The 72,089-nt window shown below is 40.4% G+C and overlaps 1 protein-coding gene across 4 annotated transcripts; it reads left to right on the forward strand.

Annotated features, from left to right (window-relative positions):
- The first annotated feature begins 12,393 nt into the window (after positions 1-12,393).
- Positions 12,394-44,227, forward strand: DOK5 (docking protein 5). 4 transcript variants are annotated; one of them, XM_026042223.1, is made up of 8 exons: positions 12,394-12,499; positions 27,196-27,303; positions 34,629-34,743; positions 34,823-34,963; positions 35,670-35,859; positions 36,998-37,133; positions 41,711-41,831; positions 43,751-44,227. In XM_026042223.1, exons 1-8 carry the CDS (start codon positions 12,434-12,436, stop codon positions 43,819-43,821), a joined length of 948 nt encoding a protein of 315 aa, XP_025898008.1. In that variant the 5' UTR covers positions 12,394-12,433; the 3' UTR covers positions 43,822-44,227. The 4 variants fall into 4 exon arrangements, with proteins under 4 accessions (XP_025898008.1, XP_025898009.1, XP_025898011.1 ...); XM_026042224.1 differs by having other exon boundaries at positions 43,754-44,227; XM_026042226.1 differs by having other exon boundaries at positions 34,844-34,963.
- Positions 44,228-72,089: the final 27,862 nt, after the last annotated feature.

A 72,089-nucleotide genomic window follows, 5' to 3' on the forward strand; every position in this document is an offset into this window, starting at 1 on the left:
GACTGAATAGAACYGCATGAAATAAGAGTCTGGCCAGAGCACCAGCAGTAGCTACAGGTGCCATCATCATCCCTGCAAGAGGCGATGCTGGGGCTGCAGGCTGGGTGCTTGCTGGAGGATTTGCTTCACCAGCCAACCCTAAATTTTGGAGAGGGAAAAACATCAAAAGAGGAATTCGAGTGTCTAAGTGGGCCTGTGCACAAGCTGTGAATGTCAAAAGTACTCTGAATTAATGACATTAAATCTGTGCAAATGGGCTATTTTCCCTCCAGAAGGGGAAAAAAAAAAAAAAAAAAACTAATGAAATTAATTAGAATGGGTTTGTATTGCATTGGATTAAAGAATGTCAGACTATATCAGTGAGGGAAAGTGTTTTACATCTCTGCTTTGTACAAAATTCTATGAGGACAATTTCTAGTAGGTATTTTTTTCCAAAAAAAAAGGATGTTTTAGGGAAATCTGTGTGTTAAATATCCCCAAAAGTTTCATCTCTCTGAGAAAGATCTTGGCCACCATTGAGGATGCCTATGTCTAACCAAAGGCACTTATCCCTTCAGTTCTTGCTTGCTCATAGTGTCCCTGGAAAAGTTTTATTGGCCACATTTGATTAAGAGTTTTCTGTTCAAAATGTCACGTGATTTTTGCAATCAAGACAATTTATYGCAGATAGACTAGACCTGACTTTCATCTAACCTCACCTGCATTTGTTCCAGCAGCATATAACGAGAGACAAATTTAAATATGAAATAGTCTTCATTCCATTACATCTTTGCTAAATTGTCTGTATTTTAAATTCAGAAAGTGCAATGGGCCAATAATACTTCTAGAATAACTCTGCCAGTGTTGTAGAGCAACCGAGAGCAGAGTTTGATCTAGTTTCCCTGCTGTTAATCACCATAATGGTAAACAAAGCCTAATGTCATGAATGCATTAACAGTAAATTAAAAATGGCCCTGCAAAGTAAAGTGGTGGGTGACTGCATTTGCTCATTATACACTGAATAACCCCAGCGGTTAACGTCTTTGGCTAATTGCTTTGCCTCCTGTTTTTTTAGACTATAAAAAGTCATATTTGAATGTAAATTGAGGTCTCATGTTTATTATGTACCATTTTTATGACCAATTACTTTCTTTTGCATTTAAGCCACCAAGACCATTTGAGCTGCAGACTCGTGAATACCATTCTGTCCATTTGGGAGCACATTTAAACTTCCAGCAAGGAAGAGCAGACCATCTGAAATTTGCTATTGGCTTTTACATCAATACTTCAGATCACAGGAAGAACAAAGGACGGGGTGGAACAAATTTCTTTTGTTCTGTCTAGTGTGGTGCAAACTAAATTCCAAGATAATTTGTGCCTGGTAGTCCCAGAAAACATGTGCTGCCATGGGGTGCAGGTTGGGGTGGCTGTGTGCCTATGCACTGAGACAGTTTCATTCCTGCACAAGGTTACTAAGACAACAGTTTCACTTCATTCTTTAAAACAAGTTCCTATCTGAATGACGATAACCATTCCTCCTGCCACTCCTTACATTCCTCYTGTCGTTTTTAGCTCCCAGGCTGCCTCAGGGTACTTGCAGGGTGCTGACTTGTTAATTATTCAGTCTCTTTTCCYTGAAACTCCCAGGAATATGATGGCAGATGCGGCTAGACTGGCTCTCAGTTTGAACAGGATGCTGGTGTGGGAGGGTTTATGCTGACCAGCTTGGGTCCAAAAGGCACCAACTTTCTGGTGTCTGTTTCTTGTATGCAGCCATCAAAGAGTTTTGGCATCTCAAAATTGTTGCAAATCGCTGTGATCCAAATGGCTGCAGACTTGCCCTTCCTCCTAGCATGCACTGGAGTGAAAACCAAACAGTGGGGTGGAAAGARATAGCTTTTATGCAATAAGGCTTTCTGTAACACAGTGTATCAGACATATACCTTAACGCCTCTTAACTGATCTAGGGATGTAGCTCAGRTGCAGTGTTTCTGAACTGAAACTGAGTGTTGCTAGAATGGCTTCAGTGCTATGTGAGCTGTAGTAAAGGGCTGGTATGGGTAGATTTCAGATAAGCATTTTCAAGACTGAACAGTGATGTGATTTAGATGCCTTTCTTCCTTAATTTGAAGCACTCTGATTTCTTTTTCCTTTTTTTTTTTAAGAAAAAGTGCTGAACATTAAGTTCCTGCAGATTTGACTGTTGCTATAAATATGATAAAGATGGTTGGCAGTAGAAAACTTCAAGACAGGGAGAGAGGTTAGATGAAAAAAACATCCTAATCACATAAATCATTAGCCCAGGGCAAAATGTAACAACTATTTTTTTAAAYATGTGCTGTCTGCACTGTGACACCCATTTAACATCATTCCATTATGCCACACCAATGATTCGTTAGCTTTAATGAAATTCTCCTCCCCCGTGCATTACTCAAGCTTTTGATTAGTCTGATGGTATTTGCAGTACTCGATATTGATTTCCCTATAAAGCATCTACTCGGTCTTTGGATACATGTGAAGCAAGTGACACGTCTTATGACCATTCAGGTTTCAGATTAATGGGCTACTCTACTATGACTAAAAGAAATGATAGGCACCTTGGAGTATTAATCATTTTGTGCCAGTCCACCCTAATTGCACCATTTTTAAACCTCTGTAGGAAATTTAGCTTTCAGCGTTAAATGATCCTATTACATATCATCCATCCTCATAGTGGTGACAAGTGCCTTGAGTGCAAAACATTGAATAAAAACAATGCAGAGGAGCAGATGCTACATTGAGGCAATTTCCAAGTTTCCTATCACCTTTGATTTCTGATCAGACATAAATAATCTGCCATACAGATCACCATGATAGAAATATCTTTGAAGTCACAGATGAAAACCTGCAACAAAACTAAAGATAAATTTTTTACTATTATTTAGTAATGGCCTTACTCTAAAGAGAGATTGCAAGAGGCGATCTGTCTGAGAGGCTATATTAATCCACTTGATGTATATGCATGTTTGTCTTTACGTAAGAAGTCTGATATGTTCAGCTTTCCCTTCCCTGTAAGGGAAATGTGTTGATTTCAGTGATTAAAATAGGGTCATCTTTGCAACTGCTTCCATCTCCTCCTCCTGAAGTCTAATTTATAATCCAAAGGGATAGGTTAAGCACCAAGAATCACAGGAACCTTATTAAGTCCCGCATGGGAAACCGAGTTTTTATTGTCTCCCAGCCCCACTGGCAAGAAGACCAAAAAAGCTCTTCATCTTATTATTTTGTCTTTTACTCAAAGAATTACAGGTTTGATCCCATTAAGCTCTTAGCGAGCTATGGATCATTTTCCTGTTGCAAAGCTGCTCTTCCTCTTCCGTCTGTTCGCCATCAGGAGGATGCAATAGCCTCTGCCAGCTGCTATCTGGCCTTGCTGTCATTCCCCTAATGTTCCTTAGCTGCTAGCCAGCATCATTTGCAGAACTGTGCTAACCCCAATGTAGTGAAATCGTGCTAGGAAAACAACTTTTTATTTGTCTGTATTTTTGCACCTTTAAATTGAAGAAAATAAAACCAAAATAATTAACAGTATACCTATAGAGGCATCATGTGGATTCATAAAATGTTTGGGGCAAAGGTTTAAATATGATATTTACTGTGTGAGCCTATGGATACCTGTATATAGAGGCGTGCACTTCTCAGTAAAAATGGTGTTTTTTATTGACTTGCCCTCTGTATCTGGCAGGTTGTGATTCAACCAAGGTGTTTCTTATAGTCACACAGAGTCTGAAGCATAAAAAAAGGCATGTTTTCAACACGAACTACAATGCTGGGACCTTGTTCTGTGCTGGAGAGAGAAAATGCACTTTCCTTTTCCTCTGTGCAAACTCCCATTCCCCGAGAAACCTGTTTGTGCTGTGGCTTTGCAGCAGCAGACCCCAGGGCCCTCACTTTCAACCATGGTATCAGACACAAGTCAGAAAAGGTAACGTTTTTCAGAGAACCAAAACCAAAATGCTTTTGCCAGTATTTGTACATAGCAAAGTCCTGGACAAATCCTGCCTTTCCTTGGCCTAATAGTAATAGAAATAGTGGTATTAAGGAGACCCTTTTTAAAGGAAACAGCAAAGTCGATGGGAACTGCTTACACTTGCTGTTCGTGGGCTGTCGATGAGAAACCAAGAGAGAGATGTGTCCTTATACGRTACTTGCTGATTTTCTGTTGCCACAGACTGAGTCAGTCTCATTAGTGCACTAGTTCATTAAGTTTTGTCTTAATTGCTTCATTGGGTTAAGCTTCAGTAGGCATCTGAAAATAATTTTCTATTCAGCAACAGAGAAAGCAGGAGGTGTACAGGACGTGGTGCTGTTTATGTGGAATAGAGCTGGGAATGTTTCTATTTTAATGTAGCAGGTTTGGGATTTTCTTYCTATTTGTGATTAAAAGAAAGAAACATTAATTACACGAGTTGCAATGAATGATGAGAATTACAGGGAATTAATGCGAGGCAAAAGTATGATTTTTGATTGTATTTTGTATATATTAAAGCCTATGAAACTTGATCAGTTCCACAGGGGATATCAGGCAGAATAGTTCCATCAAAACTTCAGTGACTACATCTTCCAAAATTATTGCTTTTGTCTAATTTGAAAAATTAAAAGTTTTAACTGATTRTAAAATTCTTGTCCCTGAAAGTTTTAGGAGTATTAAGCTTTAGCATAATATACGTGCTTTTGTATATTCTTACTTTCTTTGAGTTAATTTGTCACATATTTTGTAATTACCATTAACCATAAGAAAACTTCCATAAATGGAATACACTACCAACACGATCCTTTGTGTGTATTCAATTTCAGTTAAGCAGATCTCCTAAGAGCTGAAACCCTCTTTTGATCTTGTGCATAGGTTCAGGAGCTTTCTTTAAGCTTCATTATACTGGATTTTGAGTTCTAGTTCATCAGTTTTGAGCAGCCTTTTTGGTCAAATATCTCCAGAAATATTACAARGTTCACAGAGGTTGATTTTATTTTGCATGTGTTAATTGACTCTCTTGAACCTATACTTTATTTATTCCCCCTCTTCTGTATTTCAAAGTGAAAATATTTTTCATCTAAATTCATTCTTTATACTAAGTTACAAGGATTTATTTAGTTTCTATGTATGTACTCTTACACAAGTTATAGGATAAAATTCTTGCATGGATTTTTTTAAAGATAAACTAAATTATCCCCACAGTTGCAATCTGATCTTGAGAGTAGGAAACAGTAACTGAACATATCTAAAAGGGATTTGCACAGAATCCACYTGATCTGTTTTATTCTATCAGTGCTTTCAAAGAACTGTTAACAACTCAACACAGGCAAGTGACTTAATTTGAGAAGAATGAATACCGAAAAGAAATTTCAGAGAGAAAAAAACACCAGAACATTCTATTCAAGAAAAACACCAGTTGCTTGCAGTTTCAAGGCTAGAAACCTCATTAAAACAAGTTATTTTACATATATGTTTTGCTCATGAAAATAATGAATTGGCAAGCACATTTATAAGAACAATATGTGTAATTATATTTGCAATTATACATGCTATTTACTGACAAGCTGCCTTCTGCAATTTGAAACGAGGTAGAGAATGTCATGAGTAGCTTTAGGATGACACTAAATATTACACATAAATGCTTTTTAGCAAAGCTGCACACCAAGCAAATCTGATGGAAATCAGTGATTTTCATAAAAGGAAATAACATTTAGTTAAACTTTAACGTTAAAGAAATGAACTGTCACAAAACATAAGGCTTGAACACCCTGAGAAGGAATGACAGCAATGCCTGTTTCCGACCCAAATGCTGCTAAAATGCCATGGTAACTCTTATGCGTTATTTATTTCTGTGACTGGATAKAAGAACGTTAGCTATCCTGAACTGAACTGCACCTGGAAATCAGAGTTCTCCTTCAATTAGGCTGTGCAGTCTGTATTTGGTCCTAGGTGCACTGCTGGCCCTACAAAATCTTCCAGAACWTTTGGCAAAGAGAGAGCCTGTGGGTAGAAAGGTCTATGTGGCTGGTGCCCCATCCAGGTCTGCCCAAGGGATTGCTCACAAATAGTCCTGGCAGCCTGTGAGCCATCAGCTGCCCACCTCCTCATTACAGCTTCAGGCCTTACCTGAGCTCCTACAGTAAAGATCAATGGACCARATCCTTGACAGCTTGAGTCTGTGGCATGGATTGGGTCAGGAGACCAGGCCATGAGGAAAGCGTCCAAGAGAAATGGTGGAGATCAGCACGTCTGCTCATTCAAACTGGCATCATTCAAGCTAAGAGAGTAAATTCTGTCTGCTCAGATCAACTGAGAATCTAATTCAAAGCTTGTAAATAAGTTACAATAAGCCAATGCAGCGTTCTTCGTAAAATACCCAAAGTATCGGTCTTGATGGTGTAATGCTGGCCTCAGAATTACCCACCTGCTCTTCGGGGAATGAGGCCCTGAAAGAGCCGTTATTACGTGAGTAAAAGTTTCAAAGCGTTAAGGCAGATTACAGGTTTGGTTTGTTAATAAACTGTATGTGGAATCCTTCTGTCCAGGGTYCTTTTGCTTAATAAAGTGTATGAAAAGGATTGATGGGAAGCTGAGTATCCGAGGTGAGAAGTGTGAAAATCTGAGTTGATGGATGTGAAGCTGAGAAGGTATCTGAGGATGGTGGCCGCTGGCTTTTGTTGAGCTTTCGAAGTTTAAGTAAACCATGAGAGTTCCCCCTTAGATGAATACCATGAAGTTACATATGGAAAGATATTATAAAGTTTTAATACAATGATTGAAGTTTCAGTAAATGGTTTGTTCCAGGTTGTGTGGTACACAGATTAGGCAACATGTCAGTAATGCTTCAGYGCTATGGTTTATAATAATTTATAACCTTTTAACTTAGTGGTTTCTACCAGCGAGCTTCACATATTATTAATATCCATTTAACATTTGCTAGAGTATTGTGAATTACTTATTGAAGGACCATTAAGATGACGGGGGATAGATGAGTCTGCCCACAAACAAAGCCCAAGTTAAACTTGTATTAATCTAACAATTAAATGCCAGGAAGGAAATAAAGACATTGCTGACAAAGCATTTGAATGTTATGCGGTTCAAGTTTTTGAAGCTTTGTTTTTTGTTTATGAATGAGTGCTCTTTCTATGTTTATGCTTGCACTTTTCTTCTTGTCTCTGTTCCTGCTAATCAGTGTGGAAAATCCCCCATTTAGGACAACTGGCAAGTCCCCAGAGCCAGCTGAGCCTTGGCAAGCAGTCACCTGTGTTAATGAATGCTCATTTGMAATAATTTCCAGGAGGGATACAGTTAACAACATGTTTAATGTAAGTTCTGTGAAAATCAAGCATGATTGGGAAGGAAGTCATTTTTTTCCATTCCTTGGGAAAATAACTGTATGAGGGAGGTCTATGTATTCCACTTAGTGCAGGCAGACGTTCGTTTTTTGACAGCTTTATTAGAAAACTCAATAAACTTTAGGCAATATTAAACAAATGCTTTTATTGACTCATTCTACAGTCAAAGAAATCTGACTTTTGCTCGTTGCGTTTGAGTGACCTGAGCTGTAATTAAAGTCAATGCTGCCTGACAAACTCTTGCTGTCGCAGCCAGTCTGTGCCTGTGTTGGGCCCAATGCTCCAAGCRCCCGAATGGCAGCAACGTTGGCAGCACCGAGCAGGGGGAACAAATTCCCACATTGCTCCTGCTCAAGGCTTCGGGAGCACCGAGAAATCACGTAGCCTTTAAAAGTCCTTCCCTAGTGCGATGGTTTAATAATAGAGATGAGCAAACCTCAGGGCTGACATCTCCACGGGGTTAAGATGTGAACCAGGACAAGACCCTTTAAGCTTGCAATGCCCAATGTAACGTTGAAACACAGCCCCTTGATCTGCGGATTATGAAAGGCAGCAGATCAAGCCAAACTCTGCTTTGTAAACTGGCACTGTTTGATATCTTTTCAAAAAGCCATCTGCAAATACTATAATTAGAATATATACTTTTTTTTTATACTTTTCTTTTTTTCCTAACTTGGTTAATGGCAAGAAAAAGATCAAAAAACTTTCAGGCGTAATTTTCAGGAGATATGCAGCAATAAATGCTCAAATATGCACTGAGTCAAGATAAGAATTTGCCTGTAGACACATTGTTAACACAGACATCAAATTAGCTTGACATTGGCTCAGTAATGAATATTTAGGGCAAAACACTGAAAAATAAATGTAACTGGAGTCAGTCAGTATTGGGATATCTATAAATACACACACAGAAGTCTAATGAAGAAACAAGCAACTTCTACTCATGTTTAAAAGTGATATCCTGTAAAGAAGCTTCTATCTAAATTTTTAAGGGAAACTAACTTTTGGGTTTAAAGTGAAGCTTAGCTTTKGCTCTTTTTGAAGCACTATAGCAGAAAATAATTTATTTAAATATGCTGTAATAGGAAGCAGCATACATAGGTGTATTGCAGCCTCAGCATTGACAGTAAGTCCAAACTTTTCCTGGATAACATTACCAGCAACAAGGTCTAGATCCCTTCAGAATGTCCTAAAAAATTTCAGACACTAACTTTGAACCCAAAACTCTAGAGTTTAGCTGGGGCAGCCCCAATGATAACCATGTGACTAGTGCAGTTAGAACCACCTGCATAAGTAATGCAGTTAAACACACATCGCTATTTCCCATGTGCATGATATAATCTGGATTCGGCTGCTGCTGAAGTCTCATGGATGGATGGATGGAGAATGGATGGATGGATGAGGACCTTGTGTCCTTCATGCAGCCCTGCTTAATCCTTTTACCTATGTTCTGTAGGTGGAGAAAGGTCCCTTGATGTATGGATGTCTTTGGGATAGGGAGGGGTGGGGAAGCTGCMTGGATGCTGTAGGTGTCCCAGAAACACAGAGTGAGCAAAATTAAGTGCATATTTATTGCTCTCTTRACATTCACTGTGTTGACAGTAATTTCGTTACGGACAAAATATTACAATCAGAACCAGAGTTTCCAGTAAAAAGATGCATTTGATTTGGTTTCCTTCTTGCTGTCTTTGCTTCTCACCACCTTGGCCTAAATAAAGAAAAATTATTGGAGTGAATCATGCAGAGGTAAGGTMATTTCAGTGCCTGATTCTGCAATACTACTGTACAGAATGGCATGTTAGCCTGGATAATGGTTTATTTATTTTCATTAAATATTGATTATCAGCTGTTTATRCTGGGAGGTACTTTCCTATTTACTGTGGGAGTAGTTATATACCTATATTCTTTTTATGACTTTTTTTTTTCCAAGTTAACTGTTTAGTCTCACAAATTTGCATGTTTTAGCCCTAACTGATATCTGCCAGTAACTTGTGTGTGCCGTTCACTATTATAACTTTATACCTAATGTCTTCAAAATCTCTTAGAATTTCTAAGCTAGTCTGAAAAATCAAAACAATAGTGGAAAGAAAAATGATGGCATTTTCACTTTATTGAAGCAAAACATTATGGGAGCTTTTCACACACACACACACAAAAAAATCTACTGGCACATCTTACACATTTGCACAAAATCATTTCAGGGTGATCAAATCAGAAATTTTTCGTCAGGCAATGTTTAATCAGGATGAGCTCCATCTGTTCAAGGAAATATCTTCCACAGAAAATGCTGCTTCCTTAAGATGGCTCTGCTGTTTCCATCGTCTTTAGCTTGATAAGTCCCGAAAATGCTTGTCAAGGATGGCCCTTAGACAGAGAGGAAATAACATCGTGGGGACTGGAGGTGATGTGCTGCAAATATGATATGGTGAACACAACTTTTTTTTTTTATATGCCACAGTGGCCTTTTGAAAAACTAACCTATACCATCATTTTAAATTAAAAATGTGTAACAGCGATTTCTGTTCCTGGGGCCCGAAAAGCAAACAAGCTCATGGTAGAGTAATATAATAGTATGTTATTATGAGATTAGAATGTTACAGTAATCCTCTCAAATCATTAGCAACAGACTAGTACTTCAGCATGACCCTTGACTTGATCTTCCTTGGAAAAAACAGCAATAACATTGCCATTAAAACAAGAGGAATTTGCATTTCAATGAAAACCTTATTAAAAAGTTTTTCTTTTTTTTTTTTTAATATAAACATGTGCAGTATTTGCTTATAGGGAGTACAGATGGTCAGTAGACCCTTACAGAAGTGAGAGAGGGACTCCTGTCAAAATGGTGAACACSTATTTGCATCAGTATTGAAAAGCCAGTAAGCAGGGCTTTTTTTGCAGTGAAGTACTGGGCTGCAATTCTGAACGAAGAGATTTCCTGGAACGCTTTTGAAACATATCACACATGGGGGAATTCAAATCAATTTTTCCTTTAAACTTTAGCACGTGCAAAGGATTTACGCTGTTCAAAGTAAAAACATTAAATGGACACCAGCTTCCCAATTCATCAAAGGAAAAGCATGTGCTTAATTCCACCTTTCCTTAGCAAAGCTCTTGGGAATGTGTTTGTAAGAGTATGCTGGTGCCTAATGAAACCAGCAGCGTGTGCTCCCAGGTACTGCAGGGGATTAGAGGAAAGGTCTTGATCTGTTGAAAAGGCAACTACTCGGCTCTGTAGTTTGTTCCCTGCTACAAATATTAATGAAACCAAATAAATGCTCATGTTATTTTTCTTTCCTGCATTTTGGATATATTTGACTCCTCTAGCATTAGTGTTTTCTGGTGCTAGAGACTGTGAACGATGGTTGCACACACGTATGCAAGAGGAAGCTGGCTGGGTGCTGTAACCCTTCTCAGTGCTCAACTAGCAATGAAGTCTCTTGAACAGTATTATGGAGTTGGTATTAGCAGCGTTCTTGGTTCTGCACATCGTATTCAGCAAAAAAAGATGATACTTGGCAGAATATGCAGTTAGCCATCGACCCTTTGTAATGTGACCTCTGTGCTCTTTTGGGGGCTCTCTTTGGTTTTTCTAGTGGGAGGACTTCTGCATCTCAGGATTATCTTCTCATTTCTGGGGTATTCTGGTGCTGTGGTATGGACATTTTCGTGGTTTCTAGCTGCAGCTGCTCTATTTTATGCATTGGATAAATAACACAGTGCAAAGGAGAGGGAAGTGTAAAATAATAAAGTCTGCTGTGAGGCAAGGACTGTAACCTTCCCTCTTTCATCTTAAGTGAAATATCTCTTCTCCCAGAGAGTCCGACACTGTCTGTAATCCACTCCATCAATTAATACTTAGCGAAGTCCTGCAAAGCGTCACCTCTTGCAATAAGAACCGAAAGYGTCTCACCTCATCTTCCACAGCACAATAATCAGGATCAGCTGAGGGAGCTACTTGTAAACCAGAGAGAGGTCGGTTTTATCACAGGTGCGTTTTGTAGCCATTGAACAACTAAATGTGCCTGGACGTGACTTGCCCCTTGCCCTGTGTGGCTGTGAGGTGTTCACTGTCCTGAGCTGCCTGGGGGCTGCGGAGGCTCTGCGGGATGGGTGACCTCAAGGCTTAGAAATTTCAGGACCTTCACACAAATGGATCTTGAAACACAGAGGGAATTTTAATAGAGAAAGTCCAGGTGCTGATAAGACTTAAGGTCCTTCAGGCAGAGGCTTTAGTGTTCAATATTGAAACCCAAGGGCACTTTTATGTTGTTTGGAGATTCCCTGGGAGTTCCTGCTTGTCCTGCCACCTTGCTGCCCTGCTTGCCTTCCCAGGGCATGATAACCCTCCAAGTCATCCGGCTGCCCTCCTCCTCACAATGTCTATATTGGGCATGCTATTAAAAGATGCTATGAAATGATGAACAGCKTGTTTCTCCAGGACGCAGTATTTATAGCGTGTCCCTGACAGGCAACCCCTGTGGGGCTGGCCCCTGGTGTTCCCTCTTGCACGGACTCCTTGGCACACTCAGCAGCCTYTGCACCTTCTTGGAGGACTCAGTGGGTGCAGCAGCACTCTGGGGACAGGYTCTGGTATTGACACAACCTCATGCTGCCCAGAAACGGCCGCAGATGCTTGCGTGGCATTTCCACGTCATGAAGGGCACCCTGGACAGCAGCTCACGTTAYGGGTCTCCAGCCGGAGACCCTGGCGCTGGGCCACTTGGCCGTCTTGGAGGCATCTGCGGGACTTTCTGGGAAAGCAGGAGGCCCTGGATGCTGTGGCTCGAGGGGGAGCCCTGCTTCCTGCCACCTGCAGCTCCTKCACGGGGGCTTCGCAGGTTGAGCAGCCGCCCGCGCACCGGGGGTTGCAGGACCCTCTGCCCCTGGAAAACACTTTTTTGTTTGGAGCGGGGAACCACAAGCATTCAAGGGAGGGGAGCGCGGGCACCGGAGCCGGGCGGGGGCCGGGGGGGCGGCGCAGCGCGGGGGCGGCGCCGCCGGCAGCTCCTTCCCGGCGCGGAGCAGCGCGGGGCGGCCGCGCACCATGCGCGATCCCTGAGCGGTGCCCCGGACCCTGCGCGCAGGGATGGCCTCCAATTTCAACGACATCGTCAAGCAGGGCTACGTGCGCATCCGCAGCAGGCGCCTGGGGGTGAGCGCTGGCCCCGCTCGCCCGGCGCCGGGCACCGCGGGGGCACCCGCCTCGGGCCGGGCGAGATTGCCTAATTTTTCTTTGTCTTCTGCAAGCTGCGCCCTGCGGCTCCTCCGGAGGGGAGATGCGCCGGGAAACCTGGGGCGGGGGAGAGGAATGGAGCGAAATAAGGCACCTAATTGCGTGTCTGTGTGTATGCGCTGTGCACATTCATGTATGTAGGCGCTCGTGTGTTTTGGGAGACGCGGGTCCCTCCCGCGGGGCCGGCTGCGCTGCCCCCCGGCCGGCTCTGGAGCGGGGCAGCCCTGCGGCCGGCAGCGCTGGGATGGGGCTGCTGGGGACGGCTGCGAGGAGGAGGAGGAGGAGGAGGAGGAGGAGGTGGTCGGGAGGAAGGCGGCGGCGTGCGGGGCTCAGCTCCCCGGGCTGGGCAGCGAGGGGGCCGCGAGCCCGGCGGAGAAAGTGCCTTGTGGGAGAAGCTGCTTCGATCTCGGGTTTATAGTATTTTTACACAGGCTGGGTGAGGACTCTGTAGTATCTTTATGGCTTTATGTTAGTTGTCTTTAAGTTACTGCAATGAGAATCTCCCCAAATCCTCCTTCCCTGCTTCCTTTAGCTTGCTATTTTATCTTAAACTTCTCTATTTTTGTTTTATTTATTTTTTATTAAACTCTCATATGTCCTTCGTTCTAGTTGTAGGTTCTGGACCTACAATAGTGGCAGGCTGGTTCTTCTTTCTCTTTCAAGGTGCGGTGTGTGCCTGCCCTTCCTGGGATGCTGCTGCTCGGTCCCTTCTGAGCCCCACGTGTGGCTGGGGATGAGCCCTGTGTGCTCCGTGTCTCCGTGGACTGAGGAAGGCTTTGTGCGCGGGAAATGTTCTAGCTGGTGTATTTGCCCCAGGACGGGAGAGTAACTCATTTCTAGTGGTTATCGGGAACTGATCCATTACTAAATTGGCAGTTTTGAATTATTATTTAGGGCATGAATTTTACATTGAGATTTGTTATGAGGGGAGGTTGGTGGGATTACCTGGAAGGTGTGTTTTTTTTTTTTTTTTTTTTTTTTTTTTTTTTTTTTTTTTNGTTTTGTTTTCTGAGTTGCTGCTTCTCAGTAAAACTACAGCCCTTCCCTTGGGCCTTTCCCGGCTGGATGTAAGAACCAGAGGAAAAAGCTGGATGTTGAGTGATAGGACACAGCTATACCCTTAATGAGGTTAAGTTATAGAGGCACAAGAGTCCTTTTAGGAAAACAGCACTTTTACAAAATAGCACATAACTGGAAGGTGTTTTTTTTTTTTTTTTTTTTTTTTTTTTTTTTTTTTATGATTAATGTTGCATCCTTGTGCTAGATGATTCAGTGGTTTCTGTACAATTTTAGTAACATCTTGCTTGGAAACTAGAAAGCATTTAATAGTATTCCAGCAGGCATCTTCATAAGTGGAAGATGATATATGTGGATTTGCTGGGTGTAATTCATTCTTTATGAGCTGTGTGATTCAGTGATAGATGGAGATAACTTTATTATGAGAGAAGTTGCAGTAAATCTGGCAGGATTAGCATATTCTAACTGTCCTCTTCCATCTGAAGCATTCAGATTGTTCCATCATAAATGACAGGTGAGATTAAACTGTGACACATCCTTCCATAGGGTAAAAGTGAAACCTCATGGGTCTGTGAACAGGGCACATCTGCATAAGCTTAAATGCTGCTAAAGCTTCTAACCTTCATTGGTTCCTGCTTTCTAATACCCTTCTCCTGTGGGAGGGTGAGGAATAGTGTGCCTTGTCCTCTTCTTATGTGCACTTTGGCTGCCAAAYAACAAACACGGAGAAATGGAGACCCACACTGAGCTCATGGAAATGGAACGAATGTTAAATGTTCTTTTGGAAGAGGAAGTTTAAATTCAAGACTAGCTTAGATTTCTGCAGAACTGTAGCTGTCAGTTCTCGCTTCCCAGGACACAGCTGAGATGTCTCCTTGTTGCTCTGGGAATTGCCTTCCCTCCTTGATGCAGGTGTGTGTGTCCTGGGCTGATCCTGACCACCTGGAGCTGCCATGAGGCTTTAGGAAGAGCTTTAATTCCTACATTTAATGGGTGGCAAATGAAAACTTGGCTCTTCGGAGGAGATGGAGCTGTGCAAAGTTTGTTTTCTAGTAGCACGCATTACACCCCTGCGAGTTTGAGGTGGCATGAGAAGGGAAAATATTTGTACAGACTTTAACATGTTCAACAGGAAACTTTCAAAGAAGAATGTTATCCCCATACCATGAAAATTATAGGAAGGAGAACCTGGCTTCARCCTTATGCAGGAACTCCCGTTTAATTGAGAAGGATTTCAGTACTATGTGCGTGGTGAGGTGTWAGTGGGAGTTATTAAAATACCTTCCAATATTATGGTGGCACAGCTATAATCAGTGAATTGTCTTTGCAGACAGAATTCAGCTCCTGGGTTTTCCTCTATAATGTTATGGTAATTCCATCACCAAGGGAACTAGGAGCAGAGCTTGCCTCCACAAATTATCTCAAGAAGTGACTTTTCAGAATAGCTGGGGTGCRGGTGCTTGGTTTGGAAAGAAAGAGATGCAGAAAAGCACCTCGCTCAAAAACCAARCTGCACTTCTGTTAAAGAAAAATGGCAATTCTGATAGGCTCTACTTAATTTCAAAATGTAATTTGGGCCAGTTATAGTTTTGTACTTGGTCTATTTATGTAGATTTTAAATATTAACTTTGCATATTTAATAGAATAGTTTCCATAGCAACATTGGGAGCACATGTCTTCTGTAGAGCCAATATATTTCTCCCTAATACATTTGGAAGAAAGGATGCTCTTCTTAAACTGTGGTGCTCCTACCCAAGTGCTGGATTAGCACTCTGACATCACCTAAAATCCACTGCTTTTATGAACAGGAGGATGTGACGATGTAAGATCAACTTGGAGCATTTTTCAGGTTAAGAACTTGCCAAAAGAGTCTTAAAAGGAAAGGGCTCCTTGTACTCCCATCTCCTTTCCTCCYGGGCTAAGCTGTTGCAAGCTCACGGCCCCGTCGAGCTGCCAATGATTCAAGGCTCAGTTTGCTGTTCTTGCAGCCACCCCTAAGCTCTGCTCTGCTGGAAGGTATGTTTCAGTTTAAGGACTATAGGGCACAGGATCTGCTCTAAGACTGTCCTCTCCTGCCGTGGTTACAACTGTATTAGAAGCAGGAGCTACAGACCCAGGACAGGAGGGACAGCGAGTGATCTCTGCAGCCTTTACCTGGGCAAAGCCTGGGTGCAGTGTTGAGTTGCCATCAGTCCCCATGCAGAGCCTCAGAGATGGTGCTGTTCCCCTCAGAAGACCCTRTGGAGCCCATAGGCATCTGGGCTGTCCCTGCCTCTCGATATATAGGACATGGATGCTGTGGGGTTAGCTATCAGTCCCTGCCTCTTGGTGTACTAGTAACACACTTGGAGTGTCTTATTGCATTAAGTGACACGGTGCTATTAGTGTCAGAGGGAAACCTCTTCGATGACCTGCAGCTGCCTAAAGCAGTACCCAGCTGAAGGCAAGAGAGTGCAGGTCAAACCGAAGTGCCTCGGAGAAGCTGCTGAGATGTGTTGGTGTGGAGCAGGGAGCGCTCGGGTCAAGACGTGTATATATCGAAAGCTGGTTTGCAGTCTTTCAGAAGTTTCCATAATTTCAGAATATTTAAGGTTGGAAGGGACCTCTAGAGTCTTGTTCGTCTCTGCACAGTATTTTAATAGAAGCATTGGACTAGACTAGGAGCACTGGCATCCAAAGAGATTTTCTCGTCTTCAGTGTTTTCCAGGAGATATGAAATACCTTAAGATAACACAGACTTGACTGCACCCTTTCTTCCAAGCTATGTCTATTATGAACGCATCTGGTTTGTGTGCCAGTATATCCACTGCATCCCCATTTCTCTTTCCAAAAGCACTGATATATTTTTTTTTTAAAGGTACATCAGGGTTGAACTGCATTCTGCATATGGTGATGTTCTATCTCTTGTGGTGCAAGGTGGATCAAAGCTCTGGATAGGCAATATGAGGAGACTGAGTTACTRGACAATCTTCCAAGAAAAATTCAAAGGCAGGGATAGACTATGTCCCTTACATTTTTAAGGCTTAAAATAGAGGTGACACCATCTACAGTAGTGTTTGCTCTCATGTGCTCCTCCTGCTATCCTCAAACTTCCCTGTGTTGAAGCAGTCCTATCTGCCTTACTAGTGAAGCTCTTAGTTTTCCAAAGTAAAGATGCTTTATGTGAAAGATCCAACTCCTAACCCAGTCTAGGGTAAAAAAAGGAGTGAATTGTGGCTAGGAACTTACTGAATGTGAAGTTGTTTGCACGGTGTGTTTGTTTCACTTATCCTAAAGCAAAGGACATATAGTGGGTGTGATGCTTTCTGCTTCAGCAAGCATCTCTTTAACATGGAAACTACTTATGTTAGCTGGGTGATATGTCAAAATGATATTTTAGCTTGTCTGTCTTTTCCATTGTGAAGATGTAATAACTATAGTTTTACAATTTTAATTCATACAGTCACCAGAAGTATCCTATCTGAGCTTATATGCACACATTTAAAAAGGATTTAAGAAAACCCTAAAGTTCATGTACATTTTAAAGCAAAACAGGAAATGCTAAAGTAATTTGCATATGAGAATTAAGTTCTGTATCTTAGAAGATGAACTTTTTTTTTTTTCCTTTTGAAAAAGAATGATTCCTAGAAGTGGAACCCTTTAAGATAACACATGCAGTTGAATTAATATACATAGATTACTGCCTCAGCATGGTAGAAGTATTTAATACAAATAATCCTGGCAATTTGATGGATGTTAGAAAAGCCTCACAAAGCATTTGTCTTGCTGGAAAATGTGTTACCTGTTACAGGGCCTGTTTACAACCCAGAAAACAATCTTAAACTAAAAATAACATGTAGAACTTTCAAAATTGGGCCCTGCTATCAGGGAGCCTGGTTTATTTTACGATCTCTATGGTTTTATGAAAGTACTTCTGCAAATAATCATTGGAGGTCTGGGAGCTTACTTCACAGTTTATATTACTATTAAATTGCTACAGGCTATTAAAAATATTCTTTTGGGAGGAACCATTGACTTTAATGGAGATCTGCCAATGGCTAACTATCTGTTTCTAAAAAACAAGATCTCTGCAAAGTCTTCATAGATCTCTTTAACAGAGAATATAGCACATGGGGTAGGAACAATGCAAATTTATTTTTTTGTTTGATAAAGGAGATGCTGCAAACAGATTTTTGCAGAATTCTCCAATTCTCCTGAGCTACCTTCCACTTGAGGATGGGCCTCAGTGCTGTTCTTGCAGCCGTATCTGTTTAACAGCACTTCTAATTAAATCCCTGCTCTGGGCAGCCCGTTCTACACGCTGTGTAACCCCATCTGCCGGAGGCACCTCCTTGTTATGCGAGGAATGATCAGCCTCATCTGTCTGTTGGAAAGTGGGYCTTCCTTGGAAACTTGGGACAGATYCAYGAGAGGCTCTGGGTACCTAAAGCAAGGGCTAGCTGGATTTTAGCAGGTGAAGTCAACCAGTGTATTTGATGCTACAGTTTGTGCATATGAGTTTCCCAGATGGAAGGAAATGTGTAGAATGGAGAGTTTTAAACAGCTCTTCAAACAGAGAGTTTAAGTAGCAGGGGGGACAGCCCTCAAATAGGCACCTGAACTTTCCAGGGGCTGGAAATGAATATCTGAACATGAAGAACTGTTTTCTTGTAGTCGGTCATCTATGCTTCAAACGAGGGAAGCCATTTATTTAAGTCCCAGTCATATAAAAATTGGTAATGGTCAGAAGATTTCTTATGAAAGATGAGATGACTGGAGCTACAAAGGTAGAGTTGTTCCCTCTTTAATACTAACCTTGTTAAGAGCAGAAACTGGGTCTATGCATTTTGGACCTGTTTGCTTGATGTGGCTGACTAGATCTAAAACTCATGATCGTGTTGGTGTGAAGGGATGTGGTATAGATGGTGTCCTCTGCTCAGAACTAGGGCTGTCTTAAAATAGCCTATAATAGCCACTTATAATAACTTGGCCTTCAGAAAGGAGCTGACTTCATAACTTTGTTGCTACTTGCTTATTTCTAGGAAACGCTTGTTGGAGTGATGTGAGCTGTGTTCGCTGCCAGGCATTTCTGGATTGATTTTTAAGARCTCAAAGTAAAAAGGTCATTAGCCTTCTGGATTGTTTCCTGTCTTGACTAATACTTTATCTAAAATGTTGAAGAATTCTACTATTTGAAAAAACAATAAAATCTCCCAAAATCAAGAGGATTTTTTTCTATGCTACAGTATTACATGAAAATTTTTGTTAGCAACAGTATGCTAGGTTTAAGAGGAAAAATCAAAATTCTTGATGTAGATACTTCTTGGGAAGTTTACRTGAATGTTCTGTATAATTGCTGTATAACTAGATGTGAAAACATCTGATTATTGCTTAAAAGTTTGGAGAAGCTAACATAGGTTTCATTTAAGAAATCAAAAATGGAAATCTAGTTGTCTGAAATTAAGGTTGTCAAAATCTGAGAAGAGTTAAAGCTTTCAGGGTTTTCTGCTCTTGATTTTAGTTCTATTGACTTCTGAAGAACACCATTCAGAAGATTGCTGTTGGAWGCTTAAAATGTCGTGTGATTTTTACAAGTTCTGCAAAGCCCTGTAGGAGGAGTGATAATATGGGGGGATAGTCTGCAGGACTGGAACTATATGGTTAGAGATGGGTGCTTGAATAAGCATGCCAGAAAATGAATAGGGGTATTTTAAAGGGAATGGTGAAACCTGGAAACAAGAAGAGTAAAGAAAGACTGGGGTGTAGGGAGTTGTCTGCCTATACCTACCCTTGAATCAACCTTCTTATCATACTGTTGTTCACCGTACAGATGCTTTTGATCTGTAATACTGAGATAGTAGAGAAAAACTGAACGTTTTCTCCATACCAATTCCAACCTGTGAGATATTAAGCCTGTTGGACACTCATATTTTTAGAAAACTGTTTATAAGGTGTTGGAACAAATTCACAGATATTAAGATTTCTCTGCTTATTTCAGAGGCAGCAGGGATAGGCTCTAGGACTTCATGAGCCTCTGTCTCCAAGCTGGGAAGAGAAAAAGGACTGGTGATGTTCTGTAAAACCTGCTGCAGCTCATTGTGGCTGCTGGMGTTGAGTCTGTCAGCCCATGGACAAGACGGTTCCAGATTCCTTCTGACACAAAGTTGATGTGATGCTGAGTCTAATAAATCAGTAGCTGCCTTGACAGGGTTACCCTAAATATTGAAGCAAATGGATCCTGCATGCCAAGACTAAGTTTCCAGAGTGAGCAGACAAGCTCCTGTGGCCGACAAAGGAGCAAGACTGTGTAGATTGTGATTTGGAGTCTGAAATAGCAGTTTAGATGGTGGCATCTTAGGAGTARGAAGAGTAGCTCTGTTTGTAGCAGCTCTGTAATTAGCTCTCAAAATTAGCTCTGGACCAGCTAATTTTGAAGTAACTATCACTATATAGAAGTGATGTGAGAAATTAAGGGAAGTTGGATTAGTCCCTTTGAAGTAATGTGAAGTCTGAGCAAATGCACTAGGGCTGCAAGAGTGGGTGGGAAGCTGCATACTGGGGAAATACTGCCTCTGGAAATCCTTATTTTAAGCTCTCTCCCTCTCTTAGGAAGTAAGGGTAAATAAAAAACGTTGGCCTCAGTTGTGCCTTTCCTGGAAACCATTGTGTCTAGTTATTCTGCTTTTCAAATCATTGTTGAGAATAAATTTGTGTGCAGGTTCCAACTGACACTGTGGAAAAGCCAGGCATTATTCTCTGAACGTGCCCTGACGAGAGGGAGCAAGATGCTTTTACGAGGAGACCCCTTTTCATGTGCTCGGCTTTAAGCTTTAAGCTCTCCGGCAGGGCTGTTCCCTGTGGGCTCATCAGTCCCTACGCAGGATCAAGTCCGTGCACTGACAACAGGTCCCGGGCTCGCTGCTGTGGCTCGGATCCGTTTGTGCCTTGGCCTTCAGTCACTCGGAGCGCGCCTGAGATCTTTGCTCTGAAGTCAGTGCACCGTAGTGCTTGAAAGGGGCCGTGCACTTCAACTGCTGTGGGCTTTGTGCTGCTGCAGCTTTGAGCAGAGCCCCGGCCTGCCCAGCGGTCCAGGCCAAGCGATTCCAATTACTTGCTGCAGTCCTGTAAGGTGAGGCTGAGTGCTTGTTACTGTGATTTAATGGGCTGTAATTCTGTCACTTTTAACAAAGCACTGTGTTTTGGTCAAGTCCAACTTGCAGTGAGTCACTTTGTAGCAATACTTGCTTTTTCATGCAAATCTATTTTAATTTTAAAAATGATGCAGCTTACAAAGGGTCCAGGGGAGTGACCCTTGGTTTGCTGCACAGCTGTAGCATCAGGAAGGAGAAGGTGGAAGGAATAAGATAGGCTGACTTTGTGTTGGGACTGGATGGATTAACAGATACCTTGAGATTTTTATTTGAGGTATGTGGAGAATGTGTGCGTGGGGAAAGGTGTGTGGTGTGAAGGGACACCTGTGATGCTTTCTGTTGAAGTTTTAACTAGTTGGTGAATGCCAACAGACCCAAAAATGGACTGTTGTCTCAGTCTGCTAGTTATTGACTTCTAGTGCTCRTCATCTTTGGCTCTCCAAGCAGCACAAGGCACAGTAAGTGTCACTAGCTCTCCTTACCAGGTGGGTGACAGCTGAATAGCCCGAGAAGGTATTCACTGAAGCCTGAGGAAAGCCCTTCTCCTGTTTCTGGCTCTGGACTGCTGGCAGCTTGGGGTGCTCTGTAAAGCTAAAGGCCAGATCTGCATGCGCGTCCAGCCTGTTTCTCCGAGTCTGAGTGAGCGCGGCTCATCTCTGCGTGTGCAGCGAAGCCGCCCGTGCCTTCTGGACACGGACTCGGGAGACATCTCTGCTCCAACTGCTCTAATCAGGCAGCTTGCCATAGTCGGGAGTTCTTGTTTTTAAAGGTTAGTGCATATGTGGTCTGCAGCCTTTTTGCATTTCATGTGCTAATTAGCCTGCTCTGTGAGCTGTAAATGAGCTGCATCTCTGCTACTTTCCCCTAGTTCCCATGTAATTAGAGCAACCAAGTYAGATCTTGAGCGACCAAAAACAACAACAAAAGAAAAAACACTCCTCAAACCATAATTTGTAATGGGTGCTTCAGGTTGTGCAGCAGTTACCTAACCCAGAACAGCACAAAACTGGATTCATTCACCAGCCTGGTCTAACAGTGTGACCCAGCAAAGCAGTGTGTCCAATGGAGCTCTGCAGAGCTCATAGTCAGCCTAGCCACCTGCAGAGTCAACTTCTGGTCTGCATGGAAACATTTATTTATTATTTATTTATTTCCTTCCTTCCTTTAGTAGCTAAAGTTTTAGACTGATTTCTCACCTATCCAGTTTTATGCCTAGAATTAACTCTGCTCACATATAAAGCTTAGGAGATGTTCAAGGCACCAAACTGGATGCTTAGCTCCACTTTGCCTTTTTTTTTTTTTTTTTTTTTTTTTAAACTGTCACTAGCAAGTAAATGCTTTTTGGCACTGAGATGCACTTTGCTCTAATGGCCTAACACAGCCCAGAATGATAGCCTCTTCTGTGCCTGTGACAAACTATTACTTTGAAAGCTGCAAGCCCATAAAGAAGGGTCTGAAAGTAGGAGGATATTTTAGATAAGTATCTGGATGCTGCATCCAGCTAATGATTTCTGAAGGAGAATGGATTGGAAGTTGAAAGTATTGCTTTTAACTTTTTTTTTTTTCCCAGGTCCTGAAATGCTAGACAGGCACTAGAGAAAGTGAAAAATGGAGCCAGGTTCTGTATTTCCTTCCATTGTGTCAAACAGCATTGCTGCTTCTACCTTGCATCTGTGGTGTAGCTTGTCATATATGGTGCACATGATTCTATTAACAGGTCTCCTGTAACTCGCTGTGTGTAAGGAACGCTTGCCAAAAGCCACCATGCCCTGAGCAGTGAAGGGAAAGAAAAAGTGCTCMTTTGTTGCATGCTTAGGGTATTCATGTGGGATGGACAAATGTTAAATCCCAGTTCTCTCTTCTTAACTTACATTTTGCATTAAGCTGGTGTCATTGGCCTATCTGAGGTACCAACCATCTGCATGTCATGTCCATAGTGTCCTCCCCATGTCCTGCAAAAATTTGTGATGAAGAAAGGAGACTTCTCTGGTAAATGTGCTTCAGCGCCGGTGAGGGTTCCTAATTAAGATGCTGCTAAGCTCTGGACCTTCTAAGTTGTTATGTGCATCCCTCGTTTGAAGGGGGCACTTTGCTTCTAAATTACCTTATTGGTGTTTGCAGGGATTTGCTGTAAAAGAGTCTCGCAGGCTGTTGGGTGCCCTTTCTAGAAATTCTGTTACTAAGGAGGAAGGCATCTAGAAAGCGTATCTTGGCTTTGCACGAGTTCAGCCCACCTTGAAATCTGCCAAACTTACCCTGTGCCAGTCGTGACAGCAGCGTAGCGTGAACTACAACAAAGCCCCCATTGCTAAATTGTTCAGTAGTCGTGGGCAAGCGTTTTTCAGCGTGTAGAGGAATGAGTGAGGCTTATTTATCTATCTAAATTGTTCTCGAGGGAAGGAGGAGGAATCTAGATTATTTTCTTTAGTTCCCTGGGGAGGAGGATAGTTTGATGTAAAACTGCTTTGATTTATGTAGTCATTATAACCTGATCACAATGAATAATGCAATATCACTTGCTCATAACACTAATGTTAAATGGATATTCTGGGAAACTAAAATTGTTCTGTTGCCAAGTACAGCTATATCTTTACAGACAACATGTGGACAACTTTGCTGTTTATTTTGTGAAGCCAGTGAACTAATCTACTTATGTACTTTTTAAATCACTTTAAACAAATTTCTAGTACAGCTTGAACTAAAGCAACTAAAGTTATTGTGCTTTTTTTTTTTATTACATAAAAAAAGGTAGAGAACATCCTGTGAGAAATTGCTTATGTTACTGACTTGTCCACTGGGTTCTCATAACTGCAGAAGTCAAGGTTTTGGCAGCAGCCCAGACTTTGTGAATGTCATCCCAAGCTCTGTGATAGTATTTTCATTTACTGCTTTTAGAAAGACAAATTTGCAGTTTATTTGACAACACTCCCAATAAATGAATGTCACTGTATATTTTTGTTTGTTTAGTTTTAGGGCAGAGAGCAGAAAAACAACACAATAAAATGGTTCAAGTTTCCCTAAAATCTTGCTTGTTGTTGGCAAGACAAATTTGCTAAATTATACTTTGTGCTATTATCCTTGACTTCTCTTTATCTGTGTTAAATGACAAACAAGTACAAGATGAGGTCCTTTAGTCCTTAAATGGAATAAGCTGGCTTGTCTATTTTTAAAAAATTACATGAGGAAATATGGCTTAGTTTTAATGCTGCCCTGCCTCCTGCCTAGCCCTTCCACTGACCTAMCATACAAAAACCAGCCTTACCTCCCAAATTTCTAAACTATGTTTGATATTTTTCTGGACATTCTTTTTAGATTAGTTTTTTAACCCAAATATAGAGGAGTGGAGAAAAATCAGCTTGAGCTGAACTGTAAATTCTGATTTTTATCACTTGGACTTGTGTGTTCTGTGCAGAATTTTCACGTAGTAAAGAATAAGATTTTCGGGCCTTTGAAATCTAGCTCTTTTTGATCACTTTGGAGGTGATAAGGCCTGATGTGGTGTTCTTCTTTGCCCGTGTCTGATTTTACAGTAGGTCCAGGATTCGGGCAGTCATGGAAAACAGCAAGGCTCTGGTTTGGCTGTCCTGCAAGAGTATTTCAAACCATCTGAACCACGAAACCCAAAAAAGTCAGAGGGAAATGTTTTCACTATACAAAGATAGGTGATGGCTTTGATGGCTTATTACAGATGAGAATAATAGCTCCTTGCCTTGCAGTGCATTTCCAGCCTCAGGAGAAGCGGTTGGAATAGCTGAGGAATCCTGACCGGTTTGGAAGATGTAGAATGGAGAGGCAGTGATCCAAATACTCACAKTGCATAACTCCTTTGAAGTTGCTTCTTCAACTTCAGTTGTGGTAATGACTTGCATCAGCTGATCTTAACAGCCRAAGATAGAATGGACTGATATGACATGACCTTGGACATGCATGTTGGATCACCTTGCTGGCTTTCAGATGATCCGTTTTGTACGGTCACGTTGTTGTTTCCCTCGACTTTTATGGTGTTGCTTGCTTGATGGGCTATTAGAAGCTGAAATTTTTCAGAGGAGATTCCAGGAAGTAGATGCTATTTTGTATGATAATTAAATTTGGGGTTAGGCTTCTCGGAAGGTCTTGCATTGAGTGCTTTGAAAGTTTTAGGAGGTGTTATGCAAACAACAGCTATTGCTCTTCTCTCTGCAGCACATCAGATCCTGATTTGCTCTTTGGCTTATCTAATCATTGTCAGTGCTTGGGGTGGAAGTAATTACAGCAGCGCTTTCAACTAATTCCTATTCATGGAGCAGCGTAGAAAATGTTGATTTGAGGAATAAGTGAGCTAAATATTCCTGACTGAATAGACACCTAGGAGCATTAGGGGCTGGTTCTTGTTAGAACTGTTTTGACAGCAGCATCAGTGTAAACAATTAATGTGTTATCTTCTGCTTGCGAAATATTGACATCTCAGACACACACTACATCACGATGACATCAAAGACCTAATTACTTGCTCTATGTGTAGCTCATACAGGCTCAGTGATTAGCTCTCTGTTCTTGGGTCTCACATTCTCTTCTGTGCATTGACTGGGCTTGCAGTGCTGCGAAACAGGAGCTACTAAATCTGACATTGCTACAGGTTTTTGTAGGTCCTTGTTAATCAGCTGTGGAGGAATACATCTTCTGATGAGAATGCCATTACTTAGATGCAGAAAAGAAGCTTGTTTTCCATGAACTCTGCTATGAGCAGCAGGGTATGTTTTTGTGGGGAGATAAGCTTCGGCCTCACTTATGTAGAAGTGCGATTTGTGTGTTCATTGTTCAGTCTAGGACAAAATAAGTAGTGGAGCTCCTTAAACAGACCATGCAGAAAACTAATGTGCTGATCATTAGCCTGGGGATTCCATAGGACAAGCTGATTAACTGAAATGGAGAAGGAAGTTCAGAGAAGGAACCTTTATGACCTGACTATCCTTCCTCCATTTTTTTTCAGGTTGTGATGAATAATGCACCTTCCTTTCTTCTCAGAAGCTTCAGTCTGAATGATCTTCAGCTAGTGGTGCCAGTATAATGAAGTATTCCAAATTTGAGAGGCCTTTTTGTTCTTTCCTCTTTTCTCCCCCGAACCAGAACTTCAAGTGCAGTATTTATTTTGGAGGCAATAAAATCCCAATGGCACCATTGTGCTCAAATGGAGCCTGATGTCAGTAGTGCCTGATGGTTTTTGGAAGGGTAATCACCCTTCCAAATGTACAAATAACTTGGATTTGTACTCAATCAGAGGCGGAGCAAAACTCTGTATTTTCTTATTAGTTTAGGATATCATTCTCCTGCTCTGCCCCTACCTGTCTGYGTGCTGCTGAGGTCAAGAGTGTGGCTACAGCTTTGAGTTACCTYCTGGCCTGAGGTGCTTCTGTGCCCAAATGTCTCATATATGTTCCCATTTTGTGGTTGTGCTTGTCCTAGGGCATACTGTGTAATACCTAATGCATTGCAAAAGGATTCTGTTCCCCTCTATGGACCTTTAATGCTTCAAGTTAAAAATGCAACTTTTTTGAAAAGCAAGAAGACTGAATAATCACACGGGAGACTCTCAGGAGGTTTTGGAAWACTTTTCATGTGGAATCTGATGAGGTAACCTAGGCTCAGCAACCAGGATTCACAGACAGAGGCAGAACTTTCTCAGTATAAGTTGGTGCATACTTGAAATTTTTTTTTTTTTTTTTTTGATTGTAAGGTTTCATTTTGGTCAGGGCTTAGTAATTCTCGAACAATTCAATTTAAGCTTTTGTATTTAACAGAACATGCTGTTGAGTGGCCAGGAAACTGGAAATTTGGATGAAAGTTTTGATGGATTCAGCTGCTCCCTGGCATCCAAAGAGCCTGTTAGTGTGCCAGATGCTTTTGCAGGCAAGTGGGCCAGGAATGTGAGTGCCCACATATGAGGCAGACCCTGAACGCACAATTCCAGTGGTCAGAATGGCCTTTGGTTCTGTGGTTAAACGATGTGGCTTTTCTGTTACCCAGTAATGTTTTTGTATTGATATCTGCCTATATGGGCATGTACGGTTCTATCTTTTCTGCTTGTCTAGTAGAAACCCTATTCCTACCTGCCTGCTCCAGTTTTCTTTGTATCTGCCTTATGCATGCAAAATTAGAATCATATCAATATCAAGTTAATTAAAATGGAAAGTATGTTACTCGAAGAAAGCTATTTCCTAGAAATCCTATATTTGCAAGCATACTGATTGTCTTTTTCTTTCTATAATCTTTTATGCAATCATTCTGTCTGCATAAAAATCTCTACCACTATCATAATTTAAAGGAAATGGGTTGTATCTAACTGTTAGCCTGACTTTTTTGAGTTCAAGCTACCAAGAGCCTTTAGTTGTAGCTCTGGAGCAAAAGCTGATTTATGAGGCTAACTTACATSCAAATACTAGAGATATTCAAGCCATTGGAGATGCCAAGTTTACTCTCTTCTGTCTCTAGATTTACCAGAGATGCTGGTTGGTGTTCAAAAAAGCTTCAAGCAAAGGGCCRAAGAGGCTGGAGAAGTTCTCAGATGAGCGTGCTGCTTACTTTAGATGCTATCACAAGGTAAGAATTGATTATATGCTTGTTTCTCAAAATTTGTTTTTACATACAATGSAAAATAAAAACTAAGTTGCCATGTATTGCTTGGGCTGAAAATTTGAACTTTATTTGTTCTCAAAGTACTAAACTCACTTGCATGTTTCTTCACTTGGAATTGTAGAGGCATCTCTTACCTCTTATGCTTTACTGCTAGTATATCTTGCTAAGCTAGTGGAACATGTCTCTAATATTTTTATAGAACAAGTCTTTTCCTTTCTTGAGCCTAATCCTTTTTGCTTTAGATCAGACCTGAAATACTTCAGAATGGTTACTTTTAGTCATAATTAGAATAATAACTGTCCGAGGTAACATGGCATGAATTTAGAAGGTTGGATACTTGAGACAAGTTGCTATTTTGCTAGGATTTTGCATCTGTGGGAGGACACTAGAGACTTGCAGAAATGGAGGGCAACATGAATCTTTTTGTACTTGCAAATTTTTCTTGGAGTGATGATGTGAAATCTTTGCTAAATTCACAATTTTTTAAAGAATATACCTTTCCTTCTAATAGCTTTACTGAAATTTTGTATGTTGTTCATATTCATCTGAGAATTTACACATATTATTCTCCTGGGCATGGAGATGAAAATAAAACATGCTAATTTATAATCATTGTTGGCAAAAGCTTTATACGTTACRTTAGGAGTTATGTGCATAAATTCCTGGGAATCAGCAAGCACAGCTCAGCTTGAGGCTGATCTATGCTTATATTCACTTTGACACATTTAGGAGGAGATCTGGAGGGAATACTGGATCTGAATTCTTGGATTAATCTGCCTACATGCCACAATTTGTAATTGATTGGTCCTAAAACCCTGTGGCTATTTGTACTGAATTATACTCAGAAATAGTCTGTCCAAACTTGAGGAATTTTCAAAAGTAGCAGGTCTTGGGTATGTCAAACTAAAATAAGGCATGCAAAATCATGGTTTCTAGCAGAAAGCTTATAATCCACCTGTATAAAATGGAGAGATCTTTCTGACACTGTATCATTCTGGCTATTGCAGGTGAGCCTGCAGATAACTTGGCAGCAGGATATTCATCTGTGGGASCTGATTCTCACGTTGTCGTCAGTGTTCGTTCTTTGCATCTGTCATTGCTCTCTGCAAGCTCTGTAACTGATGCAGTGAAGTATTGTGATTCGAGTTGTTTAAGCCCAATTATTGGGGTTGGTGGGCTGCCATTCACCTCAGTGCTGTTACTRTTTGGCAACGGGGCTCTGCAGCATCCCCAGTGCTTCACTGAGATGCAAACTGAGGCTCTTCCCTAGTTCTGCAGTGAATGACTCTAAAAGTTGACAGGTTCTGCTTATTTTTACTGAACATAACTGAGAGGAAGTTGAATATTAAATAGCACTTCTTGGCAAAAATGTGTTAACTCACAAAGAGAGAACATGTGGATAAAAGTGATTTTCATCTTCTCTTAACTAAGCTTTGTAAATGTGTGAAATTCAGAGGTGGTGAATGATGCAAATACTTCTAACAGTGTTATGCAACGAGGTGTTAAAAAAGAACCATGTGACACTGCTGTATACTTGAGCTGCTGCTTTTAAAAGCTGTGGCTGATAATTAAAGAACAACTTAATATGGCAGAGACTTCATCTAACAGCTTCTAGACATTTTTTCTGTGTGTGTGTGTATATATATATATATCATATGTGTGGGCCTGAGTACTTTAGAACCCATGGAGGAATAGCTGCTCCCTTCATCTGTATGCACCTGGCCAGGTGTTGTAGGAATGGCTTGGAGATGTGTAGTCTTTTTGTGACTATTCTAATTTGTCACTTTCTTGCAGTGTGACAGTGAGGTTAATTGTATAAATGAGAAGACCAGTCAGTCCTGTTAGCRTGTCAAGTGTCACTGTCAAAAGTTTCTGCTAGTGAACCTAAGGACAAATGTGGTGCAGCCTGATAAATGATGCTGTGGTAGAAAACCTTCCTTAGAGCTTCCTGATGTTTCAGAAAGGTGGTCACTGATCTCCTGGATGAGTTCTGAATCCTCGTTCTCCAGCTCTGGTGAGAACAGCTTTGGATTGAGAAAACTGAGGGGTCCCTGTTCACCTCATCTATCTCGGGAAAGTTTAAATTCATCACAGAAATGCAGAGCATGGGAAAAGATAGTGAATGCAGCAAAGTTGTCTTCAAAAGCACCTTCTTCYTTCAATGAAGTGTTGGGGGTGTGGGTTTTTTTTTTTTTTTCCCCCTCTCTTGGTATGATGAATTGAAGTGCGAATGTTACTTTCAGKTAAAAGTACTCTTTCTGTACATGTAATCCATAGCTAGAGACTTCTCCGTAGCAAAGTCACTGTCTAGAGAAATTTAAAAGAATAAAAATAAATACATTTTTAATAATATTGACTTATAAATGCTCCCTAATTGTATTTTTTAAAACATAAGAAGGTTATTATACTAAGGATTTGGTTAGTTAGTATTTAGGTTTTTTGTTTTCTACAAAGACACAAGTCATCTGAGAACAGTCATCTGTAGCTTATGAAGTACACTAGAAATTTGTATTCACAATGCAAATTGCCCACTTAATTCCTTTGGTCCCACAAGGGAAAGAGAAATTATTAGGATCCAGGCTACAAAATCTGGACAGAAAATTGCTGCTCAGGTAGCTGTCTAGCTTTCATTTGGTAAATATAAATAAATAATCATCTACAAATTACCATATGCTTTAACAAAATAATATTGGGGAGAAATCGTTTCTCTAAAGGGTTTTTGACTATATAATGTACCAGAAGAATCATTAATATTCCAATCTAAGACCAGCTAATTGCGTACTGCTGACAGGAATATACAGATTCCTTCAGGGGATCTAAGTTTTAATCCGATTGTATTAATCTTGCCTTGAAACAGCAGGAGTAATTTAAACGGTCTTTCTGTCTAGTTACGGAATAATCCATTTGGAAAATTGAATTGTGTAATTTGTAATTGTTTTCCAGGCTTGCTAATGCAAAACTGTGTTGGTAGCAAATTAAATGTTTAAAGTATGACCACTCTGCTAATCTCTGACTGTTAGACATTTATTTTAATGAATAGTATCATTTACTATGAATAAAATGTCTGGTGTGGGTCTTTAAAAGAATTAAAGTAACCTTTCAGGATGCTTGATGTCTTCATTGCAATGTTGTGTTTCGAGGCTCATGGCAAACCTGTGGGACATGGACATGACGTTTGGGCAGTGAGAGGGACCCAAGGATTGACGTGAAGCACAGGGTTGTGGCTCTGGAGCCAGCTTTGGCACCCAGGCGTCTTGAGGGGCTGTTTCTGGATTGAGTAAAAAGTGAATCTCGATCTGGTAATTCTTCTTGGCTTGCTTATTTATTTATTTTTCCCCTACTCCTTTTCCAGTGTTTGCATACTTCAACGCGTAATAGCAAATTGCAGAAGCCTAAGTGAGCTGAAATAGCAACAGCGACAGAAGTGATTCCTGCCTGTGGCCACACCATAGTCTTCAGTGCCTTATCAAAGGCAGAAGATGAAGTCTTTGAGATCCAAATACTGGATATTTGCAAGTCACAGAGAGTGGCAGTTGTGTAGATAAATATTCCATGTGTACTATACTGAAAGTGTGTACTGATATTTAAGAATTATATGTGATTCAAAAGGATTTGAGAGCTATTTTTTTGGTACACTCTTCATTGGCATTGTATTTCTTTTTTCTTGTAGCGAATACGCTGGCATTGAGATAGAAGAATCTTTGCCTGGGCATATCTGGTCAGGGTGAAGCTCTGCCTGCTTGTAATGTCAGTTGAGAAATTAATGCTTAATCCCTGTTCTTGTCCTGAGCTCTTACCATAGTAGTTCAGCAATGTATTATAGATTTTCATCTAGTGTAATGCGTCTCARTTATATAGTTTGTCACCTTAACAAAAAGGAGGCCTGAAAGTAAGAGAGAAATGTGCAAAGGAAAATGTCTTTAATWGCTAGACAAGATAACATTTTTCTATTATTTCACTGTTAAAAACTGCCTTAGGAGTGTATCCTTTGAGTTCTTCTTAGAATTAAATTTATAAACAGATTATTATATACTCTTATTTGTCCTAGATTAAGGAATTAAACCAAGCACAAAAACACTTAATTCCAAGACTTGGGCGGGAGGAGAACTGCTGCAAAAATGCAAGGAAAAAAACGGACTCTGAGATCCTTGCAGGTGCTCGGTGGTTGTTCTGAGCTCTTTCCAAGAGCGCAGGAGAGGGGCTTTTTGCAGCTTGCTGCTTCTGGTGTTAATTCAGCGCGTATGTGCCAGACACTCTGAACCATCTGTTGCATAAGTGCAAGCAACGGGAAGGCGATTTGGGCACACGGGATAATGACAGTATTTTGAGGCATCTTGCTGGGTGACARCAGGGCAAATAGCACGTGATCGCTGAACAGTTTTTCCCGCAGGAACACAGGTGTGCTGTTGAGCCTCGGCAACAGGAGCAATTTCTTTGCTAAAACTGGATCTTGCACAGAGGGACTTCATGTTTCTGCAATGTGGGCACTTTTTCAGACCACTTTTCTGKGTCCCCTCCTTTGTCCCCATATACAGCCCACAGGCGAGGGCTGTAACTGCCTTGAGCATTGTTAGCTATATGTTCCTGTCATATTCCCTTCCTTCCTGTCTTCGCTGTGTACCCAACCCGTGSACCTAGAGAAAAGCTGATCATTCTGAGCTCCACTTTTTGTAATGCTGGTGACTCTTGTGCTCTGCATCTTTATTCTGTGTTSCCATGTTGAGAGAGGGAGAGGTTTCTCCTGTAAAAATGAATTTTTTTTTTTTTTTTTGGTTGACATCTAAGCAAAGCAAAATAGACCATTGTAACAGATGAGATAAATAATCTGTTTTGTTTACTTCATAATGCGCTGTGGTTAGGAGGAGTACCCTAATAAAGAGTAAATGTAGGAGAARGCGTAATCAAATGAAAACAAATTTTCTGTTCAGGAGGGGAATATCTTTGGGATTTCAAGCATGAGCTGCACCTTATAAAATTGCTCTTGGGATACATTTCTCTGTCTTTAAGATTGCTGCAGGGAAGTATTTCATAGCTTTTTTGAGAAGAACTGATAATAAGAAAGAAAAAAATACTGCTGTTCCTAGCTCCAACAAGCCAGTTGTATAATTTTTGCCCATGTTTCTGCACTTGGGCATTTCAAAAGGGAAATGAAGAAGTTTTATGCTGTCTTGATGTCAAGTCACCCAACAACTATGATTCYTTTCTCCTTGAGTTTTGTGCAAATAACTAAATATCCACGGAAATGTGATTCAAACATAAGTTGTCCTCACTTACATGGAAAAAGAAGTGGGAAATATGTTGGGCTTTAGGATGGGGGAACTGAGCTCTGCGCTTGGTGTGAGCCAGGAGAGGCAGTTTGCTGAGCAGTGCAAACCTCTCCTGACCTCGTGTAAACCCTGCTGCGGTGCAGGATCCATCACTCTGGAGAACTGCTGTGTTTTTCAGCAGTAGCAGTGTTAAATGCTTGGCTTTGAGAAATGAGCTCTTTTGTTGGAACAAATCCTAGATGAATAATTCATTATCAAAATGTATGGCTGAATTCTGCTGCTGTTAACTTGAACTTGCTTAGGTACGTGCTTCATCATTGGTCTCAATTTCATTAACATGCAGTAAATGTAAATGTGTTCAGTATAAATGTCAGGGTAGCTGTGACCTGAATGAAAAAGTCTAACGCTTTTTTTTTCTTTTTTTTTTTTTTTTGAATAATTTTGTGGCACACGAGAAGAATGAGAGTTAAACTTGGCAGCTGGCCATTAGTGCTTGACCAGTCATGTGCTGAGTGTGGTGAGAATGTGTTACGACAGATTCCTCCTATTTAGCAAAGAGATTTTCAGTGCCTAGCGCTAGGGAATGTGCCTCTATCACAGGACCTCCTGGAAGAGTAAGAAATGTTCATGCAAACTTAAGCACAATTAGGAACGCTCAGTTTCTACATGTAAAATCTTGAACCTGGAGGCTATAAAACCCTGGTTTCTAAACTTGGCAGCTCTGGCAGAGGGCTTGTGTGTTCCCTGAGGGATGTTCCTTTCATTTTGGTACTTCCTTCTGTCTCCTACTGCAGATTGAGCTTCCAGACATGGGCTCTGCTGCTCATTTCCTTTATTATTATCATTTTTTTTAATGAGATTGCCCACTAATTGCTCATTGTCCCTTCAGTTCAGTGAGATTACGTTTTTGGTACCTTTGGATCTTGCTCCAAAGTCTCCATTCTAAAGGGAATGGGCAATAACATGTTTAGAAGAAAATGACTTAGGATGAAAAGCCTTGGAGATGAAATGTGTGTCCTGGTGAAAGCCAAGGTGCTCTGCAGGAATGCTGCTACTTTTGCCATGTTGATTACTCTTTGTAGTTTCTTAATTTGCCAGCTAACACAATTGCCGCATTCCTCTATTTAGAGTTAATACAGCTTGGTACAAGGCTGTTCCAAAAAGGCTGTGGTTGGTGCCACCAATGGGACCATAGGAATGAAGGTACCTGTTGGTTATTCACCTAATTATTAAAAAGAATCAAATAATAACATGTTTAAAGATGTTATTTATGGGCATGAGGGTGAAAAAAATGACACTAAAGTGATACAATGTGTCTGCAGTATGTATTTACTGAAGCTATATGTAAAATAAAATTCATGTTCAGGTTTTGGAAGGAAAGATATTTTTACAATGATTTTTATTGCCACCCAAGCAACAGAAGCCTGTCTAAAACCCTGAATTGATTTTGTGAAATTTCAAAGCATTTGGATATCTATTAAAAACCATAACTTTTTAGCCAGTGTTTTTATTAGATAAGTGGATCATTTTTGCAAATCTTCAACTTTTCATTAAAAATAGCTTAAAAAAGAGCGTGTAACAAAGGTGAAAAATTTCTTTTTTTTTTTTTTTTCCCTCATGTCAAAAACTGCATTACAACTTGCTTCTCCAAATGTGCGAATTTGTTAGAGGCATTTAACCTTTATTTGCTTCTGCAACATCATTTTTTTTTTCCAAATACTTTTACTTATTTTTCCAAGTATTTTTAATCTAGGTATTTCTGAACCGGTGCAAGCACTGATTCTTTTACCAGCCTCTGGGTTTAAATCCTCTTTGGATAGGTTACGCTGAAGGGATTGAACTGGAGGATGCGGCTGCTTTGTCACCCATAGTCTTCAAGTGGGTTGTCTCTTGTTTTAAGTACACGTTCTTGTACTCGCTTGCTCCCTGCAGTCTGCGCTTGGCATAATTATTTTCCCTCCTTCTGCAGGCAATAATGTATTTTTAAGACCCTAATCAGAACTCCAAATCATGTTTTTTCAGGTCACAGAGCTCAATAATGTGAAGAACATATTGCGACTGCCAAAAGGCACGAAGAAGCATGCTGTTGGGATTTATTTCAGTGATGACACATCCAAAACCTTTGCTTGTGAGTCAGGTGGGTAAAATGGCAAAGTACATGAGAAAACATGGGGGCATTAATTGTGAAATTATAAATGTATTATACCTACACACAGATTTTCTGGGCATTTATACAGAACTTGAGGCGGATGAGTGGTGCAAGGTGTTGCAGATGGAGTGTCTTGGAACACGAATTAATGACATTAGCCTTGGAGAACCTGACTTGTTGGCATCTGGAGTGGAAAGGGAGCAGAGTGGTAGGTACATAAAATGTTGACTTTTAAATGCTTATTGAGTGTATTATTTTGAAGTTTTTGAACTGTGATACTAAAACTAGAAGTAAGTTGGTGTAAAAAAAAAAAATTTTTTTTGAGGCACTTTTTTTAAAGCTATTTTCTTTGTTACAGTTGGAGATAAGTATAGTGTTCATACTATGGATTTTAGAAATATTTTGGAATAGCACTTTTTCTCTATCCTTGAGGATAGGGACTTTCTGTTGTGTGTTTTTGTTGTATGGGATATGCTACAACAGTTTCAGTCTGTGACTGAGGCTCTTRAGCAATATTGTAATGCAAATAATAAATAATAGTAATTGCATGCAAATCATGAGCCCAAGGCTACTTCACATTCCTATGCAAATAAATTAATTACATGCGCAAATGTGTTTGCAGTGTATTTATTCATGCACACAGTTTTATTAATTGCTTGCAAAGGTCAGGATTATGATGGTGCAATTCCTTTCCGTATCTCAATGCATGCACAAATCTTTTGAAGCCCTTCGTGTGTAGCAGTTTGACTGCCCCAGGCATTGAGTTAGTGGAAGGAGCTGAATGTTTGCTCTTGGATTAATGGTTCAAAGTGGAAATAAAATCTCATAATAGAGGTGAAAAATAGGAAATTCCTTTAATGATTTGTGCATTTAATGAGCAGGGATTTTAGACTAACCTTTTGTTTTTCTCCCAGAGAGATTCAATGTGTATTTGATGCCATCCCCTAATTTAGATGTGCATGGGGAATGTACCTTGCAGATAACATTTGAGAATATCTGTCTTTGGGACATCCAGAATCCCAGAATAAAACTCATCTCTTGGCCATTAAGTGCCCTCCGACGCTATGGACGGGACCCCTCTTGGTTCACATTTGAAGCAGGGAGGTAGGTGTGTTGCTACAGTACGTTGCTTTCCATGGTGGTGTTGGGTGCTGAGCATGGAGCAGATATTCCTCAGGCAGAGGCTACTCTGCACCCTTTATGAAAGTATAAAATAGTGAAAACAAATATAAAATGAAAGCAAATAAAGGGGRTAATCCCATGTTACAGCTTGTATTCAAGCAGGAGCCTGTGGGTGGATGAAAGGGGGAGAAGAGATGGAGTTATTGGGAGAACTTGTGTTCAAGAGGGGGCATTTAAATGTCCATCTTCCCTACAATTACAGGATTTACTTATTTGTGAAAAAAGTTTTGTTTCTGTGTCTATGTACACAGACACCACTTAAGTGATCACACATAAGTCATGATGATAAAACAACACAATTGTGAGTGCTAGAAAAGTCTGGAAATAGTGTAATTTTCAATGTGGAAGCAGGGTTCTGTTCTTGCTTTACATCCYCTCCCTCAGTATTAATATGTCCCTTGTAAACTCCAGTAAAGTTTTTTACTTTTGCTGAAATGGATGCTTTGCTGTACACCGATAAAACTAGAACAGTTTCCCACAAGTCCTAGAGGAAGCTTGTGCCAATTAACTARTATGGAAAATCAGTAGAACAACTTTCTCATTGCTCTTATGTACAAATTTCTGTGGTTTAATAAATTTTAACTTGGCCATTTAAAATACATGAAGGAAAGGAGTTATTTTTTCCCTTTCCAGTACTTCTACACAAGCACAACATACAGCTTCTTAAAGGTAGCTACTAGGGCTCGTTACAGGCAGTGTTTAAAAGCCTGCAAGGCGGAGAAGATAGAGCAGTTTGGCACATAGTCTAAATCTAATGAACAGTCTAAATCTAAACTTTGGGTCTTGAATGTATTCTCTCTAGAGTAAAAAGATTAGTGCCTCAGTTTGACAAAAGATGCACCAAGGTGGATTACAATAATAAGACTAGGCTGGAGTTGCAAGGACTGAGGTATAACGACTTGTAGATAACTTTGTTCTGTATTTCAACAACCTTTTATTGGCTTTTATTACTACCTGCATGATAGCGCTTCTGCAGCAGGGTCTTGAAACTGAGCTTTAAAGATCACCGTGAACAAGGGAAAAACTCACCTTTGGATGCTGTCTGTTCTCGCTTTGGCAGGATGTGTGACACAGGGGAAGGACTATTCATCTTTCAGACAAGAGAAGGGGAAGCAATCTATCAGAAGGTGCACGCGGCCGCTCTGGCCATAGCAGAGCAACACGAGCGCCTGCTGCAGAGTGTGAAAAATTCAATGGTACGGCTGCTAGCTACACTTGTTATCTTGCTCTTGKCACCAGAGAGCAATATATTTCTTCAATATAATTTTTACCTTTTGATTCAGAGATAGTAAGTGGTGTGATTTGTTTTTCTTATTCACTTGCTTCTGCTTGAATGTAGTATTCAGAGCCATATGTAGCTGGGATTTGCTTATCAAGATTCAAAAGAACAGGAGAAATATTATTTCCTTAGTCCTTTTTATTGTTTTGTTTTGTTTTTTCAAAACCTTCAGTAAGTATTAGATGATACAGAAGAGATCATCAGATCTTGTCAGAGCACATTTGCCATTCTCATTAGATTCCCTTAATTAATCAGCATCATGAGTCTGGAAGCATTTCTCATCAATTTATTTGCAAAATGTTGTGGCTAATGCTCAGTTTGCTGTTTGTTAATTGATGCTTATACTTCAAGGATGATTTGGAAAGAGTCATATGGTTCTAATTAAACTGTGAGTGGGGGAGAAACAAGATGTTTCTGCCCTCCCAGTGCATGTCTCCTTTCCACAGCACACGCTTCTTGTGTCTTACTCTTCTTTTGTGACCCTTGCAACTKTTAGCAAATGTAGGACTATAAGATGCAGAACTAGCATACAGATTGAAACAGTCTGGGATCTCCGGAACGAGGAAGGTATTTAGACGGCACCTATACCTAAATGGGTCAAGCTCTTTTAACTTACCTTTTTTTTTTTTTTTTCCTTTCATGAAAACTTTGAGGTGAAAAGGAGTATTTTGTTTGTCCTGTGGGACCACTCTGTGTTGTCATTCCTGTGAATCCTGGGATGGAGTTTGTATCCTGAGGATGGCAAACTTCCTAGAAGGTGTAAAATGTTCACAGTGAGCAGCTGTTCCAAGAGCCTGCCTGTGAACATTTCCATTCTGGGCAATAATAATAGGTTTATATAACTTGTGTAACAAGGCTTGTGTCGTATGTTCTTATTGTAAATGCAAGTTCTGCTCTTATCCTTTCAGTAATTCTTCTAACACGTTGGCTTCAGGGATAAGTTCTAATGATACATAATGCTGGAGGACGTAGAAGGCATAGAATAGAAAATGCCATTAATATTTTGGTAATTCAAAAGATGAGAATGGATGGAATGAATTAGTCCAATTGGAAGTAAATAAGAGGTGGAGGAGTGGTAGAAAGGAAAGTGTTTCCAGGTATCCAGAGCAGTTTTGTGGAACAAGGTAGTTCAGCTGAGCATCCAGACAAATGGGCAATTCYGTTGTAGCTTGTAGAACAGGTGGGATAACTGAAATGGCAAAATAGCTGCTCTTAAAAACGAAAACTCAAGTCTGCTTCTAGGTGCTGTGGTTCATGTATTTTTTTTTCTTTTCAACAAGAAAGACTAATGTGACTATATGCATTTCCAGTTTATCCTATGCTGCTAATCTCTAGCTACTGTTGTTGCTTCTGTGGGAGAGCTCTRTGGCTTTATAAGGCCGAATCACTAATTTTAGGTTAGTGTGAGGAATAAAACTCTGCTCTGGGTGCGTTTAGAACATGTAATTTTTTTCTAGGCATTTCCAGATTGGTTAGGAAGAGCCTGGCAGTTTGCTTGCTTTCTGTTTCTTTTCAAAAACCTTGGAACTAGCAAGTAAGCTCTGCAGCCAGGAGCATGGGTGTTTTTACCTTCTCAAGTAAAATACCATCTAATGCTACCAACAAAAAAATCTAATTAGTGAAGGCAATTTTTAATTAAAAGTAGTTAAAATATCTGATTTGAGGCAGATAATGTAGTTACTTATCAGCYTAATTTAATTACTGATTGTAAATAACCTAGTGTAGGTCATCAGCTCACAAAGAAAGAATATTTCTAGCYCATCAGTATTAGATGAGACTAGCTTGTTGAGGATAAACACTCGCAAATGAGACAAGAAACACCCACGAAAAAAAAACAACAGAAAACCAAACCCACAGAAACTAACAATAACAACAAAAAAAAGGCAGGAATTCATTACCAACGTTCTCCTGAAGTAAAAAGGCGTTTGGGCTACCTCRTCTCTGGTGTTTTCACATCCAAATGATAGTAACTTTACTTTGATGAATACTCTTTACAGATGAAATGCTGTAAAATTTCTGTCTTGTAGGTACTAATATGCTCAAGAGATGCACAGTTTCTGTTGATTTCTACAGAGAGCAGCTGTACAATTACTAAAAGCTTTGTCATGAACACCATGTCCAGGCATAACCCCTAAATCTCATTTTATAGGACATAGAGTGCTATGCTGGGGATAAGAAGGTATTCCYGTCTAACTGAAAGTCACATAATTTAGTAGTAAATATAATTGTTTCAGATGAGCCTATATATGAATATGGGTTTCCCCAGCCTGTTATAAAAATGTTTTGATTCTGAAATACTCGGCCAGACCTGGCCCTTTTTCTAGGGTACAAGGGTGTTCGGATTTAGAGCTGAATGATCTAAAGCAGAGGATCTTTGTATCAGTACAGAAATCAGATGCCTCATTTYGCTGATTGCAAAATATGTTGTAAGCTGCATTTTCATCATTCAGAGTGATTTATTTCCCTTGCATTTTTCTTCGGCTTGAGCACTGGAGTAAAAAGTTCGTTGTAGATACTTGTGATTCATGCTCCGTTGTCTGAGCTGCATCATGTTTTTGTCGCTTGAAATTTATTTATCCTGTGTGAGTTTCATGTTAGTGAAGCTTGAGCTATCATTTACAGAAAAGATAAATAAAAGGAGAAAGTAGGAGATGGAAAGCATAGAAAGAGCTGGCTCCACTTAGGCCTTTCTGATCATTCGGTAACACTAATCTTATTCAACTGCTTCCTCCTTTTCACTTTTGCACTGCCAGGCAATGCAATGGAAATAGCTATCCAAATTATAGACATGTGTTCATGAAACCCTGGTTATCTAGTTGTTATAAGAATCGATCGGCTGAGACTTGATTGTTGTGACTTATTTTATGTTGTTTTAAGCACCCTGTGGACCTCCTACTCCAATGACACTGATTCCCTGGGCTGGCTGCTGATCCATTCCCTCTCCCRTAGGTCACTCGGTGGTTTTGAGGGGTGGCTTCGTGTTGTGTTTTACTGTTTCTTTCCTTCTGCTATTTCTTTTATTTTGAGGACTTAATTTAATCCCTATCGAACAAGGAGGGAACCACAGTTCAGCCCTTTGGCAATCTAGACCTTCTCTTTTTTGAGCTTTCATCTCTTCCCCTTYTTCCAGGGGAGGTGGTGAGAGGCTGTGGATTAGTTATCTTCTTATTAGCAAATTACTTGTTATGGTAATGATACATGGAGTTGGATGTCCTCTCCTGTGCTCCACTTGCCTGTCTTTCAGACATCTTCCAGCATATCAATTCCAGCTGTTCCTGAGCTGCTTTTCAACACCAAGAGCCTAGGTAGAATAAAGCCAGGTCATTATCAAGTTATGTCTGTGTTCTTGGTTGCTATGGAGATACAGTATGTTAATTATGAGATGAAATCATCCATCGTTAGAACTTCCTGTGCACGTGGTCTGAGGTGTGGAGATGAAGTCCTTGTGTATTCAAGATGCAACATACTAATTCTTTTTGCTAGCTGTGGTTTTCAGATTGTTTTCCCCTCCCCTGGTTCGGTTCAGGAGGGGCAGTGTATGTCTGGGCCTCTTCTGTGTCTGTCTAATGTGCTTTTCCTAGCGGTTTCTCTCTTTCTCCCCAGATATGCTATTGCTTTTTGCTCTCCAATCAGCTGAACTGTCCCGCTCCCTTTGCTTACCATTCAGCTCACCATTATATGGAGCCACCAAAATACAATCTACGGTTGGAAAATGTCAGACTCACTCTGCTGATTTTTTTWAAAAAAATATTTTTCTATTTATTTTCTTTGTTTCCAGTAATAGTTCCTTAGTTGTTTGTTTCCATGGTGCTGAAATGTGTGGTAATATTGCAAGTCCTATTCAGGCTTTATCGAAGGAACTGTAATAAGTACATGGTACCATGTAGGTGGCAAGTTGCATTGTGCAGAGTGATTCACATCTTGCTGACTGGAGGTGGGTGTGTGAAGAGCAAGAGTTCGCRTGGTTTATTTATCTTTTTGTTTTGTCTTACTTCTGGATCACGGACACCATGTCCACAGTAGAGAGAGGAGGCTGAGAGGGGATGCTTGCATCTAAATAACTTTCCAATGGCTCTCTTCAAAGATAGCCCTTATCTCTGCCTCATCTCATGCTTGCTTGACCTTTTTATTTTCACTCTATCCTGAGAGTTCTGTAAGATTCAGGTTCTACAGAAGTAAAATGTAAAAAGCTTATTCTTTTATAAAAAGTTATTGCTATATATTTGAAAAATTAAATGCAAGGTTATGTTAACTTTTTTTTTCTTTGTTTATTTTGTGGGCAGCATTGTTTATTTGGTGGGTACCAGCACCTGGCGGTGTGTGCCCAGCATCCCAATCTCCACCCTAGTCACATCCTTGGAAGGTGGGCAGACAGGGCAGGGAGAAGACACCATGATTAGTGTGCTAGAAGTTCTTGCAGGCAAGTTCTTGCTGTTCTTGGAAAATTTACCACGAATACGACTGTCTCCTTCGCCTTGTTTTCTGGCTCTGCAGCTGCAGGTGAAAATGAGCGAGCGGGCCGTGTCCCTGAGTGCCATGGTGCCCTTGCCCCGCAGTGCCTAYTGGCAGCACATCACGCGGCAGCGCAGCACCGGCCAGCTGTACGGCCTCAAAGGTAGGCACGGGCCGCGGGACACGCTCGGTGTGTGCCTGGTGTCACAGTGCACACGCTGGCACTGCCGCGCGTACGTGATGGCTAGAGGCACGAGCTGGCACTGTCTCAACTCACTGGTGTGCAATAAGCAAGTTGCCAGTGGCTGTCTATGGTTGATGGAGGTGGGAGCACATCCCACCTCGGTGGGTGACTAGGAGATTCTCCTCTGGGCCCCCTGGAAGCATCAGCACCCTCTGCTTGTGGTGATCACCGAGGGACACGTTTCTGGGCACACAGCTGGGCACCTAACRGGGTGTGAGGTGGGGGACGGGGCACCGCTACCCAGCTCTGTGGGAGCACCCGCTGACCTCTTTCTGCTGAGGAGATGCCTGTTTGATTCAAAACAGGCGTCAAAAATGGGCTCTATATCTCCTGAAGCAAAGCAGCGGAAACAGCAGCACTGCCCAAGTGTTACCCTGTGCTTGACGCTGGCATCACCTGCGTCTGCCAATGCAGAGGAGCCAGAGGAGCAGGGGCTTGGTGCCTCCTGCCCTTATGTGACTGTCTTGTGCATGCTTTATCAGTTTTTTTTTTTTTTTTAAAGCCACTTTAAAAGATTCTGGGTTAGAAAAATGAGCATCACTCACTTTTCACTCGCACTTCCCCGCAACCCACTGCCTCTTATTCCCCTCTTATTTTTATGCTTCTCCCTTCACAGGGTAGGACTTCCTCAAAAAAAAAACACTTAGACATTTATTTTACCTTTTTAAATAAAGCTAGGGACAAGCCATCAGAATGTGAAGCATCATGAGTTATGATTTAAAAATTGAAACCAGTCCTGAGATATATAGATGTATTCTATAGTTATACCCTGCTTTTCAGCAACTTGCAAATAAAGCTAATCATATTTTTTTCCTTTTTTTGGACACTAGAGGGGGCAGGCAACACACAAAAAGCCCTATCTAAACCGTTTTGGAGCCTGGAAGAACAGGAGTAGTGACATACTTGTTTAATCCTGTTCAGTAAATTAGGGCATGGGAAGATGACCTGCTGGTGACAGCCTGTGACACACAAGAACAGGACTGCTAGCAACGCTCTGGCACGATCACTGTGCCTTACTATAGAGCCCTTTGTTTTAATATTGTTTTAATATTTCAGCCTTAAGCTGCTATAAGATGACTGCATTGTTGCAAAAGTGTAGGAATAGTTAGGAAAATAGCTTGCTTGGTAAATTGAAGATAAGGATTCTAGAACATTCTAACCACGAGCATGGGTGAAAGTCTTTCAAAAATGCTGACCTTCAAAAAATAAGCCCATACAGGCAGCATTGCAATTAGGAGACTGAAATTATTGCTGCTTTCAGCACAGTCAGGACTACTATTTCAGTGATATCCTGAGAGTTTCTAGTTACATTAGGTCACCAAAATCTCCAAATACTTTGATTATTCTTGGATAAGAGGAAGCAATCTGTATAAAGTAACTGCTATACTGAGCTGTATAATATATACTGTGTGTGTATCTATATTTTATATATGTAAAGAACGGGAAAGACTGCAGCATTTTACTCACTGACCACTATTCTAATTTTGTAGGTATGGAGTGTTTTCCATGTCAGTTAGAATTGATGGGATTTGAATTGGGGCTCTTTTCACTATCTTCTGCCAGGAAAATACCTGGGGCTAATGTGAGATAAAGGGTGGCTTTCATTTTAAATACCAAGTTGGAACTCCTAAAAATTAATTTTCTTGAAAAAATTCTTTGTTAAAGAGCTGTGAAAGAAAGCCTAAGTCTCCATATTATTTCTGAGATGGCAGCAGCTTGAGCAGATAGTGGATGTAATTAAAAGGCTGTAATCTGTAYTTCAGAGTTGCAATATGTAGTGTTTTTGTAGCGGACTGTACCTTAACTAGTGTTGTTCTTTTTTTGCATCTGACTTGGAGAAGACGTTTCTAGCCCAATGAAGCTTCATCGAACGGACACTTTTCCCACCTACAGATCAGAGCATCGATAAAAGACCATAAAGAACTTTACAAACTCTTTGTCTTCTGCCCCCATGGATAGCCGTGATGATGATAAGCAAGGATAGAAACATTGGAAAAATGCAGGTTGGATGAAAAATTCTTGCAATACAGATTTTTTTTTTTAAACCCTACTAAAAGGTAAATCTGTTCTGTAGATAATTAAAAAAAAAATAAAAAAAAATCAAGCAAACCCTCCAGTGTGTGTTTTGTATCTTACAGCTGTATGGAGAAGGAATTTCTCCCTAAATGTTCTAGATGTTTTTGTATAATATGTATGTTGTAAATACCCAACTTTGGTTTTATAGTAGTATGGCTCCACTGTGTCCATTACCGTTGCAGTTCTCTGTGAGCTCTGTAGGAGTGTCAAGCTTCATGTTTGTTTTATTTAGTTATAAATATAATGAGTCAGCCTAATCCTTGACCTTTGAAATGGTGGCCAATTTTAAGCAGTTTTTGGCTATGTTTTTTTTCTCCTGTTTGCAGCCTGATTAAGACTTGATAGATTTTTTTTCTTTCAAAAGCACACTCTATTTCCTGTATTTATTTCCAACTCTGCAATGTTTAAAATAAATTTTTTCCCACTTAAGTTGTAGTATTGCATTTACTATTGGGAAATAGGCATTCTTTCAGCTACGCTGTTGYGCAAGAGGGAAGATGGTGTGGGAAAACAAATGGTTTGCTTTGGGTCCTTCTTCTGCAACCAAAGGAATGCAACCTYTATTCAGGTATCTTAGTGCAATAAAGTAGCATATTTAACAGGAATCTGTCAATTCCACATACARTTTTATGGCAGAAAATAATTTGTTTTGCTTGACCTCATCCATGTTGCGTACTGCTTTTGTAGATTGATACCATACCGATATCCTAAGTGCTGAGGATTTCTCAAAAATAGTTTGAGTGCTATGCCAAATAGTGAGGAATTTATAACCACTATAGAAAAAACTCTGGAGTACTGCAAAAACACCTGAAGTATTGCATTTAGCTAAACATAGTTAAATCATTTTGTTAACAAGCTCTGGAGTACAAATGCCTTGTCAGGTTACAAGTCAGGCTGATTATCTCTAACAAATGTCTCCTGCTCACTTAGCAAGCTTCACTTAGCAAGCTTAAGGAGTGGATTTTGTTTTGATTGTCCCAGTAGGGAATTTGGTCTCTCTGCAGCTTTTTAATTGAGGAAAAGAAATATGGCATATAATTGTAATGACAATAGAATCTGTCTAGGAATGGAGAATGTTACAGCTAATTTGTCAGAAGATATCCTGAAGAAAAGAAAAAGAAGGTAACAGTGGCCTGCATGGGTTTGCAGAGAATAATTTTATTCAGCATATAGGAAACTTTTTTGTTATAGTCTTATGGTTTAAGTAGAAACAGCAGATGACCTGATTTTAAATCTGAATATAAAGTTTTATAGAACTTTGGGAAAGTATGTTGCTCATGAGCCTTCCAATGATTGTAAAATAAGTTTCAATGCTATAATTAGAAATTTTCAGGGACTCAAAAATATATCTCAGAATATATAATCAAAAATATATTTTGATTGTAGAGCTGCTGTTGGTGGTCATCTGTCAGAGGAGCAGCAGAGCTGGAGCGCCGTGCTGTTCTGTCTGGCTCCTTTGGGCGCATCACCTGGAGCAATAATACATACTTACTAAAATAATAATATAAGCAATATATATGCTTACTAATAATATGCCTATTAAAACTACCATCTGGACAAACTTGAGATCAGTTCAGTAGGGACAAGTGCATCTAGGTGAGACCCACCTCAGTGCATGACAGGGAGAAAGGCAAGAGAGCAGCCTGTCAGAAAGGGCTGTAGAGGTGTGCAAGTCGAATATKCATCGACAAGGTCACGTTGCTGCAAAACAAATACATGTCAAAAGGTATTTAGCTTTTTTAAAAAATGTGTCTAGCCTACAAGACAAATGAAGTTGGCAAGGTCTCAGCTGGAGTGCTGGATCTGGAGTGGTAGATCCCAAACTCAGCTACCTATAAATAGCTGTATAGTGTTACACTGCTGACACTTTCCGCATTTCTGGGGGTTTATTGTGTACTATAGAACCTGTTTATCTTCCTTTATTCAATATACTTTCCTTTTGTAGCTAAGGAACATGGAAGTTTCCAATTCAGTTCAGCTGGATGCTTTGTCAGTCTCCTGAAATAGTAAGATTTTTTKAAATGATTTTGGTTTAGTATCTGTCTGTGAGTTAGATAAACGTACGGTTATGCAAAACACTGGAAGGATGTAAAATGTAAGGTTTCTGCATCTAATAGAGTCAGGCTAACAGAACTGAAGGTGAGGGAAACTTCTCAAAAAGCAGAATGATTACGTATGGTGAAGGTAAAAGTAGTATTTGTTTCTGAAGGAGAAAAATCAATACACTATCCTTGTTTAAGATGCACTGTAGTGCTAAGATAAGCTTAATTTATAGCAAATAAGGATTATATTCACTTTATTTCAAAACCGAGTTGATAACATGAGTGATTGAAAAGCCATGTTATGACTAATAGGTCTTTATCTTTTAGGTTTACTTCTGCTAATGTGTTTGCTCTAGAGCTGACATCATCTACTGTTTTATCATGGCTATGACAGTTCAGTAAATGCTTTTATTCACCTTTTGCTCGAGTGATGATTGATATAGCATGACTTTGCCTGTGCTTGAGCAGTCCAATTATAAAGAAGAGAAAGACCACTCTAACCTTGGCCTTTAAATGAAGGAGCTTTAAATCAACCAGATTTGTTATTTTTCTTTCTAGTGAAACTCTCTGTGATGGGTGGCAAAAATAGCCTAAAAATTAAGGCCAGCAAAGTGTTGCTTTTTAATTTTTGGTGCCTATGGATATGACAATGAATATGACAAATGAAGTACTTTGCATTAGCACTGACTCCTTTAGTTGGCAAGAACATTGGCCAAGACAAGTGAAGGGATTTGCTGCTCACATAGCCACTGGGTTTATGGTGAGGGAAACTTTTCATTTTATTTGCAGGTCACTTTTTTAGATGGTACCACAGACGGCATATGTAAAATAGTGATAATGTGGTGATGCTTTTGTGCCTGCCAGTTGGGTGCTGCTGGTGTCTGGTGCTGAACTAAACTCTGAAAAGATATTCTTGAGAAAATATTCTGCAAGTCCGTTTGTGGAGCTGTGGGGCTTAAGGTTACTGTGCATGCAAGGATCAGTGGGTTGGTTTTTTTCCCCCCCCTCTCCATCTCTCTCTTTTTTTTTTTTTTTTTTTTTTTTTTTTTTTTTTCTCCCTCCAGCTTTTGCCATATACACAGGCCATTCACTTTAACAAGACTTTACAGTTTCTTGAACTTTTCCCGTGTGTAAAAGGGTGCTAACATTATTTTGGACTAGTCAACTACCCTTAGCAATTCTGTCACCCCTTTCTTATATGCTTTAACCTTCTTCTTTCTCAAATGAGCACGGATCTCTCTAGATAACTTTTTCAAAGGCACAAGGTGTTCTGCAAAGTCATCCACAGCGGCAGCTTTTTGGCTCAGTATCACCTCTGCCATTCAATGGCTKTAAGAAAAGCTGTGCTACTTATTGAGCTGCTGTTCCTCAAAGATCTGACAGAAATGTCATAGTCCGGGCTTTCATCCTACAAAAGCCCAATGACCAGTCTGCAAGTCATAATAGAGGAGAAGGAAGAAGATGTTTYAGAGGTAAAAGAAGTGGTCTGAAAATAAAGTGTAGGTGCTTACCCTGCTTCAAACCTGTGCTAAGAAAAGTATGTTTAACTATTGAACAGGCATGAGTGAGCCAACTAGGAGGAGCACAGTGGGTATATGGAGATGACTCCTAATTCAACAAACTTCTGAGAGTAATGATCTTAAAAGGCTAATCTTGGAACCAAGCCCATTAGGGAGAAAATGCCATAATGTCAAGACTTCAAATTTCATTTCTTTTTGTGGAAGTCTTATTACAGGTAACAATGCAAATGCCATTTTCTAAAACAGCATAGAGGGCAAGGTAATCATTGTGCGGCTATAAGAAATAGGATGGCTCGCAGGATGGCTCGCATGCTCTCCATTTTTATTTTATAGATAGTGACAAAGTCATTCAAGGACTTGCCAGAAGTTGTTCCAAGGCCTTTGCGCTGGATGAGAGGACAGCCTAGTCTGGTCGCCTCAAGCACCTCTCGTTCCTGCTCTGTTTATCCATCCGTTCTCAATAGTTACGGCTGTTGGTCTCCTGGAGTGTTTGGATGTTAAGAGAAGGTCCTCTGCTATTGGAAGAAGGCCCCATAGAAGCTGAGATCACTTCACCCTGAAGTGCCAAGATATAGTTGAGAGGCTCCATGGACAGTGACAAAACTCCTCGAGGGAGAAAAGAGAAGCAAAAATACAAACACTGAGCAGTGCAAGAGCAGTGAGGGAAACAGGGTCTGGGTCTCCAAGGCCTGGGCTGGCCCGTCAGAATTGAGGAAGGCCCCTTCAGTAATTTTTACTTCTCACTGAGAAAATTTAATTTATAGAGTAGATTTTTTCCATATTAATAATTTAAATATAAGGAACCTTGGGCAAAATAATAGTCAAGGTATTAAACTCAGGTGTTGGGAAGTGTAAATTGCTTCACGTCACTTGAGGAACAAGTTGCATAAAACATGTTAAAGGATATTGTAATTATGTCTTCTTGAGGCCATTTTTGGAAGTAGGTTTTCTGCATTTCGGAAAGTTCTCTGAGGATTAATGAGCTGTCTGTGTCCTGGGATAGGGTTGAGGTCTGGAGCTTTAAAAAAAAAATTTTTTTTTTTTTTTAAAAGCAAGTTTGAAGTATAAAGGAGAACTTTTATATTTTTGCCTATTTTATATTTATCTTTCATGTTTGGAAATGTTGTTAGTTGTAGTAATAATAAACATGTTWCTCATGTTTATTATTAAAAACATTAAGATTTAAGTTTGCTTTCTATTCTGGCACATAACAGCAGAATAGCATCATTAATTAATACTTAGATGAACTCCTCTTAAAGCTTGTGACTTGCAGCCACAATGCTGTTAATTTTAATAATCACACAAAAGAAATTAATGCAAAAAGTTTGGTATCAGAGCCCTATTGCTGAGCAATGCCGGAAAGGAGTAACAATTCTGCTGCCTCAGGCACTGACATCAGAGGTCAGTATGTGACATTTCTGTGTATTCATTAACTTTCACAAGGGCAGACTGATGTTTCATTTCTGTGAACACTAATGAACTGCTTTTTTATTTTTAGGAAATACTTTATCCCTACTGCTAGCCATATAGTGTTTAAAGAAAAACTATTTYCAACCAGAAGGCACCAATTAGAATTTTAGTATCAGCTGTATTGATTGCACTACACTTTTGCAGTAGATTTACAAATGCCAGCAAATAAACTTGACAGGTAATAGTGTGTATTGGCTTTCCTGTAGTATTAGCACATTCTTACACTTCTATTTCTTGTCAAGTCCAAAAAAAGTAATTAAGTGATGAGATATTCAGGATGGTGGTTTTATATGTAAGTATTTTCCCAGGTGGATTTCTTAAATATTGGAAATTGAGGATAGTTGAGATGTTCATCTTTTTTATGCTATAAAAAAAAAACATTTTTAGTCTCTTATGAAATTAATTTCTGGCCTTAATCAAGGCATGTGCTATTGCAGGCTTTATCAGGCACATTAGTATGAGAACATAAAGAAGGGAATACCCAAAAATAGCTTGGATTGGATTTTGATTTATTTGTTCTTTATTTGTTTCAGTAAGTCCTCATTTCTCAAGGGTTACGGATAATCCTGGACCTCAGTATTTTCAGTGCAAGTGTGGTCTGTGCTGCAGCCACTGGGTGCCACTGTTTCCATGGGAAAAGGGAAAGGGATTCACTTTATTTACTTTATCACTGTCTGCTTGGTTCTCTGATCTTCCACTAAACTGAGGTTTATAGCTAATAAAGTAAAAATATCTCACACTTTTTCTTCTTTATCTTTCTTGTGACGCCTTCCACCATATCTTCCATATCAAGCCTATATACTTTATCTCTTATACTGCTTGCATAGCAGTAGAATTTAAGTGAAACATTTGGGTTATTCTAAGAGGGATCTCTATGGCTAAATCTTTWTCTTTTTGGTAATAATAAGTAAAAAAGGTTCCTTTTGTTAAGAAGAAAAGGAAAAAGGATGAATATTCCTTTCTGTGCACTACTGCTACATTTTTTTGTGTTATGAAGAGAATTAAGGAGGGTCCCAACAGCTGGCTTGAGGGAGCTGTTTAGCCAGGCAGGTGGTTACACACCTGGTAGGTGTGGCTGGGGAACAGCTGGATTTGCCCAAGTTTCCCCTGGCACTTGCACCGATCTGAGAACTCCAAGTGTGCAAGTGAGCGCTGGTCAATTTTGATGCCTCCAGAGAGCCCCGTTGTGGCTTAAGGAGCAGTGCAAGTTTGAGCAAATCCATCTCAGACCAACACTGAAAATGGTGAATGCAGCAGGATTTTGCTACTCCYATGTTTCAGGTAAAGCTAACGACCTAAGTGAAGATTATCACATTGAGCTCAAGGGCAGGATGGTCTGATAGGCACCTGCACCATTTCTCCTGCAGATGGTTTAGTTCTGCAGCTCAGGCTGCATTCCAGTGTGGCCTGGGTGCCAGTGTGGCATTCCCATCCTAAAAATGGCAATATCCAGAAGGATAAATGTCCTGAGGATAAATATTCAATAGCAGTAGTGCCATTTCCAGAAACAATGTGGTAAGGACCACATAAAATCGTGTAGAAGGGACCTTTGGTCCTCTTGGACAGATTAAATTTTATATGAGGCATAAAACAGAGACTAACTACCTGTGCTCATTAAGAAGCTTTTTTTTTTTTCTTTTCTTTTAGATTTGGAATTGTACCCTAGTCACACTTAAACTCTGGCAACTGCCTGCATTTTGTCTCTCGTAGATTGACCTTCCTTTACCTCCTGTCCTGTGCTTTTATAATCTAATACGAATAAAACAACAACAACAACAAATTATACTTCCATACTTCACCCAGAGGTGGAGACTCGGAGTATGAAATCATGCTTGTCACTTTTGTTCCCCAAAGATGGAAAATTACAGCATCTAATAAGATGCTGTCTTTATTCTGAGATTTGGATGAAAGACTTTACAAATAAAGGCAGGACTTGAGAATTTTACAAGTTAATATAATATGCAATATTTTCCTCTTTGAATAAAAGGTGGTTATTTTTACATAATGTGATAAAATGTATACAGACTAAATGATACAGAAAACTTCGAAGATGGAACAGGCTTTTCTAATATATTGTCCATAAAACTGAAGTAAATAATGGTAGAGGTACTTATTTCTTCATAAGTATATAAAGACACAGCCTTACTGTATTAATGATGCCTGATCTCTATTTTTGGCACATTCAGTTAAATGAAAGGTTGCCTCCGTTTAGCATAAATGAAACACACAGATRTTCTGTAATGCAGTAGCAAGGCAGCTCTTCTGCCCAGATGAAACATTAGGAGCTGCAGGGACCTATTAGAGCTGGAGCACCCTGGTGCCCTAAGATGCCCTTGGTTAATGTCCTTTTCCTCATGTATGTGACAAAAAGTGAAGACCAGGCCAGACATTAATTTGTTTTTTAAAGCTTTGTGGAGTAGGCCCAATGGATTTCCACGTGCTTGGGTGTGGGGACTGGACATAAGCATCGAGGAGGTACTGGAGCAGGTATGAGGCAGTTGTGCCTCAATAGAGCCTCTGCAAAAGGACTTCCTTTCAGCCAGATAAACAGGCATGGGGAAAGAGTAACTCTACTCAGTCCCTCCGTAGTACTAATATGCTCATGCCACTGTGACAAAGATTAAAATAAATAAATMAGTCTCTATGTCCAGTCTCTGATGAAGTGCTTACACCTCAGCCCGCCTATTGAGGASATCCAGCTGTGGCCAACCCTTCTTGTGAGAGGATGAATACACGGAGTGCTGGATAGTGCCTTCTTCCTGTCCACTGGATACTGGATATCACTTGTGATTCTCATGGGAAAAACAATAAATGTTTGAATCATTCTCTGTCCTGAGAGCCATGGTAGGTCTCAAACATGGTTTGTTTATTTATTTTTGTTTCCTACTCCAGAAATATTTAAAAGAACAAAATGCTACTGTGGCAGACCTTTGCTGACCTTTGCATCTGGCTCATAAAGCTCTATCAAGGCCAGGGTCCGTGTAGAGCAGCAATGTATGAAATAAAAATTATACTTTCTTTTGTCTGGAGGTTCTGTTATTTATAGCATTTATCCCTTGTATGGTTCAATTGACTTGTTTACAGAGTGAAACAAAATCAATCCAAAGTTGCTTTTCCTTTGCCACACGTGCCTGTCAAAGCCCTGTGGAAAATTGCCTGAATTGCATGATCTATCGCTCAAATCGAGAACAGAACACTTAATTAGAGTTTAATTATCTTGAAAGATTTGAAGCTCTTTGATTACTTTTGTTTTACTTAACTTGCTCAGAGCTCTCTGTTGAGGAGCACCTTCACGTGTAGTGCAGGCAGGTGCACAGGGTGGAATGGCATGGCTCAGCAGCACGGGAGGACGTGTTTTCTCTTCAGTCTTGTGCTTATGTGTCCAACCTTGCAGCAAGAAAGATAAAATATACCTCTTGATTTAGGTCTGGTTCTCAGAGCTACTGACTTAGAAAAGCCCTCTGGGCAGATGTTATTTTTCAGACGATGTTTTTGAGGCCGGAGATGGGATTCACTGAAGAATGTTATTTTTGCCATTGAAAACCACCAGTTACCTATTAGTCTAGGAGCTGCCAAAGCTATCGAATCTGGTGCCTGATCACACATTAACTGATCTGGGTGAGTTTTCCCATGAGGATATTTAGAGATTTCTTGRTTACATTTATTTAATTTGCTTTAGTTCCCAAATCTGATTTGCTACAAGGCTTTGGATGGTGCAAAGAGAGTCGATGCAGGGACAGTGGGGAGCAACAGAGACAACTGCTTCTGTCATCAGCACCAGGCCCACGGCARCTTGCAAAGATCACTGAACTGTGGCACGAAGCCACGTTTGCTTCATAAGTGAGACACAGAAAAAGCAGATATTAAAGCTCATGGACAGATGTTGACACAGAAAATCTTAACCTCTTAAATCTTAACATCATTCAATGCTGGGATTTTTGGATTTGAATTTTGCTCAGGTTTTGGATTTTTTTTTTTTTTTTTTTGAAGTTTCACTTTCGTTTTGGCAAAGGAATACAGGTTTGTTCATTAACTTCTAACAAGTTAGGCTTATACTATTTTAATGATGACCAAGATTTCTTGGTATCAGATATGGGGAGTTTGGCTAGAACAACTTATTTATAAGAGTACAAGGATTAAGAATTCATTAAGATGAGGAATTGGCAAAGTGTTATTTTTCTCCTTTGCATGTTTTCTTTATCCATGTTGTTTTAGTGAGGATTATTTAAATAAAAGCATGTAGCTGAATTTTGTAAGAAAAGGTTGCCTTCAATGTCAGAGTTCCTCCAGGCTCACTCCCTGAGCTACACAGCCAGAAATAAAACCTGACATTTGAGCAAGCCCAGGTGATGTTTGTGTTATTTGCAATAGTCTCTTCTTAATTCAGGCTTAAACCAGCAAAGTGAACAACTGAGCCACTGAAGGTGGCGAGAATCTTTTCCATTGATATTACTGGGCTGGATCAAGCAACCGTTTATTAGCACTCTTGGGATTAGTGGAAGTCAGCATCGAGTGACAATGGCATTATTACCAAACATCACTGGTAATGCCACTGTGAACATTAGGTCTRTAGCACATAAAATGAGGCAAGAAATCCAAACACTACAGAATGGTGAAATCACTATACTATATTTATAGAATTATAGAATAAAGAAAGAAAATCCTAGGAGAGGAAGGTKCACGATGTTATTCTTAATCTGTCTGAACCCACTAATTAGCTAGTAACAAATCTTTATGTATTTTTGATTATGTTTCTGGGCCAGTTAATTTTTGGTCACGATTAAGTTTTTGTTTGTTTGTTTGTTTTTGTTTTGTTTGTTTGTTTGTTTTTGCTTTGTCAGAAAAAAACTGATCTGTCATTATTCATGAAAGGTTTTGAGTGAACCCCTTCATTTTGACACGTGTTTGATTGAACCTTTCCTACCACATGAGCTGCGAATACAAACTCAGGTGCCAAGTCAGGTACTGAGGATGTAGTTTTACATGCTTTACAAACCGCGGAAAGATTTTGCAGATTCAGAACTCAAATCTATTCTTTGCTTGCAGTGGAAAACTGTATTTATATCATCTTCTAATTCTATTGATTTTCAATGTTGAATTGTAATTCTACTTGCCTTTTCAGGAGCAGTATCTTATCCAAGACTATTGCAAATGAAAAAGAAGACATAGAGGGGTCAGAAAGTGTGAAAAAACTTGTTTAAAATACATCTAGGTAAGCTGGATATAATTAAGCATAAAAACCTCTACTTAAGCAATATGTTAAGCTGGAGGTTGTTGTTGCAAGTTGTTTTATAATGGTAAAATATAGGCAAGCTTTTCTTCAGGAGCCGCTACTGCAGTAGCTCTCCAGCAACGATAACATATGGATCCTTTAGATGCATCTGTCAGTACCTACCACCTATCTGCAACCTCTGCTTTTTGACTGCCTGGAGTTRTTAGAAGCAGCTGCAGGTTAAATCAATTCTTGGCTTGCCCCAAGTTGGATTGAGCACTATTTCACTGAAAAATTGCATGTGGGATAGGAAATCTGGCTGCTTCATCTGTGGGCAGGGAAACACTCTACAATCCTGCAGACGCTTTTGGGAGAGGAAGCCAGGAACTGAAATGTTTGGACAGTATGTGAGAAGTTTAAACTTTATTCCTGTTCTCCATGAAGTTTCCTGCACATTACACTTTTCCTTTTCCAGCTTCATAAACTGCAGCATCTCTTTTTTTCCTCCTTACACCATAGAGGATACTGTGATGCAAAGCATTTTTGATGAATCTCATTAGGAAGGAATCATTCAGCAGAATGATTGTCTTAACAGCAGTAAGCCCTGAACTATCAGGGCTCATTTATAATTTTCTTGTACTTTTTTTTTTCACTAGTTTTATGGCTTGTGAAGAGGTCAGTGTGCAGTTGCTGTTTAAAAACCCCTACAAATACTGTCTCTCATACAACACACCAAGGTGTGTTTTCACAGTGGTTCAGTAAAAACATTCTGATGGGGCATAAAGAGCCTGTGCCATTCCAGACCTAGTAGTTTCTTATCCAATTTACATGCTTTTATTTTTCCTTTGTGAAAAGCTGGAGTCAAAGCAGTCGAGTTCCTCAAACAGGTAATTGCACTGGCTTTCCTGCATGGGCAGATTTGAGCTCCCTTGCTGCTGGATGAAGCAGAACATGGTTTTTGACATTGCAGCATATTTGAACTCTGCTTGTTTGGGCTCTTCACATGAGGGAACATTTCTTTTATATCTCTCCTGATGTCATCAAAAAGGGAATTATCAGCTGGAGGAGCTGAGAGTACTGTAATTGTCTAAGTGCCAAACTCAGGGTAAAAAGAGGTGATATAAAACTAGATGAACCACACAGCATTAAATAATGCTGTGATAAATGCATATCTCAATAGCTAGGTGTACTGGCATTGGAAGAGGCTGAGCTGCAGGAATTTCTAGTGGACTCTGACTTGCAGGCCTGTGATAGGGAACACTTTGGTGCACAGAGCAAAGGCTGGATCCGAGCAGCTGAGAGCCCAGAGGGTCTTGCCTGGCTGTCATGAGGGCAAATCTGGCATTTGCTAATTTGTGGGTAGCTCTTTTCCCTGGGAAAATCATTGCCCTGATGTAAATGAGGGTGAAAAGAGCCCCCAGGAGCCCAGAAACCCACTCTAACTACAGTAGATCTGAGACAGAGCACCCCTTGCCATCCCTCCCATGTAACTTATTAGACAATCTTTTTTTTTCCTGTGAAAAATAGATAAAAGGGGTGTCTCTGAATATTCTGAAGAGCACTAAGTCTGAGAGCACTAAGAATTCTTTCATTTTATAATTTCCCGTCAAAATCGAGTTCCTACCACTCCAGCAAAGTGGGAACCTCCTCAGAGAACAATTCGGGCTCTGAAGTGGGCAGCTGGCCAGTGTGCAATGCTGCACGTCTGCAAAAAAACACAAGCAAGAATGGCAGCTCGCACTGCTTCCCTTAAAAGAAAGAATTAATCAGGCACCTTTGGGTGAAATAAGGCAGGAAGGTTGTTTTTCTTACCCTGATGAAACTTAGTGAGAGATTTTCTGCTGAAATAATGTAGCATCACTTGTTTTCCCCCTTTATGCTGTCAATTTTGAAAAACCATGTACTCAAGAATGGAAGGATCTAGTTAGATTTTATTCTCCATCTCTCTTATAGACAATCTGCGGGGTGCAGTTGAAATGCCCTTTTATGCTCTCCTTCAATGGTAAATCAGCTGGTTAGATCATAAACATCTATAGGGATATCTGAAGCATAGTGATGTAAAAAATACACAGATGTATCAAGATGTCTGTTTCTGCCTAAAATACTAGACTTTCCAATATTCCTTCCATTTTCCCCCTTCTCCAAGCATTTTCTACAGACGCAGAGACATACGTTATTAAAAGAATCTTCAGATTCCTTTGTYAGTGCCCACCATCAGAAAATGAGCAAAAGGTATTTATGAGGTACTGCTGCAGATCCATAGAATCAAATGCTTTTGTCATTGTCATAAGCCACAGCCCTAACAGCCTTTTGAAAAGCATAGGCCTGATAATTATTTTGTTTATGYATTTAAAGACACTGAATTTAAAGAAGCTATCCCACTGAGGCTGCTTGCATTGTAAGTATGGCAGATTAGGGTGAAATTTAAGTGGTGCAGACCTAGCTCAGGGGAGCATCCCAGATCTTGTCTTCATTTTACTGTTACTGATGTGTGGAGAAGAAGAAAGACTTGATTGCTGATTTACATGCTTTGTCTTTCATTATGTTATATTGCTGCTGTGCAGGGGGTCACAACAGGGTCCATTAACATCAACCAAGGCAGAAGAGGCGGAAGTTCCTACAATCACATCAGATTCTCTCCAAAATTGCTGCTAGTTGCCTTTTTCTCTGTAGTTGTCTCCCAAGTTCGCAGTCTGTTCTCCCAGCCATGACCAGAATTTTAATGGCCTTGCAGCCTGTTGTCTATTAGGGGTTTTATTAGTATTAATATGGTCTATTTTTCTAGCTGTCTGTTTCACTATATTTAATTACAAAATGTTTCTGAAGTACAGGCTAAAGGGCTGCTCTCAAGCCACCATTTGCTGACAGCCCATTTTAAAGCCATTATTACAAGCCTCCAACAAACCTTCGTGTTAGTTTATGCAGCAAAGACTAAGAACACATCCGGTTCACTGCCCACTTAGGGAAGATATTCAGAAAGATCTCAACACTACCATAGACATGTAAGTAGAAGATTTGCCACAGCAGTTGCAGCTCACAGCTGAGACATACGGACCGTATGTAATCTKCATTGAGTTTGCGCTGTGGTTTTGATCTCAGAGATTGTTAAGTTCCTGCAAGCTTTGGGAAAACCAGAGGTTTTCAGCAGAGGGAAAGATTGAAATATGCATTCAGCTCTTACTGGACACCCATGAGATCCTAAGATGGAAAGGTGCAAGTGCAGCTTTCACCTGCCTGTCCAGCCCCAGAGCAAGGAATGAGACTCCACTAGTTTTGTTGGTTGTAAAAATGATTTGTTTAATCTTGCTCAACTCTTAACTGCTCAACTGCTTAATTTAAGGGTTTAATTTAAGGAATTTTAATCCTCCAGTTTAAGAACGAATAGAGACAGTGTTGGAGCCCATCTGGCTGCCAGCTACCCACAATAACGTGTTTTCCTGTAGCTTTAACTAAATACCCCTTTTTCTTTCCAGCCCAATGTGCTTTTGTTATCTTTGTTGGTGGCTGCAGGCTTGCAGAAGTGCAGCTGCCGTTCTTTTCTGCACAGTGTAAATTCATGGAAAGGAGGACATGGGGAAGACATCGCATAAATGTGTCTCTTAATTTGATGTTTAAGAAGAAAGAGGKATTATGCTTTCACAACAGAGCAGTTCACCAGATACAGCTGTCATAGGAAATACACAAAATATCACAGTCCCCAAAAGTCRCTTTTATTACGTGCTGACAGCAGGTACTGTGCTTCAACAAAATGCCTGTGGATTCCTGGTGTCCTGGGAATTTCTCCTTTACTGTTGTCCTTGTTCTTCCTGGTACTTCTCAAGCGACACATAATAGTGCAAGTGCATTGCAGCCATCAGGCTATAGGACCCTTTGATCATGTGATCTCTAAATTTCTTTCCTTAATCAACGTTTTCTTATTTCTGTAAGGTTTGGAACTGCCTTTCTTAATTTGGATGAACTAGGCTTTGATTAAAGCAAATGTCTTAGACATTCATGACATTAAAAAAGGAAAAAAAAAATCAAAATACAATTTCATTTGAATATAACTTTGGCATTCTCTGGTGGCATTCTCCTGTCTCTATTTTTGCATTATTTGTTTCTTTCTGTGTTTTACTTGGCTAGGAAAGGATTTTTCTTTGGCAGAAGCCAGGCAACACAAGAAGTCATCCTTTACAATTTACACATGGCGTGAAAAGCTTTATTTCCTTACTGGCTTCTTTCACCAGCCTGCAGCAAACATTTATCACCCCGTTGCTCTAATGGGATATGACTTGTTGCGACACCATGTTTTGAAAAGCTGCAATTTAGCGGGTGTGTTTTATCCCCCTTACCCCAACACGCATACGTTATGCATAGACTCTGAGCATTTGAAATGCAGGGCAACCTCCTGGCGCTTGGAGCTGCTGCCAGAGGCCTCTCCCCACTTGCTCACTCATGGCTTCGCACAAGTCCATCATAAATAAACATTGCTTGCATCGGATGCATTCCAGATCACGCAGACTTCCCTGGCTCTGCAATAATGCAGGGCATTGAAATGCAGATCACAGTGGTGGGGTATAAGTTGCAGGGAATTAGCTCTATGACATTAACATGGGCAGTGAAACCCACAGAAATGAGAACATCGAGTTCCCTCTATTCTTTTGCTTGTCTTGAGCATAAAAGGCCAAAGCAACACAGTGATAACTTAAAGAAATATCCATTTCCTCCCCTCGCAGTATGGATCGAAGATAGAATTCGTTCCATCAGGGAAGCACCCTAAGGAAATTCTGAGCTGTCAGCCAGAGCAGCGCTGTATATAAAACATCTCTGGCTGTATTAGTATTTGTGCCCTTCCTGATGAGAGTCTTTAATCGTCACCAGCTGATTCAGGGGAGACTGCAACATGCTGTATTTTCTTTCCTGTACGAATTATGTAGACATCAGTTTTTTACATTTTGGTTTATTATTTTAAGCAAATAGAACTGGCACTGAACAAATCCTGTGTGCCGCTTTCAGGTGGGTTTTGCAAGCTGGATTTGCCCTCCGAAAGCCTGAGAAGAGGTCAGCCCTCGAGGGATACCTTCTTTGGTACCAGCACCTGGCAAGGTGAAAGCCATCCTATGCCAGCTCCAAAACGCAGAAGGCTTGGGGTGACATTGCTGCCTTGCAGGGGGGCACCAGCCCTGCAGCCTCCTGTGCAGCCATCCCAGTTAGTGACCCAGCAGCTGCCCTTGCTTTCCAAAGTGGTGCTCCTTGTAAAAAGGGGGAGCATGCAACGGGGTGATGAGCACCTTGACTTGTCTCTCTTGTGCATGAAGCTGTGTGGAATACAAGGGCTGAATAAGCAAGCATGGGGGCTGAGGACTGTATGCACACTAACACAGGGCTGCACACGGGCTGAGCTGGGYTAGCAGAGCGGTCACATAAGGAGACTGGTTTGGTGGTCCCCAAATGCTTCAGGTGCCACAGATCTAAATGCCTTGGGCTGCGCAGAGCYGTGGTAAAGCTCATGAAGTGCTGATGCTGGGAATAATCAGCACTGGCAGGTGCTTTCAACCTGTGTTTATAGGGCTTGGGGGTTCCTCGGCTGCCTCCCTGGGGCTCGCCAAAGGGCGCGAGGAGAGCAAGTCGCTCGGTTTGCAGTTGCTCACTCTCTGRAAATTGCTCAGGGAGTCTGTGTGTTGCAGAAAGGTTAAAAAGCCACATGCCAAGAGACTGGCAGTGCGGGAGAGAGCAGCAGCCTCTTGTGATCCTCAGAYGGTTGTTATCAGGAGGGAGAGATTTCTCTGCAGCCTCCCCTGCTCCCCAGGCTTCACTAAGAGACAAGGTGCTGGTGCAGGAGGTCCAAGCACAGCAACATTTGGAACAGTCAGTAATTGACCCCCCAAGGGACTGGTTCACCTCTTTGGCTCCCGCACCGCAAGCCTGGTGTGAATGATAACAGGCAGCCCGGCACATTTGGGAGTAGGATTGACTGCACTCCCACCGCCAGCGCGGGGTAATTAAAATGGTTTGTGGCACGCTCCTTCCCTGGCATGAAATAGCGAGGAGAAGAAGCAAGAAATATGTGCTACGTCGTGTGAAGTTCGTCATTGCTCTCCAGGCAATACAGGGCCAAATTCAGCAACAGCATAACTCTGTTTGCCTTGCCTGAGTCCCACTGAGGTTATATTAAGCCCACTATATCTACTCGGCATGCAGCAAGACAGTGGGGAATTGGTTTAAAGAATTTATTAAGAATAACAGTTTTTTTTTCATTAGTCATTAAAAAAATATTCCCGGAGCACAAGCTACAAAAGCAAGCCATGTTAATGAGAGCAAGCTGTTGTATTTGACAGGCTTGCTTAACCACCCCCTAAACGGTGCCTTTGGTGCACGACTTTAATTTTTTTCCCCACATTGTCTGCTAAGATCTCTTTGCTGTCCTTCAGGACAGCAATGACACTGAGTCAGATTTATTTTTTTCTAGTTCATGTTTTCACTAGATCCAGATACTCATTACCCAAGCCCTTTTTTGTTCTTTTCCTTACCCACAGTTAGATCTACTTCCTCCTACCTTCTTCCTCACAGCCCCATAGCTCAAGGAAAAATTATGGAAATTCATAGCTATGGGGGAGGGTGCATTTTAGAATTATAACTGGTGCTAGGCATTCACAGGCTTACTTTATGCACCTAACTTCAGTGCTTTGCCTAGTCCCTCTGAAACTCCTATTTAGTCAATGAAGGGAGAGGGACCCTCATGTTGAGTGTAATCTGAAATGTCCTGCACTGTCTTCTTGTCTTTCTAGCAATCCTAGAGAGCCAAGGTGTCTACAATGGGCACCTTTGGCAACAAATGGTATAGTAGGAATAGTTATTAAACACAGAAGTCAGGCACCCACATGCACAGGAATAAATTAGGCCATCTAGCTCCATCCTTAGCAGTCCCAAGTTACTGTCTAGTCAGGTGCTGAGCTTGCTAGGTGACAGATAGAGCTATCACAGGGCCATGGCCGTGGGGCTGCCACGTAACAGGCATGTAGTGCCTAACTAATCTTGTAGTTATCTCTTAAAAACTCAGACCAAGAACCCTTAATAAATGTGTCCCATGTTGAGTAACTAGAGTTTACCCGTTAYAGTGAGTTACTATCATATCCCATGTTTCCATTCACTAACTGAACTGACCTGTAAGCAAGACTACCAAATACACAAGTCTTGCTTCTCCCAAACTCTTTCTCATGAAATCATTGCTGTTGGATCATATTTCAAACAGAACTTTTTACATTTTATCTTTTTTTTTTTTTCCCCAGGTATCACCCATTTTCTGTTTTTGTGCTTTATCCTTCAGCATGAGGAGATACCTAGTGTTTTCAATGAGCACATCTTAAAATTCATAAACAACAAATGTCCTGTAGAAAAGCTTTCCAAGGAGATAATGGTGGTGAACCTGAAAAACTTTCCACCTGTTGTATGCCCAAAGCCTTTGGATATGCAATAGGTTCTTAGCAGGTCATACAATTAGCGAAAGACCACACATAAGGGCCTATGCCTTTTCTTAAGAAGAAAGATAGGAGTGCATTTTACTGAGGACATCTAGTCTTTTTAATCCAGCCTATGTGTGTCTAATTGCATAATTAGTGAAGAATGTTACTGCTGTTGGCTCAGGTACAAAGACTGAACTGAGTCAGCTGAGACCATCAAGGAAATAAAATACAAAAAGCCAAGAGGCTCATCTTATAAAAACAGCAGAAGCATGGGTGCTCATTTTTGCCTGGGTTAAGTAATTTTCTCTTAAAGGCAAAAGAGAACATCCTTCTGTTGATGTCTTGAATGAGACAGGGCTTGTTGCCATTTCTGCTGCTATTAAAGCTCTATTGTGTGCATATCCTGTAGGGCAGGAACAGTTTGCAAGCTGGCCCCGGCTCTGCTCTCAGCTAAACTATGTCCTGCCATGGGGAGCTGGGAGCAGAAGGAGCCCATTCTTATGTCTGTATTTTATATCAGAATTTGAGAATGTCTTCACTGACATTTAAGGCAGGACCGAATCACTTCATGATGTGGGATCTGGCAGCACCTCGCGCTTTGGGTATTGATCTTCAGGACCGAGTAGCTGCTACTGAGTGGCCGTGATCAGCGTGGCACAGTTCACAGGGACAGGCAGTGAGCGTGCACAGAAATCACCCCCTCTCCTCCTGAAGGGTTGAGACCCCACGTCTGGAAGGGTAGAATAAGAAACGTGGTTTCCCAGGGTTCGTTTCTCTCACTGCACTGTGAAATGGAGCTGCTTGTTTCCCTGTCTGCAGAGCAACCTCTACAAGAAGAAAATGTTCCCTACCAAGCTAAGACTCATCTCCCCAGGAAGCAGCATGTGCTGAGCTGCTCTCCCAGCCCTGTCCACGGGCCCAGGGTCCTGCTCTCCCCTGTGCAGCCGCAGAGCCTGGATCGTGCATGCAGAGCACATACCCCCTCTGTTTTAAAATATATGGACTATATAAACCATTTCCTGCTGTGAAGTTATCCCTCACATCTATATCTTGATATGATGTCCTTGAGAAAAAAAAAGCAAACAGAAACACCCCCCCAAAAATATGAGATTTTTAGTATGAAAGAAGTACCTTTATATCCTACTAACAATGCACATTTCMTAGCTAATATTGACAATACTGAGCTAACCAACTATTTAATTAAAATGTGTAACAAGAGTTTCTCTATAGCACACGGCAAATTTTAACATATTTGAATTAAGATGCTACTGGTCTCTGCTGTAAACACACCATGCATTTTATTTTGGTGCATGGACAAACACGGAATGAAGCAATTTAGCCAAAGGAAATGATAAGCAACGTAAGTCATCTCCACCCCATGGAAGTCTGCAGAACACCAATAATTTAATAAAACATGTGTTTTCTAGATCAAGTACGTGTAGCTGTCTTTGCTCTGCAGTGAAACCGTGAGATCCAAGCAGAAGGTATGCTGAGATACTGTGCTCTCCGAATCAGTAAATTGCTGAGTGCCTAAAATCATCAGCTACTTCAATTATTCTTGGTAGTAGGAAGTATYTGTGTTTAAATAGATATTAGGGCTGTGACTGTAAACAGGAAATGAAAAATAAAATCAAAAAAAAAGCTATGTTGGAACAGCAAAATAAAAGCAGATGATTTCTAGCTAATGTGAAACAACTGTTTAAAACTGTGAAAGTGAGTATAAAAATACAGAATGGAAGAAAAATACAAAGAGCTGTTCACGCCAGTGGTGGTGCTGAGGCTGGCAGGAGAGATGATTACAGGTAAATGACTGAAGCATGACGAATGCATATGGGTATTCTACATCAGTAGTATATGCATTATGTATATGAGTAGCACGCTTCACATGGGAAGTGAATGATGCAGTATGTCAGTACAGGATACTGACACCTCTCAAATTATGTTTGTCACAATATTTATGTATATTGGCTGCAGAATGAATAATTTCAAATTTATGTTCCCGTTATGGTTGATGCATATTTAAAATAGGTATTAAAGTGCATATTTAAAATCACAGTGCTTCCCTTATCCTTATTGACTAAACAGGGGAAAGAAAAGAGTAGAGTAGCCAAGAGCTTGAAGGCAGAGTTCAAGGTCCCACATGCCTCCCCTGGGAGGAGGAACACAAAAGCTCCCCATGTGAGAAGTTCTGCTGTGCAGACTGCAGCTGAACTCATGCAATGCAAAGAGTTAGTTGTTCCTTGACGAAAAGATTTGGAAAACCAGTAGAAGATGAGACATAGAAACCACAAGAAATAGAAACTTGGATGTCTTAATGTCTGAGTGAACTGCGTTGGGAGTCAAAGAGAGGTTCTCTTTCTCCTTCTCTCCTTTGGGCAGGTAATGTGCCCTGGGAAAGCAGTGCCTGAAGCTTGGAAGCTTTCACCATCAAAAGTGGGGGCAATATTAGCATATTTTAGGGAACTCTGCTATGAATGGTTGCCTTCCGTCCCCATATTAATGCCTCTGCTGCAGCCCTGGGGCTCAGYGTCGTAGTATATAATTATAATATATAATTATATATTTCTTCTCAAGAACATACATATCATGAATCATGAAGGATGCTTCTGACTTTTTGAATTTCAGCTAGATGCTCTAATTAGTAATTTTACTGGCACTGTTTTCACCAGCCACGCTCTACTTCTTTTCCGTTATGAAGTTTATTATGATGACATCCAGATACCATTGCAAAGTTTATCAAAGTTTGTTGCACAATATTGTCAACATTAATCAGAAGAAAAAAAGATCATTCTACTGTGCTAACACCTACCTGTCTTTATTTTTCTATTTCATAAAATGTAGAATTTAAGTGCCCAGATATTCTTCCTGTTGACATTTCCTTTCCTCCAAGCTCTAACAAAATGTCGTAGCAGATGGTTAAATTTACTGTATCATCTCAGAGCAGGAGAGACGGTGCTGACTGCTCTTATTCAGTAACCCAGAGGACTGCGGCAAGAGCAGAGCCAAGTAAGAGCCTCATTCATTAACATGGTTGTTGTCATTTCTGTGAATGTGCTGCAGTGATTTTACTGTTTTCTCCCTTGAATTTACAAGCTTTAGTTTCATGTGGGTAGGTGGTAACCAATTAGTCTATGTATGTGAACGATGCTGCTAGAACTGGTAAATCTTATGGCTCACATAAGCTTTACTTTTTGTGGAGTATTTTGAGATCTTGTGATTTGGTTCTAACAAATCCATCCTAACTTTTCTCTGTGGCATTTGCATAGAAACCTGAGTTGCTCTCAGAAAGTGTCTCCTGGTTTTCTCCAACCTTTAAAAAAAGGTAGCATTAGTGAGGTGCATTATGGAGACTTATGGAGGCTTGCCAAGCAGCAAAACCATCTCAGGTGCCTGAAGAGAAATGCACAACATTTATGGCAGCTCTTAGCATTGGCAGGCAGTTGCAACCATGAAAAGCAATGAGCTCTCTCCAGTGCTGCAGAGGACCTTGGTGAACTGAGAGGCCTTCGTTACCTCAAACAGCCTCACCTGGGAGCCCCACCCACACACCCACCTGTATTTAGGGCTGGCCCAGGGCTTCCACCAGCTTTTGTTGCAGGCAGTCGCAGGCTTGGCCCTACTGCACCCTCTTGCCAGTGACTTTTGCTCTTGGACCTGGCTGTCACCTTGTGCTCATCTGTTCATTGTTGGACCTGTTGCAGTCACTCCAGCGTGCAGTCCTTGCCATGGCTCTTGCTGCTCTCACCTCCCCAGGTCAGAGGGTCCAGGTAATTAGTGCTGTTGTGTTTACAGGGCTCCCAGCTTGTGTTATCTTATCCATGTAACCTCTTCTGAGCTTGGGAAACTGTAATCTGTGTTTTTGAAACTGTAGAGTTGAAACAATTAAACTTTAACCTAGAAATGTAAATATTTCCTGGATTCAGCAGGAGCTTGATGCCTGAGTSTTTTCTGAATTTAACTGAATGCTTTCTACTAGATATTTTGAGCAAGACAGAGGAATTAAGTTATTTAATTTTCTGGCATGCTGCTGCTCTATTCTGTAGCAGCTTCTGGAGGTTATCACGCGTAGTAGGAAAAGAAAGTTGGTGCTACTGTGTATTTTCTCATCTGAACTCATGAGAAAAGCCTTTTAATATGTAAAAGGTTGAAACTTTTGTGGAGAAACAGGACAGTGAAGGATACCTGTGTGTGTAGATTCTTTTAATAGCTCTGTGGCCATATAACATTTTCATGGTGGCGATAGGGAACCCAAAGACTGGACAGGAAATGTTCTGCAATGTGCTGCCTAGGGGACAACCTGGCTGAGGTCAGGGGCAGCTTGGGAGATTGCTGCAGTCCTCTGGGGCAGGCAGCTCTCCACAGGGCTTGAGTGCTGTGGCTTCTGCTGGTCACCAGCCTGGGGCAATGGGGACAGGAGTCTGCGTGCAGACCACCCCTTGCCTCAAGGAGGTGACAGCCAAGGAAAAGTTTTTCTTCTACCTATGCCTAACCTCAGACTCTCCCATTCATTTGCATGAAATTGAGCTGTYGCAGGGTGTGATAAGTATAAAACCATATTAATTGAGGGAGGATAATATGTTCAGGTAATATAAGAATAATGATTTAATTCTTCCAATATTGCTATTCATTAAAAGAGTGGAATGATCAAATTTGTGCAGCACTGGCTAGATATGATATTCATATTTGTTTTGTCTCTTTTGGTTCTTTTTAGTATTTCATATCTTCACAGGTCAGTATATAAACTGGGAGAGGATGGATTGGGAACTGCTCACAGAAGCACTTAGACAAGTGTGTGAGAATACTGGTTAAATTTTCAGCCTTAGCTAGTGCTCCCCAGCACTGGCCAACCCCTCTACACTGAGCTGTGTAGATGCCTGGCTTGTTTTTTTGGAAATCGAATTGTCCTGCTAGAACTGCTGCCCATCTGTAGCTTTTCTTTTTATCACTGGTGTTACTTTTCAAACTGTGATAATGTGTTTCAAGAATTGTTCTTGAGTAAATTTTAAGTTGATAAACAGAAACCAAAGTCAGTGTTGGAAAACACAGTATTTATTTGGTGTAGATGTGCAAYAGAAGGGCTTCATGTGCTGGATCAAATAGAGAGATGTCAGTTTACAATATTTGAAGACCTAAACTCCTGCTTACAATGCAAAGCCAGTTGTACCTATCACAATACTTCCTGGATGGGCACAGCTGCTATACAAAGAGCTGAGAAAAGAATTCATTGTGAAGAAATCCATGTAGCCCTTTTTCTGCTTGTAGAACAACTTTAAGCTTATTGCACTTCAAGTAAATTCATAAGGATTTTCCTTTTCCACTTCTGGATTTATTGTAGATAACAATGTCCAAGCATATTTATTACTGTAGTCTGAGAGGTTGAATTGTGGTTGCAGGCATGATGCAATTTCTTTCCTGGAAGGGTACRTATTAGACTCACTTCTGAAAATGCACTACTCTTTTTTTCTTTTAAATAAGAGATAGAGAACATAGGAAAGCGTTTTGTGAGACCAAGTGATGTTTTCTTTTTATTATTTTCCTGTTGAGACTGAGTATTGGACCCACCATTATGAATTGCACTGAGAGTAGTAAAGCAGTCAGAAATGTTTTGACTTAGAGATGATTAATGTGAAACCAGGGCTCTTGATGCACTTGGATGTCTGTGGCATGGGGGCTTGCATGTTTGTATGGGCTGCTGTCCCAAGTCTCACAAATCTGCCTTGAAGCTGCTGAGGATTGATTGGTTCTACCTCTCTTCTGGATGACTGAAAATGCCAATTGCAGAGTAGATTTTTTGATTGTTTTTTAAAAAAACTTCCTCTTATTCTTATAACAAATGTGCCTGAGAGAGTTTTTAAAGATCTGTTRGAAGGGTTATCATGCTGCAAAATTTACTTACAGGCTGGGCTCCAGCCAGGCTGAGCTGGGTGCAGGCACTAGGCAAGGAAGGTGTCAGTGCTGCCTTACTACGGGGGTAATGGATCTGCAAGGTTGCTTCTTGATTAGCTACAATATAAAGACAAAATTCAGAGAAAGGTTAAGGCTGAATCGACTGAAATTCATTCCTCAGTAAACTTCAAATGTAGTTATTTGTGCTGTTGGTAGAAAGATGCCATTACTTTCCACTCAGTTTGARTGTCTATCTCCCTGTCTTCACAGATCATATTTTCTTTCCTTTTTTTAAAAAAAAAAATCTGATTTCTGTTCTGTCAGTGAGATGATTGCCAAAATACCTTGGGGTACATTTCCTTGCTCTGGATGTTCATTATCTGTAAATGCCCTGAGCCCCACATATTTATTTTCTGTAGATCTCAGTCTGGAAACAAAACAATAAAATCTGCGGCTTGTTGTGGCAGTGCACCAATCTGACTTATTTATTAATTTACTTGTTCTGAGTTTTTGTTTTTGTTGCTGGCTGCTGTGGTTCAAAGGGCTTTTCTATGTTTTCTTTTCAATATTTTTTCCCCCAAAGCTGAAATTGTATTTTTCCAAATGCAGGTCACCTTTCATGCCATCCACCTTTCATCAGTTCTTCCCCAACTCTAAATAGCCCAAGAGCAAACAAACCAACCAAATTCCCTAGACCTGAAGACCTCGATCAGTATAAATTATTATACCTTTACTGAAGTCATCTTGGTCTGCCCCTGATTTCTAACTTCTTTATAAAAGATTATTGAATAATATGAAAAGACTCAGTTGAAGCTGCCTGATATAAATAGTAGAGGCAAATGTCCTCTTAGCTATTTGGATTTGCCCTCAGAATTTATTGTTGCTGTAGGTTTAAAGTACTCTTCYGCGGATTTTACCCAAACCCATCTGCCATCTCAATGGACCCTGTATACCCAGGTTAATACAAGCTTTAAACTCAGCATTGCTTATTTTATGGAGGCATAAAAGAGAGTCCTTTTCCTTTACATTGTGTGTGCAGCTRGAGCCTGCTCTGCAGAGCTGATTTGTGATAGTCTCCCTGTCAGCAGGAAACCTGGGCGGTTTAGTGTCCTGGCCCTGAGCTGCTGCCCTCAATACCAGGCCTGGTATGAAGCYGTGGGAAGGGTTTGAGGAGAGCTTGAGCAGCTGGGGTGGCTTGGGCATGCCTGGGACCTCCTTTGAGCGGGGCTAGCTAGTTGTCAAAAAACATTATCTMGGCAATTACTTGGCTGTGTTGCTATCTACTCCAAAAACGGGGCTTTAAGAGAGTCAAAACTTGTCCTCATCAAAATCTYAATGAGACCAAATGCTTCTCCAGATGATGGGCACTGACAGCATCAAAATTTCTCATTAATCTTTCACTCTTTTAATGTATATTGTTGATAGAAAAGTTTTTTTGTAATGGCTGAGTAATGATCTGAAAGACGGGATATTTTAAAGATGGTGACGATGGGTCTGGAGAGCTGCTTTAGCACTTTAACTGCTGCTTAAAGATAAATTTCTTTGTAATACTTGATTCTTGATGGTCATTACCATTACATCTCTCACACAAAGATGCTATCAGCTTTAGATGAGCACTTTTCTGGTATATGTGCAATAAACTTCCTGTGTTGATGATTTGGGAATATTTGCTGCTCCGATCTTTTCATTAGAGAGGAATGGGGAAAAAAAAAAATTACCAAGATTTAACTTGCTCCTACAGACATTTTCTGTTACTGCAGACAGCTTAAGTATGTTCAGAAGTAATATTTTTGAAGTACTTAAAGATTCATTATTATATACTGTAAAATATGCAGGGCATAGTATTATAGCGAATAATGCAGAGCCAACATAGCAGCATAGATTCTTTCAAAGTTGAATGGTGAATGCTTGGAATACTTTGCCCTTTTGAGATATTTGATTGCCCACATAATGGGTCTCAATGGGAATTCATAACTGTTATGCTATCTTTCAAACTAAAGTTAAAAATACAGAAATTGTGCACTAAAACATTTTTTTCCATATCTAGATGCCTGAATTAATAATTGTCTTAAAATGATCAGGTGGAAAGTGCAGGATGGGGCCCAATTTAACTACAAAAAGAACCAAGCTACAACCTTCAAAAAAAAAAAAAAAAGGAATTCTTAGCTTTATTTAAGGAGTGAAGACTTTTCCTTTAATTTCCATCTTTCTACCCATTGCAGCTGAGAGTTATTTTCTCCTGATTCTCTCCTCTATGTGTGTGAGTTTGAGCTAGCTGCTGAAACAGATTTCATAATGCTCCAGCTTGCYGTTGATTTTAAATTCCTGTCACACTAGTGGAGTTGAGGCTGTTGCAGGGKTTTTACAGTTCATAGGGAGTCCAGTCTCTTCGTGTTCCGCTTGCTGCACCTATATTTGCTCCTCACATAACAGGGTATGGTACCCACATGGCCAAACTGTACCCAGAGCAGCTCCCAAAGTTTACACTGAAGCAGCAAAATAATTCTCTATTGTGAAAACTGGGAAGTTTAGAGTAATATTAGTAGATGATTGAATAATGTTCATTTCACATGTGTTCTTTCTCTTTAGGATCCTTTGGGGTATGCAGAGTTGATAGTAATGCTAAATGTTGTGATTCACACAATTGCTGTTATGAAATGGTTATAGAAATAGAAAGTACAAGTAAGAATGGGAGACGCTTGGTATAGCTGTAACAGGGCTCTGTCAAAAAGGAGACACCATGTGCTTCCTTAATGAGTTTTCAATAACTGAATTGCAACAGCAAATTATCCTCGAACAGGCTTAAAAGCAACAAGTTTAAAGATTGTTTTATTTCACATAGGAAATATTTTTGTAATTCTTTTCCCAAATTTGAGATTTTAAATTTACATTTATGTTATGTTCTATGAATTCTTTAGAAAAGTCATAGTTAGATTTTATGCAATTAAAGAGACTGAGCAAAAATGGTGGCCAGGCGGTTATTTCTTTTTTTTAAAAAAAAGGCATTACTGTTTCAAAAGTGCTTTGTGATCCTGGAACACTGAGTAGGCATTAGAAGTAGTATAAAAGCTAACAACTCACAAAAGAGGAAGCACAATGGCTTTTAATGACTGTAGTTATTAGGTGTTGTTAACGTGGAGCAAGAGCACAGTGAGTGTCACCACACACATCTGCCAATGACTACTTTAGGGATAACAAACAGCATCAGTTTTATAATCCTTTTACATTCTTGTGGTTAGGGAAATTGAATAGTATTAAAGAAAATCACTGAGAATCTTGGAAAAAGAGGAGAAGTAATGAATTTTAGAATTTGTGTGGGGGTTATATGGAAAGCAATAATAAAAWAGATAGATTGGAAGAACTGGTTTTAGAGGAAGAAAAATCTGACTCCAGTGAAGTCAGTTAAATGATTTATTGAATCTGCATCAATTGAGGTGACAGATGTGCACTCCATTTGTCATATACACATTTAGGATGTGATGGTAAATGTCATTATATGGTCAAAAGTGTCTTTGCATGAGGACATTGCACTGGTGAGACCGCTTATGAAAATGTATTTGCTATATAGCAGAAAAAAACATTTAACCTGTGTGTTCATTATTAATATAGCTAGTTTATGTGAGGCGTTATGTGTCAGCCTACTGTTTAAATAATAATAGTTAGGAATCTTAACATGAGATTAAGCAGAAGACTTAATACTTCYTCATTTCCTTTGTGCTAAGAAGCACTAGGAAAGAATATAGGTGTTTGAGAAGAAAAATATTTACCATGGCAACTCCTGTATTATCCATTATGCAATGCACGCCTGGCAAGTTTTATAATCACAGCAATTAACAGGACACAGTGTAGGTTGCTTAAGAGAAACGGGGAAAGGGGAGAGGGGAAGCCTCATTCATGAAGAGTGCTTTTAAGTAGAAAAGGAGCCTGCGGAGTGGACATATGTTTCTCATTTAAATAAAACCGGTTTGACTCTGACATTTATAGAAGTGAGAGTAATGATCATAGACCAAGCTGTGTTCTCACCCTCAGCAGGGTGGCACCAGATTGCCCTGACCGTGAAGAAATGAGAGTGTAATCGAGTTCTGTTATCGTCTAGATAATGGGCAGTTGTTGCACACAGTGTCTGTGTTAATTTTTCCACAATTGAGTTTTATTGGCATAAATACTTAAAGGAGGCCTTCTCAAAATCCTGCATGCATTTATCTGGCAGAATTGTGTTAAAGTATACAAAGAAAATGTAACATGAAAAGTAGCTGTATGGAGTTTTGTTGGCTAACTCATTGATCCCCTGCACTAATTCGAAAGGAAGCAGTAGTTGTATGYGACCCTAAGACTGTTCACTGGAATTTCTAACACAATTATTTCTTGGAATAGTTCATGTCTCTTATAGCATCAACTACCAAATAGTAGGAAAGTGGGTGTGCAGTATGGAAAGGGTAGGTGATTATAATGCGTCACCGCAAAGTTACAATTATTTGCCCCGTTTCATTACATTTTCTTGCTGCAGTCAAAAGAAAATTACTCATTAG

Source organism: Nothoprocta perdicaria, unplaced genomic scaffold, assembly GCF_003342845.1.
Source record: "Nothoprocta perdicaria isolate Ctin4 unplaced genomic scaffold, notPer1 scaffold_3, whole genome shotgun sequence".
Classification (NCBI taxonomy): domain Eukaryota; kingdom Metazoa; phylum Chordata; class Aves; order Tinamiformes; family Tinamidae; genus Nothoprocta; species Nothoprocta perdicaria.